This window comes from Lupinus angustifolius, chromosome LG15 (assembly GCF_001865875.1).
Source record: "Lupinus angustifolius cultivar Tanjil chromosome LG15, LupAngTanjil_v1.0, whole genome shotgun sequence".
NCBI classification, from domain to species: Eukaryota; Viridiplantae; Streptophyta; class Magnoliopsida; order Fabales; family Fabaceae; genus Lupinus; species Lupinus angustifolius.
In genome coordinates this window covers 17,039,019-17,111,107 of record NC_032023.1, presented here as the reverse complement: position 1 = coordinate 17,111,107, position 72,089 = coordinate 17,039,019, and the positions used below count along the sequence as shown (strand labels likewise).

At 30.3% G+C, this 72,089-nt stretch overlaps 7 protein-coding genes across 9 annotated transcripts in view; 4 read left to right on the top strand and 3 right to left on the bottom strand.

The window, feature by feature from the left end:
* Nucleotides 1–60, top strand: part of LOC109328373 (NAC domain-containing protein 2) — a 1,749-nt gene extending 1,689 nt beyond the window's left edge. The window contains exon 3 of the mRNA XM_019561810.1: nucleotides 1–60. This exon is cut by the window's left edge and continues 781 nt beyond it. The gene's annotated coding sequence lies outside the window, so the exon portion shown is untranslated.
* LOC109327742 (aspartic proteinase Asp1-like) lies at nucleotides 13,704–20,726 on the bottom strand. The gene is made up of 12 exons (XM_019560899.1): nucleotides 20,557–20,726; nucleotides 19,597–19,714; nucleotides 19,279–19,505; nucleotides 18,340–18,395; nucleotides 18,101–18,263; nucleotides 16,424–16,541; nucleotides 16,108–16,331; nucleotides 15,076–15,297; nucleotides 14,820–14,955; nucleotides 14,548–14,739; nucleotides 14,384–14,456; nucleotides 13,704–14,006 (listed from the first exon to the last, which is right to left on the bottom strand). Exons 1-12 carry the CDS (start codon nucleotides 20,724–20,726, stop codon nucleotides 13,927–13,929), a joined length of 1,779 nt encoding a protein of 592 aa, XP_019416444.1. The 3' UTR covers nucleotides 13,704–13,926.
* On the bottom strand, nucleotides 30,366–34,291 carry LOC109327598 (aspartic proteinase Asp1-like). The gene is made up of 8 exons (XM_019560773.1): nucleotides 34,056–34,291; nucleotides 33,096–33,213; nucleotides 32,778–33,004; nucleotides 31,676–31,894; nucleotides 31,420–31,555; nucleotides 31,148–31,339; nucleotides 30,983–31,052; nucleotides 30,366–30,677 (listed from the first exon to the last, which is right to left on the bottom strand). The coding sequence occupies exons 1-8, from the start codon at nucleotides 34,223–34,225 to the stop codon at nucleotides 30,598–30,600; spliced, it is 1,212 nt and encodes a 403-aa protein (XP_019416318.1). The 5' UTR covers nucleotides 34,226–34,291; the 3' UTR covers nucleotides 30,366–30,597.
* On the top strand, nucleotides 41,524–43,771 carry LOC109327611 (protein psi1-like). Its single transcript, XM_019560788.1, has 3 exons — nucleotides 41,524–41,851; nucleotides 42,232–42,686; nucleotides 43,098–43,771. Exons 1-3 carry the CDS (start codon nucleotides 41,702–41,704, stop codon nucleotides 43,540–43,542), a joined length of 1,050 nt encoding a protein of 349 aa, XP_019416333.1. The 5' UTR covers nucleotides 41,524–41,701; the 3' UTR covers nucleotides 43,543–43,771.
* LOC109328584 (probable L-ascorbate peroxidase 6, chloroplastic) lies at nucleotides 45,811–50,260 on the top strand. 2 transcript variants are annotated; one of them, XM_019562111.1, is made up of 12 exons: nucleotides 45,811–46,043; nucleotides 46,144–46,281; nucleotides 47,378–47,498; nucleotides 47,571–47,671; nucleotides 47,757–47,844; nucleotides 48,119–48,186; nucleotides 48,274–48,360; nucleotides 49,044–49,118; nucleotides 49,220–49,297; nucleotides 49,365–49,469; nucleotides 49,685–49,756; nucleotides 50,031–50,260. In XM_019562111.1, exons 1-12 carry the CDS (start codon nucleotides 45,891–45,893, stop codon nucleotides 50,181–50,183), a joined length of 1,239 nt encoding a protein of 412 aa, XP_019417656.1. In that variant the 5' UTR covers nucleotides 45,811–45,890; the 3' UTR covers nucleotides 50,184–50,260. The 2 variants fall into 2 exon arrangements, with proteins under 2 accessions (XP_019417656.1, XP_019417657.1); XM_019562112.1 differs by having other exon boundaries at nucleotides 49,876–50,031.
* LOC109328247 (protein disulfide-isomerase-like) lies at nucleotides 56,443–60,424 on the top strand. Its single transcript, XM_019561623.1, has 11 exons — nucleotides 56,443–56,757; nucleotides 57,291–57,321; nucleotides 57,413–57,700; nucleotides 57,778–57,966; nucleotides 58,058–58,183; nucleotides 58,445–58,582; nucleotides 58,668–58,787; nucleotides 58,952–59,069; nucleotides 59,410–59,522; nucleotides 59,810–60,045; nucleotides 60,142–60,424. The coding sequence occupies exons 1-10, from the start codon at nucleotides 56,582–56,584 to the stop codon at nucleotides 60,038–60,040; spliced, it is 1,530 nt and encodes a 509-aa protein (XP_019417168.1). The 5' UTR covers nucleotides 56,443–56,581; the 3' UTR covers nucleotides 60,041–60,045; nucleotides 60,142–60,424.
* LOC109327544 (two-component response regulator ORR9-like) lies at nucleotides 61,988–65,566 on the bottom strand. Of its 2 annotated transcripts, XM_019560727.1 has the most exons (6): nucleotides 65,272–65,564; nucleotides 65,030–65,142; nucleotides 63,549–63,626; nucleotides 63,003–63,070; nucleotides 62,201–62,393; nucleotides 61,988–62,140 (listed from the first exon to the last, which is right to left on the bottom strand). In XM_019560727.1, exons 1-6 carry the CDS (start codon nucleotides 65,399–65,401, stop codon nucleotides 62,123–62,125), a joined length of 600 nt encoding a protein of 199 aa, XP_019416272.1. In that variant the 5' UTR covers nucleotides 65,402–65,564; the 3' UTR covers nucleotides 61,988–62,122. The 2 variants fall into 2 exon arrangements, with proteins under 2 accessions (XP_019416272.1, XP_019416271.1); XM_019560726.1 differs by having other exon boundaries at nucleotides 61,988–62,393; nucleotides 65,272–65,566.

Here is a 72,089-nt window from a genome sequence, read left to right as displayed (position 1 = left end):
TTATGTTTCATATTATCAAAAGATAGATCTATGTAAAAACACAGATGGGTTATCCTTTTATTTTTCTTTGTTTTATAGGATCATGACATGGGGAAGGAGAAGTGTTATTAATTAAACATGAATAAAAAAAATATAAATCAACAAAAAAAATAATCTTAATTGACTCGGGAGAATGAGAGACAGGTGGTCTCTAATTCTCTGTCCGTGACATAGTAGCTGACTAGCTGCCATGTTTACTTTCACGTAACTGATGTTTGAAATTTAAGTCATTATATATTTATCTATCAATTTTAGATTTGTTGAAATCATCATTTTCAAACTTAACAAAATGTAAATCCTTCTTCTGCTCACTTCAAATCAAAGATGTTGTTAGATTTTCATAATAAATGGATAGAAAGCAATAGTATCATTAGTAAATAAGCAAATATGCATTGAGGTTAGTTCACGTTAGAGCATTCATGTTTAACAGGTAGTGAGCATAGAACTGCGTTGGGTTGGATGAGTATTCGTACATAAATTACCTGAATCAGACAAGTGTGACCCGGTTGGGTTGGGCTGGGTTGGGTTCACATAAGATGTCTTGGATGAGGGCTCCAAACTAAAGCTAATTCATTGATAATTTGTGTTTTTTGGATGATTTTGTTGGACTGTGATAAGAACTTAATTAAACAGTGAAGAAAATTGAAGAATGCTAAAGAACTAAGATAAGAAATTCGGGAAATTCATCATATAATTCGTTGTAGTAGCTGCTACTGTTGCTAAATAGTAAAGTAGTGGCATTAGGTTTAACAATTGGGCTTCTGGGTCACAGGTCCAAAGTCTAAGCCGCCTTAATTCTCATAAGAAATTAACAACTTAATTAATAATTTCTAAATAAAATCCTGCATCCATTTGGGCTGTTGCTTCACCCTAATGCCTACTCCTGCATTTGGGCTTCCATCAATGCCTACTCCTGCAAGTTATAAAATCCATGGACAAGTCCTCCCATACCTTCTCTGATATTTTTAATGACTGAAGTAAACTTTGACTCCTTTGTGGACTGTATTTGATGTATTGACATGTGACACATTGGCAGATAAACAGTTTGAGGTCCTTAGCCATGACAGGCCAGTGGCACGATGCTATGAGACGAGCTGAGGACGGTTTCCAACCCGAACGACCAACAATGGCAGAGTCATGGAATTCCTTGATCAAGGTGCTTCTCAAGTCCTCAATGTCAGGTATGTAAATCTGATTGCGAAAGAACAATAGACCTTGTGAGTAATGGAAAGTGTTTTCACCCACATCATTGGACTGACAGTTTTCTAATAATTGTTTTCCAGCGGGAGTTGCATAAAATGTTCTCAACCTGTGTAGTATATGTGGAATGGGGGATGACAAGGCCGAGAAGATAGCTTGTTCTTCACTATGGCATCTGCTCAAAGCATCGACCACGCGATTAGAGGTACCACTCCTGTATTTAACCTTATAATCAAACCCAATGAGTTATGTAGCCCATTTTTGTTGTTCTGGTGTATGAAAGCCTTGTGTTACCAAATGCTTTAAACTCTGCTGATCTGTGTATATAATGAAATGCCTTCCGATGAGATATTGACACCATTTCTTTACAGATTATGTCATGGCGAACATCTCCCTGACATAGGTAGAAGCATTCTGCATGCGAAGAGACATTTTCTTGTTGAAGTGGGCCAATGGTTGACCATATTGGATAAGACCGCTCCAATCGCTACCGCTGACCGGAAATGTGCACCCCAGTTTTTACCATGACCGGAAATTTCGGTGTTGTTGAAATGGGCAGATGTAATTGTTATGCTAGAAGGGGTTGAATGACATTGTGAGAACTACCAGTGTCCACTAGTACTGTCACCATGTGTCCCGCAATACTGCCTTAGAATCTCAAGGTTCGTGGTGAATGGGGTCCTTCTAAGGCTTGTTCAGATAGTTGAAAATGAATAAGTTCCTCGGTCATATTTGGAACCTCCTCCTCAACGGAAGTAAATTTTTCCAGGGGAATATCACCCTCAGAACCCAAGTCTCCGGTCAAAAAAGTAAATGGGGTCCTTCTAAGGCTTGTAGCAAAGACCTTGAGCTCGTCGCTCTTGCATTTGAGCGGTTGTGAGACGTCGAATGGGAATGGTAGGCTGGGCATTTTGGAAAGTGGTGTTTGGATTAGGTCGGTTTTGGATACGGTTAGGTATGAGTGGGTGTTGTATGTATGTATTAGGAGGGTTTCTTTGGTAAACTGGCTTTGAGTCCTTGAGTTTGGATTCCACAACTTTCGCTAGACCAAGTGCTTCAGCAATATGACGAGGCCTTAAAATTGCTAGTTCACGGCGTATTTCAGGAATTAGGCAGGAAATAAAACAATTAAGTATTACCTCTAGTGACAGACCCCATATTCTATTACATAGCTTTTCGAACTTTTGCTGATAATCTGCCACTGTGGTGGTTTGGCGGAGCTTAAACAGCTCTCCTTGGTGATTCTCGTAGCATGAAGGACCAAAACAGATCTCTACGAACCGTGTGAAACTATCCCACTCAGTTATTGAGATGTTGTGAAAAGCCCATTTAAACTAGCTGAGAGCTTATCCTTTCATGTAGAAGGAGATGATATGCAGTCTTTAATCTAGGGGAACCTAGTATAGTTGGAAGAATTGCTCAGCTTGGAACAACCAGTCCAAGGGTTCAGAACCATCAAATGGGTTCAGTTGCAGCTTAGGTGGTCTAGGATGGTGAGGGTTAATGTGTGGTGGTTGAGTAGGGGTCGTATGTAGGATTGTTGGTTTTGCTAAAAAATGGAGGGACTGGTGTGTTATAGGTTGTGAAGGGTGGTATTGGGGATGGTATGGGAAAGGGTGGTGGGATAGCATTTTGGCCAGTAGGAGATTGGGGTTTAGGGTTTGTGAGATTGGAAGAACTGGGAATGTTGGGTGGATCTGGTGGATGGGGAGGTAAAAAAGAAATTGTAGCTAACTTATCTGTAATAGTGCGTAAAGTATCTGTAATTACCTCATGTCTTGCATCGTGTTGGTCTTTGTATTCTTGCAATTTATCAGCAAGGATTTGTATCAAGGTCTCATCAATATCTTTGTTTGCAACTTTGGGAGGTATTGTAGGAATGAAAGCATCAATTGATAAGAACTTAATTAATTAGTGAAGAAAATTGAAGAATGCTAAAGAACTAAGATAAGAAATTCTAGAAATTCATCATATATTTCATTGTAGCAGCTGCTACTGTTGCTAAATAGTAAAATAGTGGCATTAGGTTTAACAATTGGATTTCTGGGTCACAAGCCTAAAGTCTTAGAAGCCTTAATTCTCATAAGAAATTAACAACTTAATTAATAATTTTGAAATAAAATCCTGCATCCATTTGGGATGTTGCTTCACCCTATTGGGTCTTGCATTTGGGCTTCCATTTGACTCGTGTGTATAATTATGGAAAAACGAAATAAAATCAAATGCATATTTAATTTGGTGAAAGTTGCATTCATTGCATTGCTCGAGTCTATATAAATAAGGTTTTATTTTCTCTTTATATTAGTGGGTTACCCTGACACGTTCCAGCTAGTCAATATCATGTATGGACTAAATTGTATTTTATTAAAAAATATTGAATAACTTATGCATATCAAATTGTAGTTCAAACTCGCCTTAAGCGGGTTGTGAGTTGTGGCAGGCCAGCCCATATTATACTAAAAAAATTCATTTAAGTTTTAACATATTTAATGTTTTAAAAAATATATATCATTTAATATTGATGTATAATTTTTTAACATAACTCATTTATTAAATTTTTCATTTTTATTGGACTCTTATTCTCTAACATAATATAATTTGTAACTTCACTTTAACATATAAATATTTGGACACTATAAAAAATACTATCTTTTGCATGCTCTTTATCAAAACTTTCATTAGGAACAATTATATTAAATTTGATTGTGTGAAGTTCTCTATGATAAACAATTATGTCGTCTTTTAGTTTTGTTGTAAATTTTGTTTTTTTATTTTGTTTTTGTTGTAGAAGTTAAATCTAATTAAATACACAATTAAGAAATGAAAATTAAAATCTATATGGTTTAACGCCTCTTTCAATTTGATACATTAGTTTGTTACTTAGCTTAAAATGATATTTCGTAAAAATATGAAAAATAATATAATGCTTAACTTTATAACAATATTATAATTTATAAATATTTATGTTTTTACATTACTATATTTTATATTGAAAGTTCATAACATAATATTTATTATCTATTTTTTATTATAAGTTGTTTCATAAATTTTCAACTATGATTATCAAGCCCAATGTCCCAAAAGATAAAAGAAATAAGAAAAAAACATAGCTCAAACCCGCCCGCGTAAGCTCTGCCTGTGCCCGATTTTAATATAGCTCGGTCACACTAGGCTAAGAAGCCCAGATTCAATAAAAAATGTCTAATATAATACCAACCCTATCACTCTTCAGATTTTAGCGGACCAACCTGCTTGAGCCCTCCCGTTTTGAAACCTCTAATTTATATTATTACAAATTTGAGTGTGTCTATAAATATTTGCAATGTTTTTCAATCTTTCTCCTATTTTATATATAAAAGGGTGTTTTCTTATTCCAAGATTATTCTCACCTCCTATTTAAAGATTTGTTATACATTTCCTTACTTTTTTGTGAAAACATTTTTTGTTGGTGATTGTTTCTCTCATCATTAATTTTGAGGAGATCAATATTTTGAAGAGCAGATCTGACATGGTAGTTCGATTAGTCTGATTGGAGACCACGCTTAAAAATAGTTTTAATTTGTAGTCTTACCTGAATGAATGATAGACCACTTTGAACCAAATTGTTTTTTGTTGGTCTTGTTAAATTTAGTTAAACTGTCATACCTTAAAAATTGAACTGGACAGTTGACTTAAAACTAATTATACTGATTATTTAAAATAATAGATTATTAATTATATGAAATGACTCCATCTGACTATATAGTTTAATAATTTAAATTGGTTAAGCCTAATGTTAGATATCTTTTTAGTTGTGTAATATTACTTCCATTACTCCATTACTAATAATAAAAGTCTTAGTTAAATTTATCTATTATTTTATATTGATTTATTATCTAGTTTGTTCTGGTCCTCCTATAAAATAAAATAAAATGTGAAATTAATCATATATTTGTTGTATTTGTCAACTTTACCATCCTTGTATATGGTGTTAAATTTACACCACAATATATATAATCTTGTTAGTGGTTATATGTTGTCACTGAAATCTGCATTTTTGTTTTGTCTTTTCCTATTAGCTCCTGTATTTTCCTTTTCTAGTCTTCATCTCCTCATGTTAAACCTATAAGACCCTACATCATTTATCTTGACGTGAGGAAAAAATATATTTGAATCGTATAATAATGATGAAATGATAAAGAATATAAATATATGACTAAATTGATGTATTGAATTGTCAGATAATCAAATTACAACTAAAATATATGATTTAAGGTGTTTGAGAATCATATTAAAACTTAATTAGATTGAAAAGCATATTTCATCCTATGATAAAATTGTATAAATAGACTCGATAATTCAAAAGATATATAATTATGGGAGCACATATGATGTTCTACTTCTACTAACTGTGTTACTTTGTATGTATATCATTACTTATAATTAGTTATAAAAAACTTATTTGTAAAAAGATTAACTTAAATATTTTTCAATTAATCACGTAATATATGGATTGATATTTTGTAGGATGTGTGATTTCCTTCTAATAATTATAATTATTGCTCTAACGATTTTACTTGGACCAATTCAATAAACGAAACCAACCCACATATTATAGATTGAGACTCCGGTTGGTTGTTCACTCTATGTCTCTACCTCCTAACTAGTGGTGCAGAGTTTATTTCATCTTAAACCCACTTTTATTCTTATAATAATAAAGTGGACATATGTAAGTTTTAAAAGCTTAGTTCATGCTGTAGTATTAATTCGAGCATCTAACATTCTGTACAATAAATAGTTAGGTCTTTTTTTTTTTCCTTTGGCACTTATTATTCTTAATATAAAGTTGACAGATGCATCTTAAAATATGACGCCTTTCTCTCCTTTTAAACACAAAAATAAAAATTAACAATTATGAAAGAAATATGGGATAACATTTTGCTGTCTCATTTTGTTTGTGACTTAATATTCCATTCCTTGATAATAAAAAATAATTTAAATATTTAACGACTTAAATCATTTTTGGCAATAAAAATATGTTGAACAACACATTCTTTTCATAAGAGATATGTATGAAAACATTGATGTATGAGTCATTAGTCGCATCTGGTTTCTTCTCCCCACACGGCATTGGGTTAATGGGATACCCTTTCCCCCCTATAGTTTTGGATCATTATGTTTGCTCGTGTTCACGGGAAAAACAAGTTTAACTACCTTATGATATATTTCATCACGGGAATAAGTTCAGCTTCATACATGTACTTTAATTCAGATCGTGGATTTAGTTTTGAGAAAGAGATATTTGTTGTCCCAAATTGTATCTAAAATATTGTCACCATTCAATAATAATGAAAAAACATCAACAATAATAAATATTTAAAAAATAATAATTAATAAATATTTAAAAAAATAATTAACATATTTTTATTGGTATAAATTAATTAACATAATGATTTATAGATCATTGGTCTTGTACCACGTTGTAAGCCAGTTTTCAACCTCTGAGACCATCAATTGTAGTGGGTAAACACCCTCTACACTTTATCAACACTATTACTTGCTTAACAAATTTATTAGGACATTTTGCTCAACAATTATCAAACTAAACATTAAAGCACGTAGAAATTGACCACCCATTAAATAACTAACATTAAGTGATCGACATGCAAACATACAACTTGACTTTAATTTTAGTTTAAAGCAATAATTCTTCGCAATAAAAAGAGTCGAAGATCAAGATTCCAATCGATGCTAAGATACCTCTTAATAACTCAGTCAACTTGTCTCATCCCTATTCGTCTTTTTTCTTTACATTCCCTATTCGTCTTTTTAATAGCAACCATGGATCCTATACAAATAGGGGTGAGCAAGACTTGGTCTTACTCACTCACTCGACATGACCTGATCATGATCGGATCCAAATAAGGTCGGGCCTAATCGGGTCTAGAGCCGGGTTCGAGTTCAAAAAATAGACTCAGTTAATATTTAGGGTCGGGTAGGGACCAAGCATGACCCGACCTATCATGTCCCATGGTCACTCGTTCATCATGTTTGTATGTGCTTCTACTCACATGTGTATAGAGTAATGATATCCATTTGGTCAAAATATCATTTATTCTTTAATTTTTTACATAATATATACATGATTAATAATATATATATATATATATATACATATTATAAGATGAATCAATTCTGCATAACTTTATTGAATGATAAGAAACTCCTTTATAGAGAGAGAATACAACAACTAACAACTTGCTAAGCTTAAGGATAAGGCTAACAATATTCACTGCTAATAATAAGCTACTAACAATAATGCAGCTAATGAAAAGATAACAACATTTTGAATACATTGTAGTACATGGTAACCAACTCATAGGTTAATATCCCCCGCAAGATGGACTGTCATGAGACAAGACCAATCTTGGAAAGTAACATGGATAACTTGGCCAAGGCAAGAGGCTTAGTTAGAGCATCTGCTAACTGATCATCACCAGGAATATGTTGAACTCGAAGCTTACCAAGTTGAACCTGTTCACGAACAAAATGGAAGGCTAGAGCTAAGTGCTTCATTCTGGAGTGGAAAACCGGATTCTTGGAATATTGAGTAGCACTGAGATTGTCACAGTAAATGGTTGGTGAAGAAGGTAAGGTTACACGAAGTTCAGTTAACAAGGATTGCAACCAAAGTAACTCAGCAGTGGTGGAGGCAACTGCACGAAATTCAGATTCAGTTGATGACCTAGCAACTCCTTGTTGCTTCTTGGAACTCCAAGACAATGGATTGCGCCCAAGATAAACAATATAGCCTGAAGTGGAGACATAAGTGTCTTGATCACCAGCCCAATCTGCATCAGTAAAAGCATGGAGACAAGGGGGTGAGTCTCGGTAAAAGATCAAGCCATGGTCATTGGTGCCATTCAGGTAACGGAGCAGCCGTTTAAGAGCTGCCCAGTGCAAGTCAGTGGGTTGTTGCATAAATTCAGATAACTTATTTACTGCAGAGGCGACATCCATACGAGTAAGGGACAAGTATTGCAAGCTTCCAACTAAGGTCCGATATGTAGTTGGATTTGATAGAACAGTGCCAGCGTTGACAGTAAGAGCTGGATGGACGATCATTGGAGTTGAAGCTAGTTTGGCAAGGACCATATTAGCACAATGGAGAAGGTCCCCAATGTATTTCTTTTGACTAAGAAACAAACCATGAGGATGTGGGAGAACCTCGACACCAAGAAAGTAAGATAATGGACCCAAATCTTTCAATGAAAATCGTGAAGCCATGGTATTGATAAGCTCCTGTAATGCATTAGGTGAAGGTCCAGTGATGATGATATCATCAACATAAACCAGTAAATAGAATATCTGACCATGCCTGTGATACAAGAACAGTGAAGAATCAGCAATGGAATTTGTGAACCCGAAGTGGAGGAGAAAAGACCGAAGCTCATTGTACCAAGCTCGTGGAGCTTGTTTAAGGCCACAGATTGCTTTACGAAGCTTGCATACATGAGTTGGGTGATCTTTGTCTAGGAAACCAGGTGGTTGACACATATATACATCTTCTTTGAGAGATCCTTGGAGAAAGGCATTGTTGATATCAGGCTGTCTAACAGACCACCCACGAGTTACTGCCAAGGAAAGTATCAAACGAATAGTGGTGGGCTTGATAACAGGACTAAAGGTCTCAGTGAAATCAATACCAGCTCTTTGGTGAAAACCCTTTGCCACAAGTCTAGCTTTGTAACGTTCAATATCACCAGAGGGTTTGTATTTGATTCGATAAACCCATTTATTGCCAACTAAGTTTTGTGAAGATTGAGGAGGCACAAGATCCCAAGTTTGATTGCAAATTAGAGCTTGAAATTCATCAGTCATTGCAGCCCGCCATTGAGGATCTTTAAGAGCTTGAGTAATTGTTTGCGGTTCTGTTGAAGAATGATTCAATGTGACTGTGTTTGCATACTTGGGATTGGGCTTGCGAAGGTTATTATTGAGCCTGGTAACTATGGTCCTTGTTGAAGGTACAGTGATGGATGGAGGAAGTTGAGATGTGGAGGAAGTAGGAGTAGTGGCAGTCTGTGAAGATGGTGGTGTAACAGTAGCGAAAGCAGTAGGTGAGGGAGCAGGGGAGGCCTCAACAGGAGACTGATCATGATGAGGCTGCATATTGGATAATAGTGGAACATTAAGGACAGTCCATTCATCAATAGAAGGTGATCTTGTTGGCTCAACAGTGCTGCACAGGTCAGTAAAAGGAAAAACATCTTCTACAAATTTCACATGTCTTGATGTGTATATGCGATTAGTAGATGGATGTAAACAATGATATGCACTTTGAGATGAAGAATAACCAATAAACACACATGGAAGAGACCTAGGATCAAGTTTGTGAGTGGAATAAGGTCGTAGCCAATGGTAGCAAAGATACCCGAAACTACGAAGTTTGTGATAATTTGGAGCAAGACTAAAAAGCTTATGATAAGGTGACATATTGGCAAGAGTGGGAGTGGGTAAACGATTGATTAAATATGTGGCTGTAGAAAGAGCATTAGACCAAAAAATGGGAGGTAGCTTTGCATGAGTAAGCAAAGATAACCCCGTTTCAACAATATGACGATGTCGACGTTCAGCATAGCCATTATGTTCAGGTGTATGAGGAGGAGAGGTAAGGTGAGCAATGCCATTGAGAGAAATATATGGAGTTAATTTCTTATATTCACCACCATTGTCACTAAAAAATTGTTTAATTTTGTTGTGAAAGAAATTTTCAACCAATGATTTGAATCTAACAAAAATTTCAAACACTTCAGATTTCTTTTTGAGTGGATAAAACCAGATGCATATAGTGAAATGATCCACAAATATCACATAATATTTATAGTGATCAAATGAGTAAATGGGAGCAGTCCAAACATCTGAAAAAATGAGTTAAAGTGAATTATGAGAAGTAAGTGAGGAAAGAGAGAATGGCAATTTGTGACTTTTATTGATATTGCAAGCATTACACTTGGACAAAGGAAAATTCGAAATGGATAAATGAAAACTAGAATTTAAGATCCTAAGAACAGACAATGAAGGGTGTCCTAGACGATGATGCCAATCATGTGAAGGTAATTTGACTGAGACAAAGGCTTGAGGCACATGTGGATTCCACTCATAAACACCAGCTTTAGTTGGACCCTGAAAAAGTGTTTGACCCTGAGAAAGCTCCTTAACACGAAAAAAAGAAGGTAAGATTTCAATACTAGTATTATTTTCTTGACAAAATTTTGAAATGGAGAGCATGTTACGAGTTATGAATGGAACATGCAAGACATTTGAAAAAGTGAAATTTGTAGAAGAAGTTGATAGAGAAAATGAACCTGTGTTTTGGATTGGAAGTGAAGAACCATCACCTATCACTAGTTCTTCAGTACTGTCATAGGGTGCATGAAGAGATAAGTTGGCAAGATCATTAGTAACATGGTGAGAGGCCCCACTATCAAGAAGCCAAGCATTTGAGGGAGGGTGCATGGCAGTAACAACATGAGCCTGTGGTGCATGAATTTTTGGTTGATATGCCTTTGGTGTAGCACGATTTGAAACAGCAGAAGGAATTTGTATAGTAGGGAATCTATTTTTGAAAGAATAACAATGGCTGAGGGAGTGACCTTGTTCCCTACACCATTGACATTTGCCAAGATAAGGACGTGGCTGTCGAGGAATATGACCAGCAGTAGGACTAGCAGGTGACGGAGATGGTTGATAATATTGTGGCTGAGAAGGGACCTGAGCAGATGAGGGCTTGCCACGATATTGAGCAACATTCACAGTAACAGGAAAATTGGAGAGTTGAACTTTTGGAGAAGCAGTGATCTCTTTGGTAATGAGTTTTTCATGAAGCTCCTCAAAAGAGATAGGGGTATCACGAACATTGACAGCATCAATGACAAATTTGTATTGTTCATAGTCTAATCCAGAGAGCACCTTTTCAATAATGTCTTCATGATCCATGGATTTTCCCATAGAAGCAAGGCGATCAATGCATTGCTTGATGGATTGCATATAAGAGGTGATGGATTGGTTGGAGTGAGTAATCTGGCTGAGGTTACTCTTTATTTGCTTGAAATGACCACGAGAAGGATTGGCATATGTAATAGCGAGGACATTCCATGCTTCTTCTGTTGTTTTCGTTTGGGAAACAATGGCAACAATATCATGAGATAGTGTGCCAACAGTGGCACCAAAAATCAAACGATCTTGACGAAACCAAGGAATGACAGCAGGATTAGCAGTGGTTACACCATTAGCGTCAGTTAGTAATGGTGGTGGGGAAGAGAAAAAACCATCAATGTACTTCCATAGATCATAACCAAGTAAGGTGGCTTGAAGCTGGGTTTTCCAGGCAACATAGTTGGTGGAGGTGAGCTTTATGGCATTGTGAACTTGGATATGATTGTAGGGTTTGGAAGGATCAGCAAGGTTGGGAATGGTGGTATTTTTTAAGGCCATGATGAATACATGATAGGAAAAGTGGATCGATTTTTAATCTGATACCATATAAGATGAAGCAATTCTGCATAACTTTATTGAATGATAAGAAACTCCTTTATATGGAGAGAATACAACAACTAACAACTTACTAACAACTTGCTAAGCTTAAGGATGAGATAAGGATAAGGCTAACAATATTCACTGCTAATAATAAGCTACTAACAATAATGCAGCTAATGAAAAGATAACAACATTTTGAATACATTGTAGTACATGGTAACCAACTCATAGGTTAATACATATAACATTTTATATATCAAACTACATAGTCATAATAATAAATAATATTGAGAAGTCTTTATCTAAAATGAGTATGCATTATATTTAGTCGAGTCTAGGGTTGAATTAACTTCGGGTCTAGGGTCGAATTCTGATTCAAAAAAGTAACCCGACCAATATTTAGAGTCGGGTAAGGATAAGCCTTAACCCGTCCCAACCCGGTCCATGCTCGCCCCAAGATACAAAGTCTATGTTCCTTATATAGGTCATGTACCATCATAAAGTGTACTCTCGGCTAGTCATTTACAAGTCACTACTTAAGAGCTTTTATGATCATTTCTATAATCAACATTATACTTTTATATATCATCTAAATACTTTTCATTCATTTATTAATATGAAATAATGATTTTTAATTTCTAATAATGATTAGGAGGATAAAATTGTAATGTGAAATTATCTTTTATAAAAAAATCTGGAAAATATGTGTAATTTATTTTGGTACAACTAATGATGTCTCTCACCCTATAAGTAAAGAATTAATTTATTTCGAAATGTATAATTATCCATTCTAGTAAATGCTGATTACAGTAATCGAACTCTTAACTTTTTCATCTATTTGAGGATTCAATAAGATCTTAAACTACTATACTAACATCTTTTATTAGTTTGAAGTATTATGAAATCATTATATGATGCAGAAAAATAAAATTTGCATTGCCCATTTTTTCTTTTTTTAAGGAAGACCATATCATAAATATACTCATCCCTGTACAGAATAAAATATCTTCTTATATTATGAGATAATTTATCTTCTTCCGCAGTAAAAGTATCACATATGTACTATTTTGTTTAGTTTTAGAAATATTTTCCTAGAAAATAATTAAATAGGACATATTTCATGATTTTTATATGTGAAGAAGATAAATTATCTTTTTATATCAAAAGATCAATGTTTTCACACAACTAAACCAAATCATCTTAATTAATGAAGGGTCCAAATTGTTGGATAGAAATGGTGACACGAATCCTAGAACATATTTTAAGGGTCATATTTTAAATTATTTTTAAATAAATAAATTAACTCATCCTCTATACAACTAAACCAAAACATAGGTCCCTCAAAATATTTTAATGGTGTTGATTTTAAATAAATAAATTATAAATTATAAAACTCACATTTATATTTTACATTTTGGTTATATGGGCTCTCGAGTTCTTTAGAGAATATAAACCTTTATACAACCTAACATTTAACACTTCTATGCTTTAAGTTTAGTATCTATATGCATGCAATTGAATTTTCTATATTATTAGTTTATCATTATAATTCATCATATATTAACTTGGTTTTTAAATAAAGTAATACATGATACATGGTAAAAATATTTAAACTCTAACTTTTATATATTCTTAAATAAAACGATTATATACATAGATGTACCAATTGATTTAGGTCCCTGTCAGCTTGATCTTTCAAATCTAACCTCCCTGAATAAAATGTTTTATTTTCTCACAGTATATCTAAAGAAAAATAATTATAACTACCAAAAGAGTGAAGTGCAATCCTTGACTAACTCACTGTTCTGGAAACTAAGGGCTCTCAAATGATCAAATTCATTATCTTTCCTCAGTTAAGGGTCAACAATTGAGTAGATTGTATGTGTTGAATGTAATTTCCGTTTATAAATGCATACATTGTATAGCTTATGAAAAATAAAACTATATAGTAAACTAGCAAAAGTGAATGTAATTTATAATAACGGTGTCCATGTTTGATTATGCACCCAAGCATTTCTGCCTTACAACTTGTTGGAATTCTGTGAAGTTATCATATATAAGTTGCAGAGCACTAGTCTGATAAGATACTAAAATTGGCAGTGAAAACCATCCATAGTGTTAATGAACATGAACAGAAAATCACATCAGAGTGATCTATAACATGGGGCATCAGCCACACTTTCCTGCTACCCATCCGATTCGCTTTTTTTCGTTGTCATAAACTATCAGTTTGTCTTGAAAAGAGATATCTGTTTAGAGCAAAAGAACATGGATTTGAAACAAATTTATCGAAGTTAAAAGGTAAAGAATATAAGGATTCCTTATGTTATTATTGATCAGAATTTTAAATTGTGGTTCCAATTGTAATTGTGTGGTCATTTGGTCATTGTGACCGTTGCAATGTGGATTGCGGCCGTTGTAATGTGAATTATTTTTTGAGTAAAAAATATTTCTGAAATCGATGCAATCCAATGCAACCCAGTGCGGTTACATTGCAACCTAATGTGGCGACATTATCGTAATTTGATGTCACACCATAATTGCGATGTAATGCGATTGCATCAATATTGCAGCCACATGTGGTTTGCAATTTGAATCATTGTTATTGGTATTTGAAATGTCTTACCTCCAATTACGTTAAAATTTCGTAGACCATTTTCACTGCTTTTTAAAATACCCAAGCAGACATTGCCTTCCTTCTGGAAAACACAGCATGTTAGATGCATAACTTCATTCATTACCTTCATTGAGACAACAATATGTAGCTCATAATCTTTAAAAGGTACTTACGTTAACAATTAAATAAGATTCTGGTGGTAGTTGAAGTTGCACATTCTTTGAACTTGTGAAGATTAGTGCTAGGGGCTTAAAAAAGTTTCTAACATCACCTAATGATTTGAATAGCTGTGGACCCTTCCAACAAATTGGTAGTGATTCATCACGGGTTGTTTTAGTCAAAGTTTTCGGTAAGTCATTAGTTACCTGAATCAATGATCAAGGATTAGAATGAATCATTATAAAAATAATGAAAAAGAGGAGAAGGGTCTTTAGTTTTTATCCACCAGATCAAGAACAGCTTGATAGACTTTGTCATCCAGATATGTATAGGTGCTTCCAGTATCAAAGATAAGTTCAAGTCCCGTAATAGAAGTTGGCTTTTCATTGAAAAGAATGTTTGCTGGGCCTATGGTATAGGGACTGGTGAAACAAATTAGATTGTGTATAATAAGTTCTCATGAATGGAAATAGATAAACATATATTTATGAAACAGTAACATCTGAGAATGAAAAAAGTGACATTTATTTTTTAACACTTACTACTCTAAGGAACTACGCAACATTTTAGCCCAAACAATTCCAGGTGCGGAATTAAACTTATCTCCAAGGAATATAAACCCTTCTTTCTCTCTTAAGCAATGGCCCATTACATTGGCAATTAGGCCAAGATTATGAAGCTGAGACAAAATGCTTGATTTTCCATTACCAAGGCCAAGGATTCCTGAGGCATATTCAGTTTTAAACATTTGATCATAACCGCACCTAGCATGTAACAACAAACAAGGGAGATTAGATTCAAGATTTGTAACAAGAGCTAAGTGTAAGAACAAGGAGATGATAGAAAATTCTTGTTACTCTATTCTTGTCTTACTTTGAAACTCAATACAGCATCTATATGTATAGAACTCTGAAACATTCAAGATTTGTGATATACTTGAACAACAAATAATTTATAACATGATGTGAAATGGAAGGTTTGTATTAAAATCCTAATGGGTAGATAAAACGTTATCTATTAACTTACTATAATTCATTAAATCAATCTTAAATCTATTCAATCTATATTTAAACTTAAGTGATAAATTCCAATTCATTCATTTTAATGGATTGAATATTTGATTTTATTTTTATTTTTTATAAAATCTAAAACCAAAATCGCTTTTAAAATATCATATTTTCAAAAATCATTTTTAAGAAAGTGCTTAAAATCACCTTTCTTTAAAAATCACACATCCAAAGACCATTGTTTTTCTTCCAAAAAAAACGCTTTTTAATAACAATTTTAATTTTTTACCATTAAAACTTTAGTTTCTCATTCTTGTAATTTTTCGTTGCTTTGAAAATTAGAATATTTTTGTGTTTCTTATAACGAGTAATTTTTAATTCACATATTAATAGAATTATTCATTCATTGTATCCAATTACAATCATTAATTAAATAAATTGAATTTAATTCATCCTCCAACACTGTATTTCCAAAACTTTGTCGAGAGTAGATTGTACTTAGAAAAAAATCACTATACTCAATGAATAAATTCAGAATAGTGAAGTGGGTGAAGAAAAAACACTCACCCAAAGACCATCGAAGTCTTTTTGACAACGTTGTTGGTAAACTTGAGGTTAATGTTGTCCTGGACTAACACACCAACAGACGAATCTTTATCTGCATACTGAATAAAATAGTCGCATTGGTCATTTGGTTTTACACACTTAAAGTTTGGTGGTTGAACTGGAGCACACAAAGGATCCGCACATGACACAATGTTCTTGTGTGGTTTATAACGTTTATCAATAGGCTACAACAAAAACAAGGTAAGCAACTTAGTATCATATTATGTGACTAGTAATAACTCATAGTATTTTTAAATGTTCTCATGTAAAAGCTTACCATTTTGCAATTTACACATGGTGCTTCACATTCAATCCAAGTGAGATAACTACCGGTGTCAAAATCAAGTTCAAAAGATTTTTGGGTATCTCCAATGTTAAGGGACACATTGTAATGCCTGCATCAAGAGGGACATAAGAGCATTTCAAATCCATGTATTTTTATAGCATTTTTATTAAAATAAGAGTATTTTTCACACATTTATCAACATAACATTCTTATTTCTTAAGAATACTCTTGCACAAGAATACTTTTATTGTTATAAGAAAATGTGGGTCTCAGCAGAAAGAATAAAAAATAAATCATTTATTATTTTAAATTATAAAAGTGCAAATAGATTGTGTGACTCAAATAAGAGTAACAATGATAATGGTCAATGTGAAGAAAAGATTATATTATTCTTAATTTATAAGGATATATAATAAATTATAAAATAATGTGTTGGAGTGAAATAAGAATAAAATTGATTTTCATTCTCTAAAGATATTTCTAATGGAATCATCACAAATTAAACATGAAGTGAAATCACTCCTAGGAAATTCACCACCATATTCTTTAATTATCTTTTTGTTATAAAACCAACATGAACAAAAAGCAAACTAAGCCGAGAAAATGAATATTCCTTTTTCTCTCTTTAAAATTATATATATTTGAATAGTTCTTGATCTTCTTTGTATTAATTATAAGGGCCAGTTAGAGTATGAGGTAGTACCTGATTAACAGTTATAAGTTTTCACGTTTATAATCTTAACAACTTATAATCTCATAGTTTATAACTTAAAACTAAAAACATTATTTATATCAAATGCATATTTAATTGGGAGTAGATATCCACTTACTCCAAGAGTAAGTTTCCAAAACTTACTTCTCATCATAGCCATCAATTTTATGTACATTTAATAGTTTAGATTCATTAATTCAAACCATTGGATTTTCTCTAAAATTAATAGCTAGGATGAGAAGTAAATTTAAAAAACTTACTCTTATAGTAAATATAGACACCCCTTTAATAAATTGTATATGAGGTTATTGGTCCAATTCCTAATAAAGAATGTGGGGCAATATTAGTTGTAGATCATATTTCATGGAGAAGAAAATCCTCTCAAATATTAGAGAGATAAGATATTGATTTATCTTTATATTTAATGATAAAAGTGTCATAAATTGCCTGAAATTGATAAAACTATCACATTATACTATTTTGATACATTTATTTCCAAATACTTAGAAGGATCCTCACTGGCTAAGGTGGGATCATAGTCAAATTGAAGTAAATTATTTTGAGCTTACAGGAAAATAAGATTTCAACATCACTAACATTCCTACACTAGTTTAGTAAAATGTTACTTTGGAAGTAAAAATGATCAAAAGAATAAGGTCATTAGTTGAAATAACAAACACAGTAAATTTGATAGAAACTATGTGATTGTGAATTTCCTAAGAAACTTAACAAGGACCGGAAGAAGAAAAATAAGAAGAACAGGTCAAAAGAAAATAAAATGGTTGAAAGGATTAGTCAATGATGTCCAATCTCCGTCTATAGGAGATATATAAAGAACGTTTTAAACAATCAAAATGAGCTAAAATAAATAAATAAAAAGTACAAAATATAGAGAATAAAAAAAAAGTTGAGAATGGAGTTAGATAGATAAAAGAAAGGAAACATAAGTAACATACCCAAGAGTTCCTCGAATCGGAAGAACAATAGATGAGGGTCGATTATTGTTGAGAGGAGTAGTGGTGAGATTGAAGAAGGGTCGATTGGCTTCTATGAAAAGCCCAAACAATTCCAGGTGCGGAATTAAACTCATCTCCAAGGAATATAAACCCTTCTTTCTCTCTTAAGCAATGGCCCACTACATTGGCAATTAGGCCAAGATTATGAAGCTGAGACAAAATGCTTGATTTTCCATTACCAAGGCCAAGGATTCCTGAGGAAAAATCAGCATCATACGTTTGATCATAACCGCACCTAGCATATAAGAACAAACAAGGGAGATTAGATTCAAGATTTGTAACAAGAGCTAAGTGTAAGAACAAGGAGATGATAGAAAATTCTTGTTACTCTATTCTTGTCTTACTTTGAAACTCAATACAGCATCTATATATATAGAACTCTGAAAAATTCAAGATTCGTGATATACTTGAACAACAAATACATAGTGCCTTATCTTAAGGAAGTAATTTATAACATGATGTGAAATGGAAGCTTAGTATTAAAATCCTAATGGGTAGATAAAACTTTATCTACTAACTTACTATAATTCATTAAATCATTCTTAAATTTATTCAATCTATATTTAAACTTAAGTGATAAATTCCAATTCATTCATTTTAATGGATTGAATATTTGATTTTATTTTTATACTTTATAAAATCTAAAACCAAAATCACTTTTAAAATATCATATTTCAAAAATTATTTTTAAGAAAGTGTTGAAAATCACTTTTCTTTAAAAATCACCCATTGAAAAACAACTTTTCCAACAAAAAAAAGCACTCTTCCAAAAACAATTTTTTGCTTCCAAAAAACGTTTTTTTATAACAATTTTAATTTTTTACCATTAAAACTTTAATTTCTCATTCTTGTAATTTTTGGATGCTTTGGAAATTAGAATATTTTTGTGTTTCTTATAACGAGAAATTTTTAATTCACATATTATTAGAATTATTCATTCATTGTATCCAATTACAATCATTAATTAAATAAATTGAATTTAATTCATCCTCCAACACTGTATTTCCAAAACTTTGTCGAGAGTAGATTGTACTTAGAAAAAAGTCACTATACTCAACGAATAAATTCAGAATAGTAATATGCAACTCTTGTGAAGTGGATGAAGAAAAAACACTCACCCAAAGACAATCGAAGTCTTTTTGACAACGTTGTTGGTAAACTTGAGGTTAATGTTGTCCTGGACTATCACACCACTAGTCGAATCTTTATCTGCATACTTAACAAAATAGTTGCATGGGTCATTTGGTTTTACACACTTAAAGTTTCGTGGTTTCGGAACTGGAGCACACAAAGGATCCGCACATGCCACAATGTTCTTATGTGGTTTATAACGTTTATCAATGGGCTACAACAAAAACAAGGTAAGCAACTTAGTATCATATCATGTGATTAGTAATAATAACTCTATTTTTAAATGTTCTCATGTAAAAGCTTACCGTTTTGCAATTTACACATGGTGCGTCACATTCAATCCAGCTGAGATCACCAGCGGTGTCAAATTCAAGTTCAAAAGATTTGGGGGTATCGCCAATGTTAAGGGACACATTGTAACGCCTGTATCAAGAGGAACATAAGAGCATTTTAAATCCATGTATTTAATAAGAATATTTTTTTACACATTTGTGAATACTCTTGCAAAAGAACATTTTTATTGTTATAAAAAAATGTGGGTCCAAAAATAGAAAGAAGGAAAAAGAAATAATTTGTTATTTAAAATATAAAAGTGCAAATAAATTGTGTGACTCAAACAAGAATAATGATAATAATTGTCATTGTGAAGAAAAACTATATATTTATTATTAAGTTATGATGATATATAATAAATTAAAACGAAATTAATTTTCATTTTCTAAAGATATTTCTAATGGAATCATCATAATTTAAACATGACATGAAAAATGAAATCACTTTTTAGGAAATTCACCACCATTCTTTAACTATTATTTTTTGTTATAAAGCCAACATGAACAAAAAGCAAACTAAGCGGAGAAAATGAATATTCCTTTTTTCTTTAAAACTTATATATATTTGAATAGTTCTTGATCTTCTTTGTATAAATTATAAGGGTCACTTGGAGTTTGAGGTAGCACCCGATTAACAGTTATAAGTTTTGGCCACAATCTCATAGTTTATAATCTTAACAACTTATAATCTCACATTTATAATCTCATATTTTATAAACTTAAACTAAAAACATAACCTATAACAAATGCATGCTTAATAAATAAATTGTATATCAGGTTATTGGTCAAATTCCTATAAGAGATAGATAAAGAACGTTTTAAACAATCAAAATGAGCTCACATAAATAAATAAAAAGTACAAAATATAGAGAATAATAAACAAGTTGAGAATGAAGTTAGATAGATAAAAGAAAGGAAACATAAGTAACATACCCAAGAGTTCCTCGAATCGGAAGAACAATAGATGAGGGTCGATTATTGTTGAGAGGAGTAGTGGTGAGATTGAAGAAGGGTCGATTGGCTTCTATGAAAGTGAATGGAAAACTAAAAAGTAGAAAGAGAAAGAGCATTGCTAATGTGAATGCCCTGTTTTTCAAATCCATGTTCAACAAAATGAAAGGGGAAATGGGAATTTGGACACTGAAACAGAAGCTGGTAAATGTGGCGTGTCTGGTTTCTACTTTCATGTTGCAGAAGACAACTTGTTTAAATAGAGGAAAAAAGTGCCGTACATAGATGATGACATGGCAAAGAATCCTTCTTCTCTCACTTATTTCATTGGATATTTTAAAAAAAAAGGTGATTTGTGAAAAAAATTATTTCTTTATTATCTCTTTTTATTTCATTTTAAAAAGGGTTGTTCACTTCCACCGTAATTGTTTTTTTTTTTGAGAAAAAATAAATACATTCACATTGTTTGAATTATATGTAGTGAAAATCTATTATTTATTATTTATATTTAATTATTATTGACTTTTAAAAAAGTAAAGCATGATGAAAAAGTAAATAAAAAATGTCAAAGTTCAATTTCCAAGAGCAACAGTTGTTAGAATGAATAGTTAAACATACATGAATTAGATCTTTAACCAAATGTAAGAAGATACATTTAATAGTACAAAAAAACATTTATATCAGTTTATATGAATCATATAAGATTTTGCCTAGTCCATAAATAAATAAATCTGAGATAGAGGATCTGACATTTTAGATATGATACTAATTATAATTTATATTTTCTTTTCAACCTGATTGATTCTAATAAATACCCGAGTTCAATTTACAAATTGGACTCTCCAATACCGAATCTAAATTTTATAATTTACATACTAGACTCTCTAATACCTGCTGAATTCTAAGACACATGTTTGATAGGAAAGTATTAGTTAGGTATACTAATGAGTCGGGAGCATATCTGTTGTCCTATAAGTTGTGTCACTAGTCTGTTATTGGTTAAAAAATTTATTTAAGTTAAAAAATTAATAGTTAATTATTTTTCTGACCAATCACAATTGATAGCAAATACAGTTACACAACTTGTGGGACAGCAGATGTGTACTCCTAATGAGTCATACGATTCTCACATGTCATACAACTATAAAAGTAGTTTTTTAATGCTTTGTTCCAAGAGACTTTTAATTTTAGAATGAAGACGATAATAAAATTTTAGAATGAAGACTTTATTTAGTTGATAAGAGAAAATAAGAAGAGAGAAAGATGTAAAAAAGAAAGAGGTGAGAAAGAGAAAAGGAAGAAATAGAATAGATTTTTATGATGTTTGGTAAAAGAGAAGAATGAGAGAAAATGAATAGAAAGATATATTTTTTTCTTTCTCTTTTGTTTGGTTGGGTAGAAAATGAGAAGATAGAGATGATATTATGATTCAAATGACGAAAATTTCCCTAAAATAAAGAGAAGAGAGAAAAAATTGTTGTTTTATTATTAATTAAAAATAAATGTTATAATTTTAAATTATATATGTTATTATATATTTTATTATAATATTAATTAACTTTTTTTTAATTGATAGTTTTTTATATTAAAAAAGGCATATGTATATTAGTAGTATTTAAAACTAATAAATAGATAAAATAAACAAAATTGAAGGACATTTTTGAGGTTTCAACAAAAAAATTTATTCTTTCTTCCCTTTCTCTCCAAAGTAGGAGAGAATTCATTTGTGGTGGGTCCCACCCACTTTTTCTTCTCTTCCCTCCTTTTCTCTTCTCATCCGAGAGAAATATTCATTTTCTCTTCATTCTCTCTCTCACCCTTTTCTCTCCACTCTATTTCACCTCAAACAAAGAGAGGCTAAAAGTTGCTAAAATCCTTTAAAGGGTGATAAAATTATTAATGAGTGGAACGACAGTGGGCCTCAAATAGACTTCATTAAATTAAATAGTAATAAGGAATCTTGAAAGCAATGTGCCAGATGTTTTTTTCACTTCTAAAAATGAGTTTACGCGAAAGTCAAATTGATGACACTTTACTCATGTGTTATTTAGTATGCATGACTAATTATGAGAGCCTCATTCTAAATAACTACATGTATGAAAAAATAAAGTATTTTCATATATATCTAAGAGTGTGAAAGTAACTTTAAAGACAGATTTACCTTATCCAAAGGTTTATAGATAAATTTTTTAATTATTTTCATATAAATCAAAGAGTGGGGATGCTAATCAACATTTTACATCTCAATTTTCAGATAATGTTTTTCTAATAAAAACTAACAAGTGACATTCTTATTATTATATTATAACTTTTACATATTGAAAGAAGAATTAAGCATAATGACGGATTAGGTTATAGGGACTCAATTGTTGCTAGGAAGTGTGAACACATGACTAGAATGTTAATAAACTATCCTAAACATACTTCCAAATTATTATAGTCTAAACTGCTTACATATTGAATGTAACCTATAATTTATAAATAAGAACTCCACTGTTGTTTGGAAGTGCCAACAAGAAACTAGAATATGCTAATGACCCTTTCCTAAATGCAAACCAATAAAGGAAATATAGAAACGTATCATAAATTTTTGAGTACATACCTTTAATTAATAAGCTCTAAATTATGTTTGATCTAGGCGACGCTTATTTGAGTTGTGAAGAATCTGAATTTTATAGGCTCATAACCTTAAAAAAATTTATCTGAAGAATAGATAGTTTAAGTCAAATTGATGACACTTTGCTCATGTGCTATTCAGCATGCATGACTAATCACCTTTTAATTTGAAACAAAAAACATCTTTGAATTTATCTGAAGATGTTCCTCCCTTACCTTCTACCATTTGATTAATTGTCTTTTATATATATATATATATATAATAATAATAATAATAAAATGTCAATAATTGTTATAGTGAGAAATAAGAATAATTAATATGAATCATTAAATTTTATTTTAATTATCAAAATTAAATATAAATGTACGTAATTTTAATTTTTAAACTAATCATGTGACCATTAGTTACTACATTACGCTAGAATAACAAAACAACAGCGCTTAAAATTGTCATTTAACAGCACTTTTGATATGTTTTTTATGTGAGTGTAGTAGTACATAAGGTTATATTCAACATCATTTTTTAAAGCGTTGTGGAAAATAGACATTTAACCGCGCTCACTGAAGTAAACTCTCTTAAATGGCTACTTTCTAAATAAAACAATATCTCTCTCAGACATTATATCAAACACATGACAAACATGTCTAACTCCATCGCATTTACAATATCATTTGTTAAATCGCCAACAAATCCAACAACATTCAACCTTAACATATTCCAATATTATAAATAACATATTAGTAATGAGATTTTATGCAAATTGTTCATTCTTTCTCCTCTAATGTGAAAGTCCTTACAAAGTGTTCATGTATTCCTCAATGATCAATGCAACCTGCAACTACAAATAAAAAAAATATCATCTTTAAACAAATTGCAAAAGTTATGAAAAAAATACAAAATTATCAGCATTTGAAAAAGAACATTTATCATTATACTCAAACTTTGTGTTCTAAACCAGTGAATCATAGCCAAAAACCTAGAACACCATAGCTGCATAACTTCACAACAAATAAAAATTTGATATGTGTATTACTGTATGTGAGATTTATACATCAAGACTTGTTTGTGTAAATGTAAACATCAAGGCTGAATCAAAAAGAAATAAATAAGCTAAAATAAGATAACGATTTACCTTATGCATGAAGAGAAAAACCAAAAACCGATAAAAAGAGAAAAAATGTAACGCATGGAGAAGAAGAAAAGTAAGAGAAATAACAAATTTATTGATATGTGTATTATTGTATGTGAGATTTTGTTTTTGAATTTGAAAAAAATTATGCTCACTAAAACAAGCATTTAGTGAAGAAATGTTATTAAACATGTGAATGTATGATCTTTAATAACATTTGCTTAAATAAGTAGTGTTAAAGATAACACATTTAACATTGCTTATTAAAGAAGTGCTTGTTAAATATATGAAGTATGATCTTTAACAACGCTTTCTTCAATAAACATTGTTAAATATAACACATTTAACAATGTTTACTTAAATAAGTGCGGTTAAATATATACATTTAACAGTGTTTATTGAAGAAGTATTGTTAAATATATGAAGTAAGATCTATAACAACGTTTTCTTCATTAAGTGTTGTTAAAGATAACACATTTAACAACGTTTGCTTAAATAAGCAATGTTAATTCTCTTCCTCCTCATATTTAACAACGTTCAACACATAAACGTTGCTGAATGAGCATTGTTAAATACCAATTTTGGCGTAATGCTAATTAACTTCTAGTTCTAAACTATTATGTATCATTCTATGATTCAAGTTTATTGTTTTCATAGTTTATATATGAAAATTCAATCTCTATAATAATTAAAGCAATTCCATATAATTCTGGAAAACAAAATTTATAAGGAGATTTAGGGTGTGTTAGGTTTCAAGAAATATTTTCTATTTTTATTTCTTATTTCCATTTTTAAGAAGCAAGTTTCATTTGTATGTTTTGATTTTTTGCAAAATATGCTTGTTATTATCATTTTCAATTTGAGAATTATTCACTCTAAACTTATGTTCACTAATATTATATATATATTGATCTATAATTGATATATTTTTTATTGAATCGGCAAAATGTACACTCCATCCCTAGTAGCAACCAAAAGACTAAGTCATCTTTAAGGGATGTGAGTTTGATGTCATCTATTGGAGATGTGAGCTCAAAGCCATCTATAAGGGACGTGAGCTCCAAGAAGACTACCAACTATTGTACTCAAATGTTTGAGCATGTACAGAAGTTGAGAGATGATATAATAGTTATATTAATATCCAAGGAAGTCTTCATGAATAATATTGATGAATACATTAGCATCAATGAAGTCCAGGATGTAAATAAACATGAATGCATATGTGCAACTGCTATATGTGTATATATGAGTTAAATTATGTTTTCTTAACTTCTAGCTTTTGTATGGCGATGTGTTATAATTAACTAACATTTGTGTTATATATATCAGGTACTTTTATGAAAATGTTGTTTCGTTAAATAAGAAAATGTGATGTTCATATCCTCACACCTTACTGCTATGATGTCGAGCAACAATAATAAGATTAGGGAACAGACAAAGTGAATTGCAAATACTCTCCTTGTTCATAAAGAAGCTGCAGATTTATTTCTTGCACATTTTAATATTGGGTGAGCATTTTTAATTCTCTTTTTATATTTATGACTTTAATATGTTTGATGTACTTAACATTTTCTAACCATGTAAATATGTTTTCTTAGGCATCATTGACTTTTGGTTGCCATCAATCGAGTCAATGAAGAAATATACTACTTTGACTCATTGACACATGATGATCCGAACATGTACTCCGCTATGAAAGACTTATTTTTTGAACTACTCATTTAAACTTTTAGTTACACTTTCACTTTCCTAGTTGTTTAGTAATTAATAAATACATTTTCTATTGTTTGGTGTCGTGAGGGGTTACAAAAGCTGTAATCATTCTAGAAACAAGTTACCACAACACAAAATCAGGTGGACTCATAAAAATGTATTAGCACAAATCATCTCAAACAATTATATGTGTAATGTATTCATATTCAATTAAGGTTATACTTATATGTTTACTTCATTTTAATTGTAGACCCCTTGTCAAACAAACGAGGTAGATTGTGGCTATTGTGTACTAAAATTCATGAAGGAGATCATTCAGCAATGATCAAATAATGAAATCAAGTTTGTTGACAAATTATATATAAATGACCAAGTCAACCAGATTAGAGAACATTGGTCAAAGTTTGTACTTAGTTTTGTTGGCAAATAAGATGTATAGTAGATTTTTGCACAGATTGTAACTTAGGAAATTTAATCGATGTTCAATGTAATGTATATGATTTTGTGTATGTAATATATGTTTCTGTAACATTATAGTGTATTAATGTTCAATATATAAATTCAGTTGAAATTTAGTTTGTTGATTTGTTCATGTTTGCATTTAGATTATTTTCTATTGTGTGTTTAACTGTGTGAAATTAGGAATAATGGTCTTCAACATTATTTTTTGTATGAATGTGCTACTGTTATACCTATACAACAATATTTTTTTAACAATGCGATGTTGATAATGTTGAATTCAACGTTATCAACATCGTACTGTTAAAAAACACCATTGTATATGTATAACAACAACACATTCATAAAAAAATGTTATTGAATACTTATCTCTCATATTATTTTCTTTTAGTTATACAACAACGCATTTTAGAAGAAGCGTTGTTGATATGATTAACAAAATTATTTTCTCTACACTTAATCAATTATCTCATTTCTCAATCGATTAACATTAACAATCAACATTAACATCAACAATCATATAGTTGAATATACAAAAGCATATACAAGAATAAAGTCAATACAAACAATTAATACAAACAATTAATCAGTTATTCTCATATTCTTAGATTATTTGAATGTTATTTATTGTCATTATTAATTGTTTTATATATTTAATTAAATGTCATTAGTAATTTGAATATCATTAAAAAAATTATTGTATATTCCACAGTGTTTCCTTCAGGTTGTACTGTGGAACACTTACATTCTTTATATTTGAATGAGGAGTTCTTCCACAATGTTATTTGTAGGAGGCGTTGTTGATTATGTTTAACTGAGAGCATTATCTTCATTATGCGTTGTTGAAGATACTATAAGACCCTAAAAGTTAAAGTGTTCCTGCATTCTGAGACACTCAGCAATCTCAACTTTTACTTACTCAGCAGTGAAACTCATTTACTCTCAAAATTGATCTCGAAAATCATTCAACCTCATCATCATTCAACACTGAATTTCGAATATCATTCACTCATTCAACACAAAAATCCTTCTTCACCGATTTCAAAAATATTAAACTCGTTTTAGCTCAAAATTATCATTCACGCATTCAACACCAAATTGAAAGTGAGTTTTCCTTATAATGATTTGTCTTTTTAATTACTTTATATTTAGTTTGTATTGAGTTATAAATATTTTTCTTATAAATGAGTGAAAGTTATTTCACTCATTTAGCTTGTATTGAGTTAAGGATTTTCCGACCTCTTTCACTTTAATTACATTACATAATAATGTATTTGCTCTGATTGGTGAGCTTAACTCCAAATTTAACTTTTTATGCTCATTATATTTTTTTGCTAATAGAAAATGGATGAGTGTCAATCGATAGACGAATGAGTATGAAGAAGAAGTGAAATCATTTGTTAGGTTTGCAATTGAGAATGCTGAAAACCCTAATAGAATTGTATGTCCTTGCTTAAATGCATATGCATGTATTAATTTCTACAAATGAAGGTAGAATTCTAGGAGAAGCTCTGACATGCACTATTGTAAAGGATTAATAAAACAACGATTTTTATAGAAAACATTGTTGTACATTCTGAATACAACAACGTTATGTGTGTTTACGCTATTGTATTAAGGTGATGTTTGAGAATATTTATGAATCATATAATAGCGCTTCTCTCATAATGCGTTGTTATATATATGCAAAACAATAGCGCAACAATAGATGATGTTAATAATACCTATAAAATGCATTGTTTATGTAAGACATATACATTGTTTTGTGTACGATGCGCTATTGTATGTATGAAATATATGACAGTGGTTTTTGTGTGATGCGCAGTGATATATATGCAATACAACAACGTTTGTAAAATGCTATTAATAATGACAATATACTACTGCGGTTAAACAGAAAGCTCATGAAAGTGTTGTTATACATCTAAAATACACGTTGTTGAACTACAACTCTGACATAATGAAACCATGGCAGTTACCCTTGCAATGAATCCAATTCTAAATTCTAATCACTAAAGTAGTCAAGACAATGACTTTAGAGGATATCTACATATTTGATACTAGCATTTTATTTTCAATAGATTTTATGTCAATAATACATTGAACATTTTTAATTAATGGACTTGGTCATTAGCTATTACAAAGGCGTGCAAAAAGTCATAAGGAACATCACACAGTTCAGGTGCTCTCCAAAAAAGGTAAAGTTAAAATAAATTAGTAACATGCAAGTGTTATATTATTTAATTAAGGTTGCAGTAATATACAAGTTAAAATCATATATTATCGTACTCATCATTGAAATATTTCAACAATATCATAAGAGATACGAAGAAAAGTTATTATGTTGAGAGATAAAGAAATAAATTAAATTATGAAGATGTATGATAGTCTGATCAATGAATGCACTCATAGATTGATTTTGGTGTTTTATTGTTTTTTTGGTGTTTTGTTGTTTAGTGAGGAGAGTAATTGAAAAATATACTCCCATCATTCCACATATGAATTCATGAGGAATAAGAAGAATATAGCATAACGAATGTATTGATGAAAATAACTTCCAAACAATATATGAATTCATGAGGAATAAGAAGAATCGTGTAAGAATTTTTTTGGTAACAAAAGCACTTCAAAAATGCACTTTACAAGCTTGCATTGTTATGTGACTATGTGTTACAATGTGAATAAAATAATGAAATTGTTTGTCAGCCATGTGTTGTCCAAATTTGTTAAATTAGGTTTTAATATAAAACTCATTGATAAATTATGTGAAGTACTTATATTACAAAAAATTTGCTATAATTTTTTACGAATTTCAGAGGCAGTTGCCCCCACCTGCCATAGTGAAGATTCGCCTCTATTAGGAGGATAAAATTGCGATGTTATATTATCTTTATAAAAAATTCAGGAAAATATTCGTAATTTTTTTGTATAATTAAGAATATCTCTCACTCTATGTAATAAACTAATTCGAGTATGTGATTGTCTCTCCTAACAAGTATCATTAGTATGAATTAGATTCTTAACATTTGGTCTTTCTAGGAATCTACTAATATCTTAAACCACAAAATTAACACCTTATTAATTTGCAGTACTATGAAATCATTATATGATGAAGAAAAAATAGAATTTGCATTGCATCTTTTTTAGTTTGTGAAGGAAGACCTCATAACCCAAGGGAATTGTACCTAAAAAACCCAAGGGAAGAATATAGTCATCCTTATCCAACTAAAATCTTCTAATGACATGTGTTCTTGAAAATATTTTAGTGGTGTATATTTTAAATTATTTTTAAATAAACAATTCATAAATCATAAAACTGACATTTATACTTCCCATTTTAGTCCTGGACTCTCCAATATTTTAAAAAATATTAACCCATATATAATCTAGCCGTTAGCGCCTCTAATTTTTTGAGTTTAATATATATGTACATATGATTTTGAATTTTTGTATTATTAGTATATCATTATTATTCATCATATATTAACTAGTTTATTAAATAAAAGTAATACATAATTGATGAACAAATTTGGTTACTTTGTTCCTAGATAGAGAAGGGTGCTTACATAGGTGTCCCAATTGATTTAGGTCCCTGTTAGCTTGGTCTTTCAAACCAAACCTACCTCAATACAATGTTTTATTTTCTCACAGCATATCTAAAGAAAAATAATTATAAATAGAAAAAGAGTGAAGGCGCAATCCTTGACTAACTCACTGCTGTGGGAAATTAAGGGCTCTCAAGTGATAAAATTCATTATTTTTTCTCAGTTATGGGTCAATAATTGAGTATCTTGTATGTGTTGAATGTAATTTCCGTTTATAAATGCATGCATTGTATAGCTTGTGAAAAATAAAACTATATAGTAAACTAGCAAAAGTGAATGCTATTTATTTATATCAATGGTCTCCATGTTTGATTACATAAGCTATCCCATTATGCACCCAAGCATTTCTTCCTTATAACTTATTGACATTCTGTTAAGTTATCATATATAAGTTGCGGAGCACTAGTGTGCTAAGATACTAAAATTGGCAGTGAAAAAAACCATCCAGTGTTAATGATCATGAACAGAAAATCACATCAGAGTGATTTATACATGGGGCATCAAGCACACTTTCGTGAGACCCATCCGATTCGCTTTTTTTCGTTGTCATAAACCACCAGTTTGTCTAGAAAAAAGATATCTGTTTAGAGCAAAAGAACATGTATTAGAATCAAATTTATCAAAGTTAAAAAGCAAAGAAGAATAAAGTTGCAGTGCGAATTATATTGTGTGAGTAAAAAATATTTTTGAAATCGATGCAGCCCAAATACGATCCAGTGTGGTTGCTGCTTTGTGGCCTAATGTGACCGCATCATTGTGATTTTGTGCCACATCATAATTGTGATGTAATGCGGTTGCCGCGGCTATTGCAATATTGCCGCCACATATGACATATGATGTGGTTTGCAATTTGAATCATTGTTATTTGTATTTGGAATGTCTTACCTCCAATTATGTTCAACTGTCGTAGATTATTTGCACTGCTTTTTAAAATACCCAAGCAGACTTTACCTTCCTTCAGGAAAAATACAGCATGTTAGATGCATAACTTCATTCATTACCTTCATTGAGACAACAATATGTAGCTCATAATCTTTAAAAGGTACTTACGCTAATACTTAAATAAGATTCTGGTGGTAGTTCAAATTGCACATTCTTTGAACTTGTGAAGGTTAGTGCTAGGGGCTTAAAATAGAATCTAACATAACCTATTGTTCTGAATGGCTTTGGACCCTTCCAACAAATTGGTAGTGATTCATCACGGACTATTTCAGTCCAAGTTTTCGGTAAGCCATTAGTTACCTGAATCAATGATCAAGGATTAGAATGAATCATTATAAAAATAATGAAAAAGATGAGAAGGGTCTTTAGTTTTTATCTACCAGATCAAAAACAGGTTGATAGAATTTGTCATTCAGATATGTATAGGTGCTTCCAGTATCAAAGATAAGTTCAAGTCCCGTAACAGAAGTTGGCTTTTCATTGAAAAGAATGTTTGCTGGGCCTATGGTATAGAGACTGGTGAAGCAAATTAGATTGTGTATAAGTTCTCGTGATTGGAAATAGATAAACATATATTTATGAAACAGTAACATCTGAGAATGAAAAAAGTGACATTTATTTTTTAACACTTACGACCTTTGGGAACTAGGCAACATTGGAGCCCAAACAATTCCAGGTGCGGAATTAAACTCATCTCCAAGGAATATAAACCCTTCTTTCTCTCTTAAGCAATGGCCCACTACATTGGCAATTAGGCCAAGATTATGAAGCTGAGACAAAATGCTTGATTTTCCATTACCAAGGCCAAGGATTCCTGAGGAAAAATCAGCATCATACGTTTGATCATAACCGCACCTAGCATATAAGAACAAACAAGGGAGATTAGATTCAAGATTTGTAACAAGAGCTAAGTGTAAGAACAAGGAGATGATAGAAAATTCTTGTTACTCTATTCTTGTCTTACTTTGAAACTCAATACAGCATCTATATATATAGAACTCTGAAAAATTCAAGATTCGTGATATACTTGAACAACAAATACATAGTGCCTTATCTTAAGGAAGTAATTTATAACATGATGTGAAATGGAAGCTTAGTATTAAAATCCTAATGGGTAGATAAAACTTTATCTACTAACTTACTATAATTCATTAAATCATTCTTAAATTTATTCAATCTATATTTAAACTTAAGTGATAAATTCCAATTCATTCATTTTAATGGATTGAATATTTGATTTTATTTTTATACTTTATAAAATCTAAAACCAAAATCACTTTTAAAATATCATATTTCAAAAATTATTTTTAAGAAAGTGTTGAAAATCACTTTTCTTTAAAAATCACCCATTGAAAAACAACTTTTCCAACAAAAAAAAGCACTCTTCCAAAAACAATTTTTTGCTTCCAAAAAACGTTTTTTTATAACAATTTTAATTTTTTACCATTAAAACTTTAATTTCTCATTCTTGTAATTTTTGGATGCTTTGGAAATTAGAATATTTTTGTGTTTCTTATAACGAGAAATTTTTAATTCACATATTATTAGAATTATTCATTCATTGTATCCAATTACAATCATTAATTAAATAAATTGAATTTAATTCATCCTCCAACACTGTATTTCCAAAACTTTGTCGAGAGTAGATTGTACTTAGAAAAAAGTCACTATACTCAACGAATAAATTCAGAATAGTAATATGCAACTCTTGTGAAGTGGATGAAGAAAAAACACTCACCCAAAGACAATCGAAGTCTTTTTGACAACGTTGTTGGTAAACTTGAGGTTAATGTTGTCCTGGACTATCACACCACTAGTCGAATCTTTATCTGCATACTTAACAAAATAGTTGCATGGGTCATTTGGTTTTACACACTTAAAGTTTCGTGGTTTCGGAACTGGAGCACACAAAGGATCCGCACATGCCACAATGTTCTTATGTGGTTTATAACGTTTATCAATGGGCTACAACAAAAACAAGGTAAGCAACTTAGTATCATATCATGTGATTAGTAATAATAACTCTATTTTTAAATGTTCTCATGTAAAAGCTTACCGTTTTGCAATTTACACATGGTGCGTCACATTCAATCCAGCTGAGATCACCAGCGGTGTCAAATTCAAGTTCAAAAGATTTGGGGGTATCGCCAATGTTAAGGGACACATTGTAACGCCTGTATCAAGAGGAACATAAGAGCATTTTAAATCCATGTATTTAATAAGAATATTTTTTTACACATTTGTGAATACTCTTGCAAAAGAACATTTTTATTGTTATAAAAAAATGTGGGTCCAAAAATAGAAAGAAGGAAAAAGAAATAATTTGTTATTTAAAATATAAAAGTGCAAATAAATTGTGTGACTCAAACAAGAATAATGATAATAATTGTCATTGTGAAGAAAAACTATATATTTATTATTAAGTTATGATGATATATAATAAATTAAAACGAAATTAATTTTCATTTTCTAAAGATATTTCTAATGGAATCATCATAATTTAAACATGACATGAAAAATGAAATCACTTTTTAGGAAATTCACCACCATTCTTTAACTATTATTTTTTGTTATAAAGCCAACATGAACAAAAAGCAAACTAAGCGGAGAAAATGAATATTCCTTTTTTCTTTAAAACTTATATATATTTGAATAGTTCTTGATCTTCTTTGTATAAATTATAAGGGTCACTTGGAGTTTGAGGTAGCACCCGATTAACAGTTATAAGTTTTGGCCACAATCTCATAGTTTATAATCTTAACAACTTATAATCTCACATTTATAATCTCATATTTTATAAACTTAAACTAAAAACATAACCTATAACAAATGCATGCTTAATAAATAAATTGTATATCAGGTTATTGGTCAAATTCCTATAAGAGATAGATAAAGAACGTTTTAAACAATCAAAATGAGCTCACATAAATAAATAAAAAGTACAAAATATAGAGAATAATAAACAAGTTGAGAATGAAGTTAGATAGATAAAAGAAAGGAAACATAAGTAACATACCCAAGAGTTCCTCGAATCGGAAGAACAATAGATGAGGGTCGATTATTGTTGAGAGGAGTAGTGGTGAGATTGAAGAAGGGTCGATTGGCTTCTATGAAAGTGAATGGAAAACTAAAAAGCAGAAAGAGAAAGAGCATTGCTAATGTGAATGCCCTGTTTTTCAAATCCATGTTCAACAAAATGAAAGGGGAAATGGGAATTTGGACACTGAAACAGAAGCTGGTAAATGTGGCGTGTCTGGTTTCTACTTTCATGTTGCAGAAGACAACTTGTTTAAATAGAGGAAAAAAGTGCCGTACATAGATGATGACATGGCAAAGAATCCTTCTTCTCTCACTTATTTCATTGGATATTTTAAAAAAAAAAGGTGATTTGTGAAAAAAATTATTTCTTTATTATCTCTTATTTCATTTTAAAAAGGGTTGTTCACTTCCACTGTAATTGTTTTTTTTAGAAAAAATAAATACATTCACATTGTTTGAATTATATGTGTTGTAAATTTATTATTTATATTTAATTATTGTTGACTTTTAAATCAAATTATGATGAATAATGACAATTCATATATATTATTTTTACAATGAGTAACTCCCATTCATGTTATATACCATTAACTAAAAAGAAGTTATACACGCCTGGAAAAAATGATCCAATTTTTTTTATGTCAATGGATGTTGATTGAATTTTCCTATGCATCAATACATAAGTTAGAAATTTTTTGATAATGACATAATTTAAAAAAGTATTGATGATGACAATGAAAATTGAGGATGATAATGAATATTGATGATGACAAATTCATTTATTTGCTACCCATGATGTTGGATAGTTGGTAAGGAAATGATTCACAATCCCTAATTTGTGAGTTCTAGTGGCGGATTATGACAAGAGGTGGGGCAGATGAATCCCTCAATTTTTTAATTTTTCTTTAAAATATTTATTATACATAATTCATTAAGAATTGTAATATTTATGTTTTATGAGTCTAAGTATTTATGTTTTTTAATAGTTAATAATAATTAAGAATAAATATGGAATAATGAATTGATACCGTATAAATTTTTTACATAGTCAATGCATACTTTTTTATATTCAATAAAATATTTTATTTACCCTCTCAGCAGTAGTTTGAATCCTAAGAATGTATAAAAAATATTTAATATTGATAATTTATTTATTTTCATACAAATCTATCATGTGGATTTTAATGAGTAAGCGAATATTAGTTTGAGATATAAACTTCAATATTTTATGTTTCATGTCGTCGACCATTCAATTTGAAGAACATCTCAATCATATCTAAATTAATTGTAGCTTTTACAAAAATAAGAAAGGTGAATACATAATATTTGTTTGATCAAATTATTTGTCTTATCTTAATTATTCCAAAGTCTACAACAACTACGAAAAAGATTCATTTCCATCAATAAAAACAATCAAAACAAAATTACGTAATTAGATGGAAGATGATTTATATTGAAAAGAAATTAGTCGGATCTTTTACCTCTAATTCAATGATAAATGAAAGTCTTTAAAAGGAAAAAGAAAAATATTTTTCATGAATGTATTTAGTTCTTAATTAATGTTATTTAAAATTAATATATAATTTTGAAAAAATATTATACATAAAAAAGGTTTTCAAAATAATTTTAATCGTAATTAAATATTTTTGACTCTAGACATTCGTCATTGGTAAATTTAGATCTCAATCTTGACTTGAAGACTTCATTAAGGAATAATTTATAAATACTATAAATGATGATAAACACGTAAGTCTTCCCAAGTTGATAAACCTAACTTGAACTTTTCTAGAAAAAGGACAAGAACAAGATTAATCACATTTTCTTCTGTATCTGTAACTTATGTATTGAGGTGATTTCATTATTCTAATTTATGTTATTAGTGGGGATGAATAATTATCATTCTAGATTCAAACGAGAAAAATATGAATACCTGTTATTATTTATATTAGGTCCTCTTATCTTTAAAGTTGTGATTTTATTTTATGGTTATTTTCAAAATTTTATACATATTAATTAATTTCTTTTGTTACCAAGATGTCAATACATCTTAGAAAAGTATTATTCAAAGTTGGTGTAAATAATAAGGAATTGGTGATGAGTAATTTTTAAAGAACCCTATAAATGGTCATATAAACCTTCTCAATATTGATAAGAGTTTAAAATATATACATTGTGACTGAAACATACTTTGTATAAAGCAAAAGATTGGTCATATTTTGGTGTAAATGGGTAACTTATGAATGCACATGATTTCTTTGACTTTCTAACTTATATAAAGGGTGGCTATAAATAAACTCAAAACAACAATTAAAATGGAATAATGATATTCATTGATTAATTATTTCTTTTGGGTTCAGAGAAAAATACTATCACCTACTACTGTTCTTTAAATAAGATCCGAAGCCTTTTATTTTACTATTATCAAAGCATATTATTGCAGTTGTTACCGAAGTATAAATATATTAATTAATTGAAAAGATAAAACCACTAATTAGTTGAGTGGAAAAAGGTAAATAAACGTGGCTCATTTAGAAATAGAAAATTTAAAAACTAAATATTATACTTGACATTTTAAAAATAATAATATTATTGACATATTTATTTCGCATAAAACTATGAAAACAATTTTATAAAAATAAACATTATTAATAAGTATTCCATCTAGTGGTATAAGACTTTATTATATATACACAATGATAAAAATGTCAAAGTTCAATTTCCAAGAACAACAGTTATTGGGATGAGCAATCAAACACACCCTAAAAAATATTAGATCATTAACCAAAAAATAAGGCACATGTTTGATAGGAAAGTATTAATTAGGGATACTAATGAGTCATATAATCCTCACATGTCATAAGACTATAAAAGTCATTTTTTAATGCTTTGTTCCAAGAGTCTTCTAATTTTAGAATGAAGACGATAATAAACTTACTGATTTGGCGTTAAAAGTTGCTAAAATCCTTGAAAGGGTGATAAAATTATTAATGAGTGGAATGACAGTGGGCCTCAAATAGACTTCATTAAATTAAATAGTAATAAGGAATCTTGAAAGCAATGTGCCAGATGCTTTTTTCACTTCTAAAAATGAGTTTAAGAGAAAGTCAAATTGATGACACTTTACTCATGTGTTATTTAGTATGCATGACTAATTATGAGAGCCTCATTCTAAATAACTACATGTATGAAAAATTAAAGTATTTTCATATATATCTAAGAGTGTGAAAGTAACTTTAAAGACAGATTTATCTTATCCAAAGGTTTATAGATAATTTTTTTAATTATTTTCATATAAATCAAAAGAGTGGGGATGCAAATCAACATTTTACATCTCAATTTTCAGATAATGTTTTTCTAATAAAAACTAACAAGTGCCATTCTTGTTATTACTATCCTAAACATACTTCCAAATTATTATAGTCTAAACTGCTTACATATTAAATGTAACCTATAATTTTAAATAAATACTCTACTGTTGTTTGGAAGTGCGAACAGGAAATTAGAATATGCTAATGACCCTTTCCTAAATGCAAACCAATAATGGAAATGTAGAAACCTATCATAAATTTTTTAGTACGATACCTTTAATTAATAAGCTCTAAATTATGCTTGATCTAGGCGATGCTTATTTGAGGAGTTGTGAAGAATCTTAACTTTTTAGGCTCATAATCATAAAAATAAAATTAAAATTTGCTCCAATGAACATTGCAATTTTTTATGGTTGAAGATAATTTTATAATTTTTCTTTGGTCAATCTAATAATTTTTCAAATTCAAGTCAAATTGATGACACTTTTTCTCATGTCCTATTCAGCATGCATGACTAATCACCTTTTAATTTGAAATAAAAAAATATCTTTGAATTTATATGAAAAATAGATAGTTTAAGTTTGACCAAAAAATGATAGTATGATCTCTACTTTTATAAGTAAGCATTCTCATCAATATTGGAGAAGTAATCATCACACAATTATAAAAGAAGTCAATGACATTTTTTTTATATTTACCATAAACTTACTTTTTTCTCATTGAAAACATGAGAAAAAATAATCATTTATCTCTCTATTATTAAAGAAGATTTTTATTTTAATTATATATTTATGATAAATGAAAATAATTAAAATGAATCACCAAATGCTACTTGAGTACTAAAAATTAAAAGATAAATGTATATTTTTTATTTTTTTTAAAGTAATTATGTAATCATTAACTACTAACATTTATTTCTAAACTATTATGTTACTTGTATAATTCAAATTTATTATTTTCATACGTTATATATTTATTCTCACTTAAATCAATCTCTAAATATATAAATGATTAAAGTAATTCCATATATAATTCTAAGATTGGAAAAACAAAATTTAAAAGAATATTTACTTTACCAAAGCCTTATCATACAAGTTCATAGATTAAAAGAATTAAGCATTCATTCACTATATTAGAATAGATATTTAACAATGCTCATTCAACAACGCTTATGTGTTGAACGTTGTTAAATGTAAGGCGAAAGAGAGTTAACAATGCTTATTGAAACAAGTGTTGTTAAATGTGTAATCTTTAACGGCGACGCTTTTTGAAGCCAGCTCTGTTAAAGATCATACTTCATATATTTAACAACATTTCTTCAATAAGCGATGTTAAAAGTGTTATCTTTAACAATTGTTGAAGAAAGCATTGTTAAATGTGTTATCTTTAACAATGCTTATTGAAGTAATAACTGTTAAATGTCATACTTCATATATTTAACAACATTTCTTAACTAAGCATTGTTAAATATGTTATTTTTAACAGTACTTATTGACGAAAGTGATGTTAAAGGTGTTATCTTTAACACTGCTTATTGAAGAAAGCGCTGTTAAAAGTTTCATATGTTTAACATCACTTCTTCAATAAGCGATGTTAAAAGTTTCATATGTTTAACATCACTTCTTCAATAAGCTTTGTTAAACGCTTGTTTTAGTGAACGAAAATATTTTAAAATTAAAAAACAAAACCTCACACAATAATACACATATCAATCAGTTTATTATTTCTCTTACTTCTTTCTTCTCTATAAGTTACATTTTCTCTCTCTTTTGTTTTTAGTTTCTCTTTTCAAGTTATCGATTTTTTGTTTTTCCCTTTAAGCATAAGGTAAATCGTTATCTTATTTTAACTAATTTATTTCTCTTTTCACTAATAGTGTGATCTTTATTTGTTGTGAAGGTATGCAGTTATGATGTTCTAAGCTTTTTGCTACGGTTCATTGGTTTAGAACACATGGTTTGAGTACAATGGTAAAAAAATTTCTCAGTTGCCGCTAATTTTATATTTTTCATAACTTTTGCAATTTGTTTGAGATGTCATCTTTTATTTGTATTTGGAGCTTGCATTGATCATTAAGGAACACAAGAACACTATGAACTTGCACATTGGAGGAAAAAGAATGAATAATTTGCGTAAGATCTCATTACTCGTATATTATTTTATAAAATTGGAATTTCTTAAGGTTGAATGTAGTTAAAGTCATTGGTGATTTAACAAATCTATTGTAAATGTGCTGGAGTTGGACATGTATGTCATGTGTTTGATAGAATGTAAGAGAGACATATTGTCTTATTTAGAAAATAGTCATTTAACAGCGCTTGTTTCAGTGAGCGCGGTTAAATGTCTACTTTCTATTGCGCTTCAAAAAACATTGCTAAATATAACCATATATATTACTGCACTCATATAAAAAGCGCCTCAAAAAATGACAATTTTAAATGCTATTATTTTGTTATTCTAACATCCTGATATAAATATAAGAGCGGGGAAGTTAGGCAACATTTTACATTTTAATTTACAAATAACGTCTGTCTAAATCTTTAAAACTAACATGGGACATCCTTCTTATTATATTCTAACTTTACATCATGAAAGTAATTAAAGAATTCCTTCCAAATTTATTTTAATGTATTTAAAGAATTAAGCATCAAGATGGAGTAGGTTATAGGCACTGAATTGTTGAGAAGTGTGAATACTTGACTAGAATGTTAATAAACTATCCTATACCTACTTTCAAATTATTATATTCCAATTCTTACATCTTGAATGTAACATTTTCTTTATAAATAAAATAAGAGAAGATGATTTGGTTATTGCTCAAATGTTGTTCGAAAGTGTCAACAGGAAACTAGAATACCAATGACCTTTCCTAAGCCTTTGTTTGGGATTAGGGAATTAGAATGGAGAGAAATGAGTAGAGAGATTAAAGAGAAAGTGAAGATTTCTTCTCTTTAGTTATGGAGAAAGAGAAAGGAGAGAATAAAAAACCTGTAAGATCCACCACAATTTCTTTCTCTTCTAACTTGGTGAGAGAGTGAAGAGAGATGGTGATTTTATTTGAAATGTCAAATATACCCTCAAAAGTTTTTACTTATTTGTTTTAAAAGTGTAATATATATGCATTGATAGCGTAAAGATTTATAAATAGTCATTCATTATTCAATTGTATTAATTTTATTTGATAATAAATGATGATTGAAAATGAATGATGAATAATATATGACAATATAGAAGAATCTTATACTAGCAATACATACATTATTTCTCTTGCTTTAAATATTAGTATTATACATAAAAAAATTAAATATAAAAATATTGATTAAAAAAAATTGAAATTAAATAAAATATATAATATAAAACTATAACAATTATTTTCAATTAATAATAAAACAACATTTTTCTTTATCTTTTTTAGGGATATTTTTGTCATTTGAACCATAACATTATCTTTCTTATCATTTTCTATCCAACCAAACATAAAAGTAAGAAAATAAAATATCTATTTCTATTCATTTTCCCTCCTTATTCTCTTATACTAAATATCACAAAAATCTACTCTAATTCTTCTTTTTATCTTTCTCACCTCTTTCTTTCTCACCACTTTCTCTCTTCTTATTTTCTCTTGTCAACCAAATAAATGATAAATGCAAACACCTTGAGAGCAGATGTAGAGACCTATAATAAAAGGAAAATGATATATATTCCGAATAAATTCCTTTATATATACTTCTAGTCTACCAATACAAAAATAATATATATCATAAAATAATATTTTATTCATTAATGGTTGATTTATAAATTAGACATCATCAAGGGATAATTATTAAGTTGTGAAGAATCCTCTTCATAACTTTAGAAGAAAATAAAAAAATTGATTCAACAAATCGTTGCAATTTTTACATAGTTAAAGGTAATTTTTAAACTGTCTTTGTTCGAATTAATATAGTTTTTCAAATTCAACAACTTTAATTTGTAGTTATAGCCCCTTTAAAAAGTTTAATCATAAATGCCAATTTTATGACCTTTAATGTCTCAAAAAAACAATAACCAAACCAATTAAGTTATTAGAAACGAATCTCACTTTGTGGGTGATCCTTATGCCTATAGTCCCCAACTATTGAAACCATAAATGAAGTTACCAAAACAAAAGAGAGTCTCCTAAACCTAATAACAGAAGGTACTAATAAAAGACCATCTTGAAAAACTCCTCATATGTGATTCACCAAGCATTTATCTGTGTGGATATTATCACTCTTGTGCATATTATCACTCTTGTGCATAATTCTCTTCCCTCCTCTATTATTTTTTCCTTCTCATGGTGGATCTTACCCGCGCTATTGGCACAAACCCAATTCATTCAATTTGCATAGCATGCAAAACAGTTATCAGAAGATGGTTTAGACGTAAGAAATCATTATCCTCAAAGGAAGATCATAAAAAAAAACGTCACAGCCAAACTCAACAGGTTGTTTCTTGAATTTAAATATCATTTATTTTTCACGTGGAAAAATGTTTCTAATTTTATTCATAAAAAGCTGTAAGTAAAGCTTGTTATTCTGTTAGTAAATAAGGGTCAATATACATGACAGAAAAAATTGAGGTTTTTACAAATCAATACAGCTTTCATAATTTGATTCCAACTAGGCTTTGAACTCATGTTTGGAGTAGTAACAATTTAATCTTATCTATTTGTTTAATATCCTCTTGTATCCATCCTGTACAACTAGTTTGTTATATTGTATTATACATAATCCATTTAAGAATGCATGCATGCATGCATGCACGTAGTTAATTAAAATATAATAACAATTCTAACCTGTTCTCTATTATATTCAATTTGATCAGGAACCTGTTGAAGATAAAAAAGCGGGTAAAACTATGAATGGAATTCATAGCTGCAGATTCAATGACGATCCATTAAGAGGAAATAATCCAACAAGTTCAAGAAGAGAAGGAGTATATAGGCCTAGAAAAATAGATAATTCATGTTTCCCTTGCATGATGGATCATATGTCTAGAAATGAATACAGAAAGAATCACACCCCACCAAACAAAGGCAGGGTGAGCTATGATTCTATCCCTTCACCTTCTTCATCATGGAATAACAGTGGCAACTTGAAGCCTCCTAATCTGCAATCAAAAACTTCAAGCCGTAAGAGCAATCCAATCATGTATTCCAATTCATCTGGAATGCTAAAACCCCCACCAATTGAGAAAAAGATTGAATGCACCCTTGAAGAATTGTGCTATGGATGCCAGAAAAAGATTAAAATCACTAGGGATGTCCTTACAAATACCGGGTTCGCATTCATTACACCCTTTGATGGAGAGAAAACCTTGAATGAATTTGGTGATGTCAATTGATTTTATCTCTCGAGTGGTAGGAGAAACAGAAACACATTGGTTATTAAAGAGAAATTTCTTAAAACCTGATTAGGCCCACTAAAAATTCCTATATCTATGTTTATGCTTCTCCTCTCCCACACCACTTGAGAGAGAAAATCAATTGAGATGATCCAAATCGATATACTAGACCAATCATATCATTAGTTATTATTAATTTACAATATTTGATTGATTAATTGTGATAATTAACTATGTTAATCAACAATGTGATTGGCGTACTTGCAAATGGTTTTTGAATCCTCTTCATCACATAGCACCACATGAAGAAAGAAAAGAATTAATTATGTTTATTTTGTTCCAAATAGGGGAGTAACTCAAGAGGAGGAAATGCTAACAATAAATGTACAACCTGGATGGAAGAAAGGAACAAAGATTACATTTGAAGGTAAAGGGAATGAAAGACCAGGTGCATACAGAGAAGATATAATATTTTTCATCTCAGAAAAGAGACACCAATTGTTTAGAAGAGAAAAAGATGATTTGGAATTGGGTATTGAAATTCCCTTGGTAAAGGCACTAACTGGTTGTACTATATCGGTTCCACTTTTGGGTGGTGATAAGATGAATTTGACAGTAGACGAAATCATATACCCTGGCTATGAGAAGATCATCACTGGCCAAGGTATGCCAATCCCTAAAGAATCAGGGTTGAGAGGGAACCTCAAAATTACATTTTTAGTTGAGTTTCCAACACAACTCACACGTAATCAACGATCCGAGGTTTTTAATATTTTGCAGGGTTCATGTTGATCATAGATGGAATTTTAGATCCCTCAAATGTTTTGTTTTTTGTTTTGTTTTGATTTATTGAATAGACTAAGTTTCTCAATCTTTGGAACACCATGAGTAAAGCCAAGTAATGGTTTTGTAGTTGAAGGAATTAAAAATTAGGGTGGAAACTCTATTGTATTTGTAATCCTGGAAGAATCATGGCAAAGTATACACTTAGAAAATCATGTATTGGAAATCCATTCTACTCTACTCATCTCTTATTAGAAACTAAATCATTTCGCAGATGTTAAAATTTACTATGCCATCTGCAAAATATCATTCATAATTTCATGCTATGCGATTGAGGATCTTACAATTAGTTATAACTAATCTTCTTGGGTATCAAAGTTATGACTTCAACTCCTCTCCAGTAATGGAATATGAGGATGAGAATTTTTTAAAGAATTTTTATTTATTTTTAATAGAAAATAATATGTAATTATAGTCGTTAATTTTTTTTTCCATCCTATTCAGTACTGGACTCTCCAGTACTAGAAAGGATCATTTCCCAAAATTACAGGTTGATTATGACATTGTCCTAAGAAAGGAGAAGCACCAATATAACTAAACAAAACTCAGTTACAATATCAATAACATCACATAGGCATCTGAGTATAGTATCAAAAGGTTCAATTGATGGCACATATTGATGTCTTGAACCAGGTATTATGTCTTTTTATAGAATGGTCATTGTGGTCGTGTTGTCATAAAAGAAGGCATGTCACACCACTTCTAAATGGAATGGGATCATTCGGTACTCGATAGGATTAATACATGAGACAAATTATTTTTTAACGGTGATGATTACATATTATTTTCTATTAAAAAATAAATAAAAATTCTTTAAAAAAATCTCATCATCATACTCTAATACTGATTTTTCCGTATTGGAGAGGAGTTGAACTCTTCTAAAAGAGGGATGAGGATCACCAGTCTTATTTGGTGTCCATCTAATAATAAAAAATTATTTGATTAAATGTAAAAATTATAATAACATAACTTAATATTTGTATATTATTATATAAAATTTGATTGATTTGATATATGTGGATAAAAATTTCTTAAGATAGATGATTCTTGTCCTAAAACTAAATGCAATACCAAAACTAAATATGTAATAGTAAAACCCGGATTGTGTTATTATTTCACATAAATATATTGCGTTATGTACATATATAAACATAGTTTCACAGTATCAAGCTATCAGGAATAGGATCGAAAGGATCATTTATCCTCATATTGTTACATTATATATCTTGGGCTAATCACATATGAGAATAAAAGAAATTTTTGAAAAACAAATAAATAATATTTTGATTAGTTTAGGGTAGACTTTAAAATATCATAGAGAATATGTGATCTCTCACCAGGATAGCCATTCAAAGGGCAGAAGCCGCACAACAGCACCACAAGGCATGATAAAACAATCATACAATGGAAAACAACAACAAAAATTATTTACGCTCTCAAGCACAAGCCTCATTTGGTGAAACCATTATGAAGGGAGAAGGGTACATCAATAGCAGCCAGATTTCAAGACAAATTGAGCCTAGGGCCGAATAATACTGAAGTATACTACCAACAAGAGACTCGTTAACGTGTACCATTTGTACAGTCCTGTATGTGGGTGATATTTAAAAAAAGAAGTAATATCTATATAAAATTAATATAAAAATTTATTCGGAGTCAGTTATTCATTTAGTATTACATTAAGAGTTAAGGATAAGTAAACAAGAATGATCAATGATACTATACCAATATAAAAACTCATACACTTTTATTACATATATATTTTTTCTCTAAAAAAAACTAAAGATATGTGGTTTAAATGTATATACGTTATTATATTTCAATCCCTCAATCTCATATTTTCTAGATCCCTCAGCTATTTCTACCCAATACAAATTCCTTGCCATTGCATCCTGTGATTCTCACAAATATTTTCTTAGAAAATGAATACACTGCTAGGGAGGATCATAATTTTTTTTGTATAATAAAAAATATTCCATCTGCTACATGAATAATAAATTAATCTATTTCAAAACATGAGACTATTCTTTCAAATATATATTATTCCCAAGAATAATACCCTTGAATTTCTTATCTATCCGGTAATCGTAAACTAATGGAATATTTCAAATATTACACTATTACTCAGCAAACACAAAGAAAGGTTTGAAGGGTGCGTGCGTGGCAGATCATCATCCAAAACAGAAGGAAAACCAACCAATAAATTAAAACCCGACTCACCTAACCCAAATGGCACATCGCGTGTTACTCACTCCCCCTCTCCACCTTCACTCCCTTCATCATCATCTCAACCCGAAATGGCCGCTCTCGGTGGCGCCACCGCCGCTGTCTCTTCTCGCATCCTCCCTTCCGCTACCGGAGCCTCACTCTCACTCTCTTCTTCCCGCTCCTTCTTCTCTTTCGAATGCTTGCGTTCCTCTCCTCGCATTTCTAACCTCTTTCTCAATCAGGTTTTATGTTTCATCTCGTTCTCTCTCTCCCTCTTTGTGATTTAACATAATTTGCTTCTTGTTTTATACTGAAACTCGAGGCCGTGGTTACTTTTTTCAGCGAAGAGTTTTGGAGGTTCGTGTTTCGAGTAGAGGATACGGCACCGTTTCTGCGGTTGCCTCTGATCTTGATCAGTTGAAGAATGCCAGAGAAGATATCAAGGAGCTTCTTAAAACCAAGTTCTCTCATCCTATTCTGGTAACTTTCATATTATTTTTTTATTTCATGTAAAAAATTGTAGTAGTAACACTAAGGCTAGGTCTCATTAAGATTATGGAATTTTATTTTTTAAATTTTATTTTAATTTTAGAGAGCATTCTTATTTGCATTTATCTGAAATTGTATGGAGTTGAAATAATGCATTACACACTTTGATCGTGGCCTTCGCGTTACTTTTGAATACAAACGCGTTTTGTTAAGAGGACTATCAAGCAAGCATTAATACTCTGCTTATGCATGTTAATAATGTAAATAATTTTATTATGTGAAGTTTTGATAATACTTGCTTCTACAAAGGGATTGGCATTCTGTATTTTTATTTATGTTGTATAGGTTTTATGTTTTAAATTTCTTCAAATGGATTTTTTATATGTATTTGTAAGTTTGTTCCTCTTAATTTTAATGATTACGACTTTTATTATCATGGAGTAAATCCATATCACGAGGAATTGGATATGTTTGTTGTTATTTAAGGTCTGTGGTTTTATTACTTTTTAGTTCTTCCCTTCAGGCATTTGATATGCAGTTCCTCCCTAGTCCTTAGTCCTTACTGCTTTATGCAGAGTTTTGCCCAATATGGTTCAAACTCAGTGGTGAAAAACCTATAATGCAAAGGATGGTGCAGAATGCTCACATAGCACATGATGCAGAATTCTAACTCGAAATCTACTATATCTGTGGTTAAAACTCATAGTAAATAATTAAATAAGGGCTCAGCTAATTGGCCGCGATGATATGGTGATATAGAATACTCTTTGCATCACATTGACATTCAGATATTGATAGATTTATCATTTATATAAAGAAAATGCTACATGCTTGTAAAGAGGCTATTTATTGCTTGTCAATTCTCACTTCTGTTAGAACTGAAGTCTCCATGGATGATGAATACTTGTCAGTAATGAAAATGACAAATTTATTCAAGATGTCAAAGTCAAACCCTGATGTACATAAAATCTTTTGGTTTGATCTTTTGATGATATATACCTGCTACATACACTTGTATCTTTACATAATTTTGGTGAAGGTTTTTCATTTATCTCAGTTGTTTACATTGATGATTTTTATGTGATAGATTCGCTTGGGATGGCATGATGCTGGTACTTATAATAAGAATATCGAGGAGTGGCCACAGAGGGGTGGAGCCAATGGTAGCTTGAGATTTGAAGTTGAGCAGAAACATGCAGCCAATGCTGGTAATGACTTATTAAACACTGATTGTTTCTAAATTTGCTTATGTTATTTCCCCTGATGACCTTCCATTCTAGGACTTGTAAATGCATTAAAACTTCTTCAGCCAATCAAAGACAAATACTCTGGTGTGACATATGCAGACTTATTTCAGTTGGCCGGGGCTACTGCTGTGGAGGTAGTCCTTGTTCTGCTTCAGGACTGATTGTTTGATATTCAAATTAATTAGTATGATAAATTGTCAAACTTATTTGAAATTTTAGGAAGCTGGAGGCCCAAAAATCCCTATGAAATATGGAAGAGTGGATGTCACTAGTCCTGAGCAATGCCCTGAAGAAGGAAGACTTCCTGGTAGGCAGACCATATATCTAGAGGGTGTTATATAGTGATAACAAACTTTATTTGCTTCTCTGTCTGTTCTAGTTTCTATTAATTTGGGAATAAGTAATACTGAGAGAAATTAAGTATCTAAGCTACTTATTTATAAGGCATATATTTATACATTTGACATCACATATATTCTTTTTATTTGCAACTTGATAGATGATAGCTTCTCCTAAGCTAAAAAACTGTTCGCTTCTTAACATTCATCAACTAACTAACTTGTAGACATTTATGTATTTAGATGCTGGTCCCCCCTCACCTGCTGATCATTTGCGTCAAGTTTTCTACCGGATGGGTTTGAATGACAAGGTAATTTCCTGTTTGCCATATGGAGGTACTGTATTGAATACTTGCAATGCCTCTCTGACTTTGATTATCAACTTACTGTATCTGCAGGAAATTGTTGCATTATCTGGTGCGCACACACTAGGGAGGTCTAGACCAGATCGCAGCGGCTGGGGCAAGCCTGAGACTAAATATACGGTATATCATCTTCCTTTTGCTTACAAGTTATTGGAAATGTTTATGTTGTAGTAAATTTCTTTGATCTTTTCAAAATCATATTATATTTCTAATTCTAATATTTGATGTTGCCATACGATTGAGCACTAATAGCCAATGGTTTTGATAGTAATAGTAGCTGTTGCTATTAATCAGAAGTATGGGATATTGTGTTTTATTGTAAAAGTTTTTACTACTTCTGTAGAGGGTGGCCACCATCTGACAGTTTTTTATCTCATTTCATAAATCTATTCCTATATAGCACCTTCAAGCCACTTGACTGGTTGATTTATGCCATCCTTTGTCCATGTGTTTTTGGAAGGCACTAAGAAGATATTATGCACCACTAATATTTGTCAACTGAAGATTCATTTCAAATTTCAAATTTTCTTTTTGTTATTTTCCCTGCCCCAAACAATCAGTAGTGCCTAGTGTCTATGGAGAGGCTTTCAGATGTGCCTCACTTGAGGCTTTTTTTTATATAAGCTCATGATTTAAATCATTGAGAATGGTCAATACTTAAAAGTTTAAAGTTTGGACCTGTTCTAGCTTTGTTTTTCTTGGAGTTATTTTATATGCTCATGATCAACTGGTTTTAAATTGTAATGTTACTTGCATTCAACAAAACAATACGAAACTCATGTATATCCTCACTCTCTGTACAGAAAGATGGGCCGGGAGCACCTGGCGGACAATCCTGGACAGCGCAGTGGTTGAAATTTGATAACTCTTACTTCAAGGTCTGAAATTGGGCTTTCTTTTTGTTTGTATAAGGAAGAGTGGACTGCTTATTTTTTATGCAGGCTTTAAATTTCCTTTTTGTACCTGTTGTTACATACAGGACATCAAAGAAAAAAAGGATGAAGATCTATTGGTACTGCCAACTGACGCTGCTCTTTTTGATGATCCATCCTTCAAGGTAAAGTAGTTGGGGTTTATTGTCATTACTTCTAATTCAACTTAGTATTAAACTGTGCAATATGCAGGTATACGCTGAGAAATATGCTCAAGATCAAGAAGCATTCTTTAAAGATTATGCCGAAGCCCATGCCAAACTTAGCAACCTTGGAGCCAAATTTGATCCTCCAGAGGTTTGTTAATTTTGGACTTTCTCTTGCTCCTATTTTGTTTTAACTTATTAAGATGGATGTGCTTGTACTACCAATGTGAGCCGGAGATTTTATCCTTGCTTATATAACCTTTGTTACCCTTTTCTTTTTTATGGTTGTATATAATATCCTTGGTCCAAATAACAAGACAACTGCCTAGGTTGCCTAGTAAGAGTGTCATTTGGCTTGTTTATCAGGGCATTGTGATAGATCGTTCTCCAAGTGCACAAGGAGAGAAGTTTGTAGCGGCCAAGTACTCCTCTGGAAAGGTTATAATCTTCAACAGTCTTGTACCAAATTTATTCGGTTTTCTTTCCAAGATTCTTGCATCGGAAACTATATAGATTTGCATATTGTTCATTGTTTTACTTTTCCTGGTTTCGTGCAGGAGTAAAAACAAATGTTATATTTTCTTGTGCCAGTATGTTTTAGTAATACAAGAAGAAGCTATTTTCAAATCATGTGATTTCACATGTAAAATATGGGAGTCTTTAATGAGGATGATAGGAATAAAATTCAATAGTGTATCTATTTGAATTGCAGAGAGAGCTGTCAGATGCTATGAAGCAGAAGATTCGGGCTGAATATCAGGCAGTTGGCGGAAGCCCAGATAAGCCTCTGCAGTCAAACTATTTTCTAAATATCATAATTGTCATTGCTGTTTTGGCAATTTTGACATCACTGTTTGGAAACTAGATGGATTTGTTTTTATGGCTTCTTTTTAGCTGCATCTTCAAACGTTGTTCTATGGCAGCAATTCTTTTCTTGATTTAGTCAAAACTAGCCCTTCAAAATTGCATATTTAATGCATTAATTAGCCATATAAATATATAATAGGATGCTAAAGAATTCGAGATTAGGAAGGTGAACCAAAACCTGTCCTTGATGGGTTGTGGAAAGTGTAAATCGATGTAGTAGAGGCTAGTCACTTGTGGATGTCATACACCATGGCTTGATCATTTGTTTAGGAATGTCCAGTTTTTGGGGGCAATTCTACGGCACCCAAAAATCACTGCTAACCTCGTATATGTAAATAGCCCATCTGTTTGGGTGAGCAATGATTTTCTGAAAAGCTGAGTTTATACGTCCTGATTGATATTTTGAGAATCCTTGAAGTGACTTACGTCATATAATTCTCCAACTTATAAGTTATAAGTTCTTTTACATTATATTTTTCATTTTCCATCACTTTATCATCTAGTTTTACCAAAAGCGTTTTTAAACTGGGTGTTCAGTTCAACCTTCAACCAACTTTTCAGCTCGTTTTATCAAAGAGAACCTAGGTCACTCTCATGAGAAAACCCTTAAGCCTTAAACCTATTGGAACCCAACTCTCTTCTCACGTTCTTATTGTTATTAGCTATTTTTCTGTAGAGAAAATTGTTTGATCAAAAGGGGAACACTGACCCGTGTTGCATGTGAACCGAAGTTGTTTGCAACTGGCTTTATAACACTGGTTAAGCATTTTGTTTATAAGCTTTTTGATATCTAAATTATAGATATTCTACTTTCACCTTTCCTCAGCTTTTTGTGATGAAAGGAAGTGCAAAGTTCTTGATCACTTGCACTGATTAGTCAACATAACTTTACAACAACTACACAGTTTAGAGAATTAGAGTGGGTACATATAAGTCTAGCTTGCTCATGTTTTCCCTCATTTTTTCATAACTACGGGTTAAGGTGGAACTGAAAATACAGAGACCCTTACACTATGTTATTCTATTAAAGTTAGAAACTAACACAAATCTAAAAAAATAGCTTAAGTTGTAGGGCAGATCCCTGTGCTTAACAAGGATGGAAGATTACCTAAAAACGAAGAGAATATAAGATTAATTGTAATATCGATGACAATAAATAGTTGTTGGATAATCCATTATTGTTTGTTTAATCACCAATTCACACCATCGATGATTTTCACTTGATAAAGAAAATCGATAAAAAGAGACTATATGATTGATGACAACTTAATGGCAGTAAATATTTTTTAAGAAATGTGCTGCTTGAATTAAAAATTGAACATTTTAAATAAATGAGTTAAAATTGAGCCGAATATAATTAAATTTATTAGGTTTTGATTCTATTATACATATACAAATATTTTATAATCAATATAAATGTGCATACTTTTTTATATCAATATGAATATCATTATTTAAGCTAATAGATCGTATTGAATTCAACCTGAGCTAATCCTAATCAGATTAAGTTGAATCAGGCTTGACTTGGTCTATTTCTACACAAATGGTAAAGAATCATCTTGTTTTCTTTTAAAAATAAAATATGTAACATTTTTTATAAACCTGAGAAGAGTTGTTAAAAGGATAATCATCATAGAAATAATTGGATGATAAAAAAAGAACATTAAATTTTAGTAATTCTATACATAGATATTTCTGTCAGTCTAGATTTTTTTTAAATTAATAATAAGTTGGAAAATATAACAAGATATTTTTTATTTAAAAAGAGTTCGCTTGTGATTTTTTATTTTAATTCTGAATATTAGTTATTTGAATTAAATTTAAGAAAAACAAGAAGTGTCAAAGTAAATATTTTGTACATTTAACGGTTTACAAAAAATTGCTCACTAAAACGGTAAAACCTAAAATACACTAGTGCATCAAGAAAGATCACGTGAAATATTTGAATCCAAATTTAACTTGACAATATCGCATGTATTTCCTTATTCTTTTTTTAATTGATATCTATATTAAAGTCCACTACAATGTTATCAATTTTGTATTAGAGTTATCATATCAATGAGAGTAAAATGATAGGATTCACTAAATAAATCATATATCAGTAAGTTATTTATTTTATAGTAAATTTATAAACACCATTATATATAATATATAACTGCCTTATTGAAAGATTTAATGGTTGATTATGCTATCTCTAACTGCTAGATTAATGTTCGAATCTGAAATGTGCCATTTTGAAAATAAGAAAAGCATCCATGACAAACAATTATATATACAATGTGATTGTCATACCATACAGGTATAAGAAATTAATCATTCAATTTGTACACAAATTATGTTTTTCTGGTACAAAAATTAACTTAACACATCTTATAAATATGCTTTTTCAAGAGGAAGAATCTTTATGATTGCTATTGCTTCAACACTTCATTTAAAATATATAAAGATTGGTTAACGTGCAATTGGTTAACACCATTTTCATTTAAATCTTTGTTTTTATGATACTAACTTATTTTTTTCTTAAATTGTTGTTGGGGAGGCTCTACACATAATTACTACATTTGTTTTTAGTTCTAAAATATGGTTTATTACTAAGTCATATATTTTGTTTTAAGAAATCATGTAAATGAAAGTATTTATCATCTTCTTCGTTAAGTTTTCTACAGTAATATATATATACCCATATGTAACTTAACTAATGAACCACCGATTATATTGTTATATCACTATAGCACTACACAAATTTATTTGATAATCAATACAATATTATTAACCTGCATTAATAAATAATAATGTAAGAAATTTTTATGCTGTTATTGTGTCATTGACCGATGATTTTGAATCATTTCTTAATTTTAAATAAAATTAATAAATATGAATTATGACTTATATATATTTTTATTTTGTGAGTACATATATCACACTCTTAAAACATTTGTGACACGATAGTTTTAGCATCTTAGCTTATGAGTTCAATCTCTTTCTTTGTGATTGTGGTCCTAAAATATTCAACATAGTAAATTATTGATTTTTTTTATTTTTTAAACAATTATTATTGTTTTTTTCTTGTAGAATACTTTTTCAAATTTTCTACCATTATTTCTTATCCAATATAATAATGAATAGAATAATATAATTGAAGTAATTAACATCGTGTTGAATTTTTTTGGGTACTACTAAATGTATTCTCTTAACTCTTTGGATAAAGAACTAATTAATTTTGGAGTTTATGGTTATCCCTCCCAACAAATATTGCTTTTAAGAATTGAACATTGGAACCTTATAAATCTAGTAAGTCTTACACTATTAGATCAATATTTTGTTGGTTTGTTGAACTTTTTGAATAACACTTAAATAGCAACAAAACTTTTCTAAACTTTTCAAATCTCACAAAAATAATTAGTTTAATTTTTTTACAAAATATATATGTCTTTTGAAAGGAAAAAGTTTTCAAATTGATATTGTTTTAGCTATCAACACTATTAATAAACATAAATTTAATTTATTTTCAAATATTATTTTATAAATCAAATGTTCATTTGTTATGCATTTTATTTAGATGCATTATTAAAGAAAATGATATATGCTCATACTAAATTCTCATACCCACAAGAAAGCTACCTATATTATAAAGTGATACTCTATTTATTAATTTTTTGCTACAAGTAACACATGTCTCTTTCTTTTTAGTAGATTACTCATATATTAATCAGGATAAGATACATTTTCGACAATCTCTTTAAATAATTATCATTTATAATTCATAAGTTATTCTTAAATAAAGTAGGACTATTTGTTTATTATTGCATTGAAAAAGATAATATTTGATATAAGTGAAACATATCCAACTAGTTAAGGAATGATTTCGTTACAAAATTTCTTCAATGAGTCTATGAAGCATATTTACTATGTCATAAAAATATTCAATTAATTATGATTTATAAGAAAATATTTAATTAATTATTTATTTATTTTTTAGTACATAAAATAATAATTTTCAACCTAAATCAACAACTAAGATCATTATCAGCACAATAAATATGATCTTGATTGATACAGTATCTTAAATGGGGAGCACATCTTCTAATCTCTCATTCTTTATATTATTCCATATCCTATAAGCTTATAATTAGTCAAAAAATATTTAATAATTAAATTTTAACTTAAATATATTTTTTTGATTAATCATACGCACATAAGATATAAAATGATACAAAGTATGAGACACCAAATATTTACTCATCTTAAAGGTTCTTTATAGTAGCGGGTAAAAAGCAATTGCGTTGAGAAATTTGTGTAAAAGAGATTTGTAAGAGGGACCCTTATTAAAACAAATAGTTACATATTTTAAAGTGGTTAGTTTCTTATGGAAACGTGATGAGAAATCTTGTAATACAAAATAAGAAGCCCGATAATTAATAATCTAATTATGACTTTGTGAATCAATTGAAACAAACCTTTTTCATTCAAATCTTCAACAGCTCTGAGGTTTATGAGGAAGGAATCATTGTGTTGTGATGAGTATTGAAGGACGATCTATTGTTTAAACTATTTTTTGTACTATACGTCTCCTTAATCGACAAAAAGTAATAATAACAAAAAAGAAAATGTATAAATCTAATGGGGAATAGATAAAACATTAAAATAAAAGCACCATTAAAAAAACCAAATATATAAATAAGGAATTTTTGAATATCTGGAATTCCATTTTTACTAAGTCGAGTCCTAATTAGGAATAAATTTTTAAATTCAATAGAGTGATAGAAAAGTTCTAAAAAGGAAAGAAATTTAAAAAGGTTAGATTCCTTAATTGTCCAAAAAAATGTAGAATCAAACCCACAAAATATTATAGATTATAGATGGATGGCAAAAAACACATATGTGTGGGTAAAATCTGTATGAACTGGATACAGATTACAAATGGGTACTTGCAGATTTTATAAATAGAGTTTAAAAAATCTCATAGTGCATACAAGCACATATGGAGATTGTGGTATTTGTGTATGTGGGTACCTGTTATTTATGTTATTATATATTACCTCTGATTAAAATAAATAGTATAATACCCTAACATTAGGGATGTTCGCGGTCAATTTGGTTAGGTTTTTAGGCAAAAATAATCTGATCAAACACATAATTAATATGCAGTCTGGTCCGGTCTTATCTATTTATATTAAGATATCTTATCCAAATATTATATGCGGTTTCAGTTTGGATCGATTTTTTATATAAAATATTGAAATTGCATTTACATTCAAAACTCATAAAAATGACTAAATATTAAGCATAAAACAACAATAAAAGTAGTTTTCAACAACATCAAGACAACATTAAAATGTGTGCAAGAATAACATAAGTAAAGAACATCATAAAATAGTAATAAGCAATAAGACAATAATAATTAAAGTAAAAAATGACAACAACAAAAAATATAGCAAGACAAGGAAACATCAAGATATCAACAACAACAATACAAGTATATGTAACGTAATTTTAACACTTAGAGTATTCTACCGATAATTATTAATAATAATAATACGTCAACAATAATAAAATTGATAATAAAACACCTAACCAGAATCAACACTCGAATTATCTTCATTTGGTTATGAGATTGATTTAAGTTCTAAAAAGTATATTAAATATAATCAATATGATTTAAAAAATAACAATATATATATGTATGTTATAGAATATATCAAATAAAGTATAAGTATTTTTTGGAGTTGAGACTTAAGATTAAATTTGGAAGACACTTTAAAGTATTATATAATTAAATTTTACATACTATTTTGGTATGGATTGGATAATAATTTTATTTATTATTTTAATATAATAGTATATGACTATTATTCCTAAATATATAAAAAAAAGTGTGATCATGACTTGATTACAAATGGAAAAGAGAAGATTCGCCCAATCAATTAAGTTAATAAAAAATCTATTTTACATCTTATTTATTTATTATATAAAAAATTAATATTCATAGATTAAAATTATTATATTTTTATAAATTGAAAAAACTAAGATATAAAGTATGTTTTTTAAAATAATTGAATCTTGAAAAGGTTTATGAATAGTGAGACAAAAATTAAATGAAAAAAACGTATGTGTACAAAAATTAGAACGTAGCTGTGACAAGATTAATCCAATGAGATTGTGCCACGTAAGAGATAATGCTAATGTGGGAAGCGTAGATTCGTTTAGACCAACGTAGTCCAATATTAAGAGAGTGAAAACAAACGCAGGTTCACGTGTTCCCCTCTTCTCACTCATGTTTGGCTCGTTCCATTTCTACTCACTCGCACGCTACAAAAACCCACTTCACATCTCAAAATCATAGAAACAAAATTTTATCGAAACCTTTACAGAGAAAGCGTTCTCTGTTCTAATACAATGGCAATTAGGGTTTCGATTTGCTTCCTCTTCTTCGTCTTCGCACTCTCTTTCACTCAGATCTTCGCTGATGAATCCGCGGAAACTAAGGAATTCGTTCTTACATTAGATCACTCTAATTTCTCTGATACCATTACCAAGCACAATTTCATCGTCGTCGAGTTCTATGCACCTTGGTATTATTTCGATTCTGATGATTCTTTTGTTGCTCTGAATCCCGATCTGTCATTGTTATTTGCATATCTCACTTTTAATAGTATTTTTGTTAGAATTTCATTGCGTTATACTGATGTGTGTATTTTAGATTGATTAATGTATAGTTTGTGTGGTTGTTTTTTCTGATTGGTGAAATCCGTTGCTATATTTATAATCTGTGTTAAAGTTTGGTTATAAGGCTAGCTAGTAAGTGATTTTTAAATCCTCTACCAAAGTGATTTTTGGTGTTTATCTTTTATGTACATCAAAAAGATATTATATGTTTGATTATCGTCATGGGAATTACTTTGTAATAAAAGCATTTTAATGTGAGTGTTTTTTTATCATTAAAAAAATTATAATGTGAAAAAACCAAAACAAATGGGCCTTAATTTGATTTGTTTGTTTCCACTTTGGATTTAAATGTCCATTTCATAGATGAAGGCATAATAAATTGTACTTTTGTTTCTCTTAACGATCAATAATTATTTTATTTTGTTTTAAATCTTTCTAGGTGCGGCCACTGTAAGAACCTTGCCCCGGAGGTAATACTTGTTCACTTTTTTGTTTTTTCCCATTGAACTCATGCACCTCGATTATGAAAATGCTGATTTTCTTTCATGTTTATTTATGCAGTATGAAAAGGCTGCTTCTATTTTGAGTAGTCATGATCCTCCAATTGCTTTGGCTAAAGTTGATGCCAACGAGGAAAAGAACAAAGACCTTGCCTCTCAATATGATGTTAAAGGTTTCCCAACAATTAAGATTCTGAGAAATGGGGGAAAGAATATTCAAGACTACAAAGGTCCTCGTCAAGCAGATGGTATTGCTGACTATCTGAAGAAACAAAGCGGACCAGCATCTTCAGAAATTAAATCTGCCGATGATGCTAGTGCTTTAATTGGTGAAAATAAAATTGCTATTGTAAGTCGTCCTCCATTGTGCTTTTGCTTTATTGTAAGTTGTACTGGCTTTTAATTTTATTTTCCTATGTTTTTCAGGTTGGGATTTTTCCTAAATTTTCTGGGGAGGAGTTTGACAACTTTATTGCAGTAGCAGAGAAGTTACGTTCTGAATATGACTTTGGGCACACCCTGGATGCCAAACACCTTCCACGGGGTGAATCGTCGGTTTCTGGGCCTGCAGTTAGGTTATTCAAGCCATTTGATGAGCTTTTTGTTAACTCCCAGGTAGTGATGATTTATGCAGATTGATTGCTCCATCTTACATATTTTGTGTTTTTATCTCATTTGGCTGTATACAATTGTCTCATGCTTGTAGGATTTCCATGTGGAAGCTCTAGAGAAATTTGTTGAAGAATCTAGTAGCCCTCTTGTGACTGTCTTTAACAACGATCCAAGCAATCACCCTTATGTTGTTAAATTCTTTAACAGTCCCCATGCAAAGGTAATATCTATCTATGTTAATTATGTTCCTTTAACACTAAGCTGAAGGGTTCATTTTGATCTTACTATTGTAGCATTATTTTGTACTCCTATATTAGTGCTCTCCTCATGAGTTTACCATACTGAAAATCATAGCATTTTCCAAAATTTGCTTGCTTTCCCTAGATTCCTTTTTTCTAAATATTTATTATTTTTTTGCCTTGGTTCCCTCTCATTTTATCATGTCTCCTAGAAATCTAAATGTAGATTTTGAAATTGGTAGGCAATGTTGTTCGTCAACTTCACTGCTGAAGGTGTTGAATCTTTGAAATCAAAATACCGTGAAGCTGCTGCGCTATATCAGAAAGAGGGCATAAGCTTTTTGGTGGGAGATGTTGAGGCTAGTCAAAATGCCTTCCAGGTTTGTATCGCACTACTTAACATTATGTAGTTATATTCTTTGTTTAATATCAACATTTAACATTATGAATGGCATGTATTGGCAGTATTTCGGACTTCAGGAAGACCAAGTACCTCTAATTATCATACAACAAAATGATGGGAAGAAATTTCTTAAACCCCATTTGGAGGCTGAGCACATTTCTACTTGGTTGAAGGAATACAAGGTGATGCTTATTTCTTTTGTGTGTTTTCACTTTGGCATCTTTATTATTAGAAGTATGGATATATAGGACTAAGGTCTGATTAACTATTTAACTTTAAATATTTTATGATGACCGTTATTTGTCCCTGAGATTGTTTTTCACTATCTTTTTTCCCAATATTTCAGGATGGAAAGGTTGCACCACATGTGAAGTCTGAGCCTATTCCAGAATCAAACAATGAACCTGTTAAGGTAGTAGTTGGGAAGAGTCTTCAGGACATAGTTTTCAACTCTGGAAAGAATGGTATACTTCATTACTTCTTCTATCTGTGTTAATTCCATGAATTTTCATGTAGATCTTAGCATTCAATGTGCTCTAATTAAATAGTGCCTTGTAAAGAAATTCTGTAAGCATTATAGTCCAACTGAGATGATGAAATAATGAATTCAATCAACCATTACATTTTAGATAAGTTTTATCACACTCGTAGGACTGCCAAATTTTCCTTTCTCAGTCTTTTGTATTGCCATCAATCTTTTGCTATTATCCTTGGTTTTGGTATAATTTACAGTGAAAGTATGCTTTGCATGTGTTTAGTGGTTTGCCTTGATCTTATAGTAACTAATAACACATCACCTTGCAGTTTTGCTAGAGTTTTATGCTCCCTGGTGTGGTCATTGCAAACAGTTGGCTCCAATATTGGAGGAAGTTGCTATCTCATATCAAAGTGATGCTGATATTATTATTGCAAAACTGGTAAGAAGTTTATCTACTTTCCAATTTCAATCAATGGTGGAATCAGCTTGACGACTGATAAACTGAAAGTGATGTGGTACAAAAACCATGACACGCGACTGACTCTGTGCAGACTTTAAAAGATACCTTCTAGTGAGCTTTGTTTTCTTTTGAAAACATGATTCATGATACACCATTATGGTGTAGTTCGGTCCATGTAGTCGACTCCATCAAGTGGAATTAAGGCTTGATTGTTGTTTTCTTTTGTGCTTAACTTTATTCTGCTCATCATTTGTTTCACTTTCCAGGATGCAACTGCCAATGATGTCCCAAGTGAAACCTTTGAAGTCCAAGGTTATCCAACTTTGTACTTCAGATCAGCAAGTGGAAAGTTGGCACAATACGATGGCGGTAGGGCCAAGGAAGACATCATAGAATTTATTGAAAAGAGCCGTGATAAACCCGCTCAGCAAGAAAAAGTGAAAGAACAATCAGAAGAGAAACCTGCCCAGCAAGAACAGGGAAAAGATGAGCTTTAAATTAAGGTAACTATTTGTGCTTGTCATTAGTTTATCAATCTGATCTGAGCGTAACACTTTCAGTGTTTCTCATTCACATATTGATATCTTATGCCCCTTGCAGGAAAGGAGCTGTACCTTATGGAGGAGGATACATAGCACACTTAGTTAAATGTAGGGACTACATCTCTTTGTAGCTCATAACCAAGGGTGTTAGTGAATCTTAGTCCCGTCTATCCCTTTATGTTGTTGGTTTTATTTGGTAATGTTTCCCTTAATAAGACCGTAGTTTTTGTTTGGCGTAGTATAGTTCAGTAGTAGAGGGTTTGTATCCCTCTATCTTATCTAATGGATCCTATGAATTCAACACCACAACAGTTTTCAATTTTCATGTCTCTTTTCTCACTTAGAAGCTCTTTAATTCTGCCTTGATTGATTTTATTACATTTCATTATGGAAGTTGATGCATTGAGACGGAGTCCAAAAAGATACTCTGGACGAGATCTTTCATTGGGCAAAACACATACTTAGCGTTGGGCCGGTGGCATAATAGCCACTGGGGAGTTTTTGACAGTATGGAGAAATTATTGCATAGTTTGAACCAATGTCTGAAAATTGTCCAGTTAGCCAATCTGCTTTAAAAAAAATGAACATGTTAAAATGGACTGAATGTTTCTCACTCACATTAAAGAAAGGAACATGTTAAAATCAATTTTGAAACTCTATCCTGTTTGGCCTTCATACATCATTAGATTGAAACTTATATTTTAATTATATATTATATATAAGATGTAATCCATTGCCATTGAACAGCTTAACTGATTAAAACTTACAGAAACCTTTTATGGTTTGTTCGTAGCGTGACTAATAGATTGAATTAAATAATTTTATTTAAAATTAACAATGTAATTGTGACCAAGAGTTTGCCTAAGAGGAGTTTCTCATGATTATTTTTAAATGGGTAATATATAGACTGATACACTTTTTGGGATAGAAGATATTTACTCCTTCAAAAATAGCAAGACTTATTTTGACTTCTTTTTAATTAAAACTCCTTTCATTGGGGTTTTAAAGTTAATTTAAAATTTTAAAATGAGATTCTTGTTTTGCCAAGTTGTAAGAAAAAAGGACAATGCAAAAGATGGGCATATTTATTAAACTAAAACACAGCTAATGGATGTGACAGGTTTAGGTACATATGTAGTTGAAGAGGGGTTGTGATAAGAAGTCCAAATTATAACCAATGACACCAAAAAAATATATCTAATATTAGATAGTCAATACTGGGTTTAGATTCTAACACCGGACATAAAAAAAAATCTAAGAGTTCAAAATTTTAATTAGTTTTGAATTAAATAAATTAAACATTGAGGGGATAGAAAAATATGGATCTCCAATATCCTCCTCTTTATGTTTTTAACCATGCTATTATGTTACATGTAAAATCAGATCATATTGGAATTTAAAAAAAAGAAGAGAGAAATACATGTATTTATTGATAATGTAATTGTTTTATGCATTGTCATTGTATAATCTACTATTCATATTTAATCTTTATTAAAAAATATAAATGAAAGAGATACTGAATGTGTATAAATCTTTAGACAGTGTATAGATATTTCATGCAAAAAAACAATGTGAGAGATTTAAACATTTAACTGAGAGGTTGTTTTTTCTTAGAAAGAGTCCACTATTTGGGTGAGGTTATGCACTTATGCTAGGTTTAACTTGACCTGAATTTAGCTTGATATTTTTATTGGGCTAAAATTTCCAATCAGATTTGATCTAACCATGATTTGATTAGAGATTAGGCTGACCCGGCATTTAGATAGAATATATTTATTTGGTGAGAAAGAGAAAATCAACTTCAATGACTTTCACCCTTCTAAGAGAATTAATTATTGGCAATGGTATGCAACAATCCAAAAAAAAACGCATTGGACATTAGGTAATATAATTATACATGGATTTGATTGGTGGCCATTGTGAATAGCATGACGCACTGGAAATTCATTAAGCTCTTGAGTTAAAACAAAAACCATAATTAGGATCACAATAATAAACTATTAACTATATGATATTCATCAACCACTGTAGTATTTTTTAGGCCACCTCCAACCCTTTCATTTTGGGTCTTGATCTCTCAGGAGGTTCAGGAGACATGGCCTTCCTTTTGCTAATACTATTAATGTTGTTATTATTCATGTTATTGTTGTTGTTGACGATGTGGTCATTTTCTGAAGCTATGGAACTGTTAACAGATTCTTGTTCATAAGAATTATCAAAGGATTTCAGAAAATATGGCTGGAGCTTCTTCAGATCTGATAACTTAAGAGGCTTCAATAGAAACTCTTCTGCCCCTTCTTCCAAACACCTATCCATAAATGAAGTTGTTAATTAAATGATGTTACACTGTGGGCACTGGGCACATAGCTATATATACATATGAATGATGTATGTATAATTCTAAAATTTACCATTTAATCTTCCTCTCTAATACTTAAAACAACTATGAAATACTTATTATATTATTAAGATATTAGATCTATGTGATATTTTTTGTTTTATGCAGTATCTCTATGGATTAATAGGAGAATACAAGTAATTTCATGAAACATTTTCCACGTTACACAAAAGGAAATGCATTTCAATTATGCAATTCACAAGTTGTTTAAACGAAGTTGCATTAATTATGCTAAAAATCTTACTATTAGGGAAACATTAATGAGTGGCCTAAGGACACTTATTAAGATAGCTAGTAAAAAGGTGTAGTTTTACTTTTAAAGCAATGAATTAGTAATTTAGGATATATTATGAAGATAGCTTTAGGATATATCTACGGATAATGAAAATGAAAATTTGTAAAACAAAAAAAAAATGAAATTTTGTAAACCAAAAAGAATGAAAATTTAATTACACAAAACAGAAAGTAAAGAGAACTTTACATTTTCGACAACAAAGGGAAAAAGAAAAGAAAACTTACATGCTGATTCTGGAAGGGATATTTTCTGATGACATAACCACGACTGGAACATCTTTCCAAGAAGATTCCTGCATTAAGCATTGTCAACAGAAGAAATAGAGGAAAACAAAAAGAATAAATAAATTAAAGAAAAGTAAAAAAGCAAAAGTTATAATGTTGAAATTTGGAACTTTTCCTTTCTCTTTCTTTTTACTAAAGTTGCAATGTTACTTATAAAATAAAGGTTCATAATATTAAGGTTGTTAACTTGTGATCTAGATATCATGACTTTAAATGTAAGATTACATATCTACTTTCCTCCAATTTTATTAGTTGAGATTGTGTGCTTGACCATCCTTTTATTTATATAAAATAAAAAAGTTATAATGCTTATAAAAATTCAACCAGGTTGATTCTGAGCACCCATTGAAGTTATTGAAAAGATTATAAGTTTTAACTGTTGAAGAGAATGTTTGGCATCTTTTGAGTCTGGATATGTACATGTATTGAAGCAAAAAAGTCAGAGAATTTGAGGAAGATGTCGGGAATAAGAAATATGTGAATGACCTTGACTCGTTTAAGCAAATCATAGCCACTCATCCCAGGCATGCAATAGTCTGTCATTATCAAATTCACTTTCGTTCCCTGCAATTCAACAGTAGTAGTATTACTACATTATGTTACTATTAGGATATATTATATTAGCATTACAATCACAATTATGTGCACATTAAATCATATTTTCTTATTATTTTTCACACTGTGATAAGCACATAGTAAGTATTGCGTTTAAAATATTGCAAACTATAATATATATACACTATACAATAATAATAATGTCTTGATTGAGTCTCTATTTCTGTCCTAATTGATGTACCAGACCAATTGAAATGTATTATTCAATTAAATAGAAAAATCATAAATAAATAATTATATTATTTGGTGTACTTTGATTGGATAGGGACAAAGAGAGCCAGAGTTTTTGAGAATATGTGATCTAGGTTTGTATGTAATTATTTAAAGAGTTTATTATCTAGATCACCAAATATTCATTTATATTATTCTTATTTTAATAGTGAATGATTATTAATATATATAGATGATATGATAGATGCATAAATATTAGATCCTTTCCTAAAAGAGTTATTTGAAGAAAATAAGAAAACTACTATTTTGGGAGGCAATTGTGAACCAAAAAAATTATTGGGAGTACGTACAATGCAACGAAAGAGATTCACTTTTATCACAAGATCTGCTCAATTTATTAAATTGTATGGGTTTTTTTTTTTCCTTCTGATCAAATTCTTGGTGATTAGTAATGCATTTTGATTCATAATAAGCATGCGCGGCCTAATGAAAAGAGGTAGTGATGAAAGAGTAGTTGGAAACTGCATGTATAGAAAGTTACTGGTCATGATGATAAGATTTGTCTTCAATGGCAATTTGCTACTAGTCTTTTATACAAATTTTACAAGAACTCCATGTTGTTCATACAATTCCTGAAAACTTCTCATGATTCACTTTTTAATAACTGAATATTTTTTACCGGCAAATAATTTCATTAAATTAAAAGAGTGCTAGAGGTACAAAGAGTTATAGGGGAAAATCAATAACTGACTACTTATAAAAAAAAAGTAACTAAATACTATAGATTTCTCTTATCACCATTGAATTGAGTTCTTTAAGAAGGAAAAAGAAGTTTGAATATAAAAGAAATGTTGTAGATGCAATCTGCCTTGTTGCTTTGAAAACGATAGGTTGTTCTATGTGAAAATTTAAGCATAGTTTTATGTCGTGATGATATAATTTTGATTTATAGAAGCAAAATAAGCACTTAGAATAGAAATTTTAATATTCTTCTTTATAGCCTTCTTCTAAAACAAAGAGTGAGATGTATGCTAAAAATCCTAATATATATAAACTTCAACTCTAGTGATAGTTTGGCTCAATTCTTATAAAAAAAAATAGCTCGGCTCAAATGTAGTTAGTAACGAATACACACTTATCTTGCAATGATTCACAGAGATGTAGAAGATAATATTATATACCTCTTCTTGTAATGGTTGAGGTGGAGGAGAAGATGATGATTCTATAGTATTAGCAAGGTCATCAATTAGGCCAAGATATTTCAAAGCCTTATCTCCAGAGTCCACGCATGTAACTGATTAACAAGTCAATAAACACACAAATAGGTAAAACATTGTGAATCAAAATTCAAGACTCAACTTTGTAAAAAAAATGAATTAATTGAAATGGAAAAAACACACAAAGGTTATCATAAGATTCCTACCTTTGCATGAAGAACCTCTAAGGAGCCTCTCCAAAAGCTTCCTATCAATGACACTATCATCCACTGCCAACACATGGAAATGTTGTTGTTGTTGCTGTAGTTGTAGTTTTCTGGAATCCACAAACTCCATGTTAGTGTTTTTGAGAAGGTTATGAACACAACAACACACTAGTTGATCTAATATATATGAGTATTTCAGTGAGAGTGAGATAGGAATAGAGAGAGTTACAAAAGAGAGAGAGAAACGTCATAAATGGGATATTATGGGAATGGAAATAAGAGGTGGAATTTAAGTATATATCTATCATATAGTTGTATTTTTATTTTGCTATAAGATGGTGTGGGTGCATAAGAGGATAAACTGTGTTAACACAGTGAGAGGGATATATATGTCGTTGTTTTTGTGTGTGGACTTCATGCTGAAATCTTCTTCATAGATTCTTTCTACCGTGTTGGTACAACCACCACATATTTCTTTTTTCTCTCTCTCTTTTCCCTTTCGATTGGATTTTATTTGATATTGCTAAGGAAAGGAAGATAATGAAATTTTATGACATATGTGACATGTGGGTCAATATTGTTTCCCCAACGTCAATGTGAATGTGATTGGATATCATATATTATAACATTTTATAAGTAATAATATTATGTTTGTGTGTAATTAGTTTGTGTGTATAATAGGTTATGAGTCTTACGTTAGATAGCATATAACAAATTTAATGTAATACTTAAATTATAAGAATCTATCATCTAATAAATTATTATTTTTGGTTGAATTATCCTTATGTGTTTAAGTTCTAACATAACTTTAGTATATTTGTTTTTCCTTTTTTTTCTAAAAAATGTTTCGATGTGTGATCTATAAATGAGTGACATACATAACATTACTCCATAACACGTCTACAAACTTGTTGTAAAGTGAATATTTCAATATAATGTATATTCAAACTAATTGCTCACAAAATAATAGTATATTTTATGTACATCAATATTTTTTTTGGTTTCCCACATGTATCCTTGCACGGAGGCAATCATGTTTGAGCCGGGAACATTTACAGGTATGTGAGGCTAACTCTCCCAACATACATTTTTTCCATCCACAACACTTAACCCGAGACCTTACTTAAGGAGAATCAAGCATGTATCACTTGAACCAACGACAGTTGGTTTATGTACATCAATATGGAATAACGTTTGTTCTCTCTTTAATTTTTTTATAGATAAGTTAAGTTTTGAGATATATGTATGTTTCAGCATGGTCAAATCTACTAGTCCGATCATTTGTGACTAACCTAATAGACTGGGAGCAACTGTTCCAGTCTGGTATCTTTGGGTTGTCCCCTTCTATCCCGAGTATCTCGTGCAATATCCCGTGTGTCTCCACTCAAAATGATTCACTCATGACAAATGCTATAAATGCTCCCGACGCAGTATTTATGTCTCTGACATGCTATTTAATGCACATCTAGCATGACATTTAAAACACATTTGATGTACCATTTAATGCGCTGCTGACTCGCCATCAATGTCAAAGAACAAATCACTTGTCACACCGCCTGCACATTTTACCTGTCCCCGACAATTCGACAAGAGCAAATCCGTAGGGTGAGCAAGGATGACCAAAGTACATCCCTTGTACCCGTTAAATGATGGCCAATGACTAGATGTCACCTCAGCATTCCCTAAACTCTATAACAGAAGAGACCATACATGAAATATAATTAATTCTCATTCTTTCATTTATTGTTATATTTATTGCTCCAACTTCTCTCTTATTTACTCTCCTTATGTCTCTGGAATACTCAACTGACTTAATCGTCAGAGAACATTTTCAGGTACCTTCATCTTCAACCAGACATTCATCATCTGCCACTCTGCATCAATTACCGACAACACTTTTAAGCATTAATCCAACTATATATATATATTAATATATGTGTGTCATCTCTTGAATTAAGCTTGTGTAAAAAAACAATATGGTAGATACTAGATAGTGCTTCATCAAAAAAGAACATTGATATTGTTAGCTCCTTGTACCCAAAATTACGCAAACAACTATAACAAGATCTTCATGAAATCCCACCGAATTTCACAAAAAGGGATGTGCGCTTACCTGAAATTGGACGCAATGTTGACATCTACTAAGATTTGATCCAAAAATTTGTTTGCAGTCAATTTCTAAAGTAAATTTTGAAAGAGTAAAACATGGTAAATAGTCACATCATAAAGTACATCAAAGATTATTCGAATTTTCAGAATTGCAAATCTAACCAAGAAAACATAAATAAGAGATAATATAGGGACCACCATGCATAAAAGAATATCATACAATAGACATTACATTAAAGCTTTCAGGGTGTACTCTTTTCATCCTTAAATAAGTCACACCCTTTATTTTTATATTTATTTATACTTCCTCGTGACTTAAGAATATTAAGCCAAAATTCATTTTAATGATACAACTATAACATTTGTCCTTGCCCCAAAAGTTACCTTAAATTTATATTTCACTATTGGGCATTCTTAAGCATTATTCTCAAAGCCCTTGATCACACCACTTATAGTAACCTTGTTGAAGCATTCTAGCTAGAAAGGTGCTAACTCCCATTCTCGCTTTCGATGTCAAAAAAGCTTCATGATATATATGTTATCATCTATCCATGAAACTCATGAATGGTCACTTAATGCTATTTTCCGTGTTGGAAGAGTTTGTATGATACATTGAGTGAGAAGATTGTATGGATGATGATGAATGATAATATTCTATAAAAGAGTTCCACGAAATCTTTGGGAATTTTAATAATATTTTTAGGATTTATTGAATAATCACTATTTTTATAATGGCTAGATTATTACGATTTGGTATAATTCATTGTAATTTTTATTGATTATTCAGAACTCCAAAAGGGACTTATATACAATTTCCAAGTAATAGAATGAATTGCTTGATAAACAAGCAACAACACTAACCGACTTAACTACATATCCAACAACTATATTGTAACCATATTGTGAGTAAAATAACCCTTGGAAACTTCTAAAAAGAAACCCTTAAAATACTTCCAATATATGAATAGCGACTAGTTTTCTGTAAAAGCTAGTCCATAATTGGAGGCAAACAAATAACATAAATATATTAAGACCGTAATATATAATAAATGAATTGCACTTAAAAACTATACCAAAATACATATTAATCTCATGCCAAAAAATACATATTAATCAAAATCCATATTTTTATATCATGGTGCACAACATTATATGAGATCTTAGTTGAAACTTCATGGATCGTTAGGTTGCATTTCCCACGAGGTAGAGTTGTTGGATTAGACAATGATGTCTTAGACTCATATTTCTTTGTTCTCTTCAATGAACCTTGAGATGCACTATCTAACCATATCAAAGATCTTTCTTTAAAAATCACCCATGACTCTAGGTGTACTTCATTTGTTATCTTCATGCTATATTTCCTTTGAATTCCTCAATGATATCAGAGTCAGACTTCCACCTTATTTTTTGTATGAAACTTAATGGTACTCAATAAAGAATTAAATTATCATATCCAATCTATGCCATTGAGGTTTGGGAACGACAATGTTGTTTAGTTGTGACTGAACTATTGGATATTGATATGGGAATGATATTGTAAAATATTGATGGTTTTCAATAGTTGGGTTAGTATGTGGATTTGGATAAAAATGTTGGTTGAGATTGTTTGGTTTAGCTTATGATTTAGGTAAAAAAGAATGGGATGAAATATTTTGGATTGCTTTGACTATTTGTGACAAAATGATGATTAAAATTGTGATTTATTTGACAAGATTCATTGGCAAATCTATCACTAGGAAAAAATTGTTTCAAGAACAAAAGGATGAAAACCTTGTTATGTGAATTGACTACAATGTATTGAACATGTATAAGTGAATATAGGTGCTAGAAATGGGGGAGGTGCAACAATAGAATAGAGTCGTTGATTCACAATAATTTTGCAAGGACTAAAATAGTTCTGGTTGCTCTGTACTAATTTACTTGATAGATTTATTTTACCCCACTACTCTTGAAAGCATTTCCTATATAATTTTCAAAAACAGTCAAAGTTATTAAATATTACAAATTCTAAAATGTCAAAATTTCACGTATTTATTGAAGATACAATTTAAAATATATAAAAACCACCATTTAAAAATAATAACAGAAAGGCCAAATCAATTTCTCATTGTTATAAAAATAGGTTTGTGTCGGTCAGTTCAACTGGTAAACCGATGAAACGATCTCAATACCAGTACGATACAATAATTATATTAGTCATGCAATTATATCGGCTAAAACTGGTTATACTAACCGGTTTTCAATTCAATCGTACCGATTATACGACCAGTTATTATTTAAAATTAATTTTTGAATAAAAAATTATTGGTTTTTTTATTAATTTTTCAATATTAATCTTAATAAATTACATATGTATATTTAATATATATCTAATTTCACCGGTAACCAATTCAATTAGTAAATCACCACTTGAACCATTATACTATTGTACTAAATCCTAACTAGCTTGACCGGTATTAATAATACATGTATTTCCGAACGAGGAAAACATACGCTATTGAAAAATGATGAGTTCTAAGTCAAACCAACTTCTCAACATTGATTTAGATAGATTAATATTTTAATGTTTTTTTCCTCATAGAGCATCTATTTTATCTCATGTGTATTTTATATGTATTATTTATTTGTTAAAAAATATTAAAATAATATATATTTAATTCATATTTTAGTTGAGAAGTGATTGATATATGGAGTGACATGAATCAAAAATGACTTTTATTCTCAAAGATTGAACTGATTGAGTTTTCTAACACATTCATATTTTGGAACGAAATGGAGGGGTACAGAACACTTACAAAAGTTTTCTCGAGACAATTAATTATTTTGTTGTTATGTTTTCAATACAAAATTTTATTTTTATGATAAATAAAAAGATAAAAGTATCATTACATATTACATTTTATATATTATTATATAACATTTGTCTCTTCATTAATGGAAATGATAGTTACTCTAGTGTTATGAATGGTAAAATTTTGCTTAATGTGGAATGCCCTGTAAAATGGATATCATTAATGTTTGTATGATAGTATCTGGACAAGAAATAAATAAAGGTAGTGAAATCTTATGTAGGTCCCAAGCCTATTTATCTCTTCATAAATATCGATCTATCATAATTTGGAATCTGTTTCAATAGAGGGTGTCCAAAGCTAAGTAGGAAACTTTGTGCTAAAATTTATTGTTGGTATGATTTAAGTTAATCATATTTTATCAAAAATAACAAAAAATATTATTTTATATTTTTTTGAATAGATATTAAAATTTCATTTGAAATACAATGAGACATTAAAAGTGAGATATTTGATATTGCATTGAGTTTTTTCTTCCAGGCTCAGTAAGATTGTTCAAAATACTTTTATTTTCATACTTGAGTGCGGGACCCAATTGTTGTCTGTCACGTGTACGTTTCTTCCATGTGTAGACCTAATCATCGTCTGACACCGAAGTTTGTGTTTTTACGTGGCAACACGTGAACCGTCAGATCATATCACAATCATCCTCCAACAAATGGTAAATTTTGTTTTTTTATTGTTCTCTAAAATCTGAATATATTTTAGGCAATCCGTTATAAGTGTGTCTCCAAAGACAACATGCTTTGACGACATACGCCACAGAAAATAAAGATTTTTTTTATTAAAAAATTAAATAAGGAAATCAAATCAAAGAAGGAATAATGAGGTTACAGTAACATTAGGATTTGTTGACTATGTTAAACCTCATAATACTTTTTCTAAATCATATACATTAACAAATTATTAATATCTAAATATTTTTAGTCATTGTGTATTTGTTTTTATTAGATGTTATATTTCTAAAAATTAGATCAACTTTCACTTGATTTAAAGCTTTTAATGGTCTCATCTACTTATACCTAATAATATAAGGCATCATTCTATTATCTTTATACAATATGAGCCACATTTACTCTCTCTTAATATTCATTCACTTTCTTATTTAATGTATTAGCTCTTCTAACACAAAAATAATAATCTAAAAGCATATCTAGAAGCAATATACGTGTCCCTCCACCTATAACTTAGCATGTAAGATTTTATGACTAATAATGATATAGAAGCATAAAATCCAAGTATTAATAAGGCTATGTGTGCATCATAGCTATAAAAATAAAATATTACTTTAATTACTCAATCTAATTAATCGAAGTAGTAAAAAGGTAGGTATCTTCTTCACTTCTCTTCAATGCAGGACAATCCTCTATAGCCTTTTTACTCTTTAGAAACATCATAATACCGTCTAGGTGTGGATGAAATGTGGTAAGAGTGTTTATGGGAGATATAGGCTAGTCTATCATGATCCAAAGCTAATTTGAAACTTTTCTACTGAATTACTTTTTACTTATTAGCCAACATATTATAAAACGGAATACAATGGATATTCGACAATAAACATATTACATCACAACACCTATGAGCGTAAATAGGAACCAATCCTACTGCCTCATTCCGTAAGGCTGGACCATCATCGAGTCCGACTAAGGTTGGGTCTAGGATCTGGTTCATTTTCAAAAATTAGACCCAATTAATATTTAGAGTCAAGTAGGGAACAAATATGACTCGTCTTATGATCACCTATTTATCATGTTTGTATATATCTCTATTCAATTTTGTACATAATAATAGCATCTATTTGGTCGAGAATATCACAAATTCTCTAAATTTTCATTATATACCTGATTAATATTACCTATA

Coding starts and splice junctions, on each gene's coding strand:
- LOC109327742 (XM_019560899.1), bottom strand. CDS start 20,726: ATGGATTTGAAAAACAGGGCATTCACATTAGCAATGCTCTTTCTCTTT. Junction 15,298..16,107: donor AAGACTTCGATGGTCTTTGG/GTGAGTGTTTTT, acceptor GTTACATGCTAG/GTGCGGTTATGATCAAATGT. Junction 14,457..14,547: donor AATCTTATTTAATTGTTAAC/GTAAGTACCTTT, acceptor TGTGTTTTCCAG/AAGGAAGGCAATGTCTGCTT.
- LOC109327598 (XM_019560773.1), bottom strand. CDS start 34,225: ATGGATTTGAAAAACAGGGCATTCACATTAGCAATGCTCTTTCTCTTT. Junction 33,214..34,055: donor CCGATTCGAGGAACTCTTGG/GTATGTTACTTA, acceptor CTCTTGATACAG/GCGTTACAATGTGTCCCTTA. Junction 31,053..31,147: donor AATCTTATTTAAGTATTAGC/GTAAGTACCTTT, acceptor TTTTTCCTGAAG/GAAGGTAAAGTCTGCTTGGG.
- LOC109327611 (XM_019560788.1), top strand. CDS start 41,702: ATGGTGGATCTTACCCGCGCTATTGGCACAAACCCAATTCATTCAATT. Junction 41,852..42,231: donor GTCACAGCCAAACTCAACAG/GTTGTTTCTTGA, acceptor CAATTTGATCAG/GAACCTGTTGAAGATAAAAA. Junction 42,687..43,097: donor GATGTCCTTACAAATACCGG/GTTCGCATTCAT, acceptor TGTTCCAAATAG/GGGAGTAACTCAAGAGGAGG.
- LOC109328584 (XM_019562111.1), top strand. CDS start 45,891: ATGGCCGCTCTCGGTGGCGCCACCGCCGCTGTCTCTTCTCGCATCCTC. Junction 48,187..48,273: donor GGATGGGTTTGAATGACAAG/GTAATTTCCTGT, acceptor CTGTATCTGCAG/GAAATTGTTGCATTATCTGG. Junction 49,119..49,219: donor TTGATAACTCTTACTTCAAG/GTCTGAAATTGG, acceptor TGTTACATACAG/GACATCAAAGAAAAAAAGGA.
- LOC109328247 (XM_019561623.1), top strand. CDS start 56,582: ATGGCAATTAGGGTTTCGATTTGCTTCCTCTTCTTCGTCTTCGCACTC. Junction 57,322..57,412: donor GTAAGAACCTTGCCCCGGAG/GTAATACTTGTT, acceptor TTATTTATGCAG/TATGAAAAGGCTGCTTCTAT. Junction 58,788..58,951: donor CTTGGTTGAAGGAATACAAG/GTGATGCTTATT, acceptor CCAATATTTCAG/GATGGAAAGGTTGCACCACA.
- LOC109327544 (XM_019560726.1), bottom strand. CDS start 65,401: ATGGAGTTTGTGGATTCCAGAAAACTACAACTACAGCAACAACAACAA. Junction 65,143..65,271: donor TAGAGGTTCTTCATGCAAAG/GTAGGAATCTTA, acceptor CTTGTTAATCAG/TTACATGCGTGGACTCTGGA. Junction 63,071..63,548: donor ATTTGCTTAAACGAGTCAAG/GTCATTCACATA, acceptor TGCTTAATGCAG/GAATCTTCTTGGAAAGATGT.